Raw genomic sequence first — 72,089 nt, 5'->3', positions numbered from 1 at the left:
AAATGACACAGCCGCATTGTGCTTTTATCGTCGGCAAAACAAATTCGGGTAAAACCAAATGGATTTTTGATCTGTTAGACTATAAAAATACATTTTAAGTTATAGTCATCATTTGCCCTACCATATTTAAAGAAAGTGGATTCAAGCAGATCCCGAGGTATGTATCTGCGATCCGGAATTGTACAAGATGACGCTCAACGAAGTGATCGATTTTTACAGGAAAGTACTCGAAGGTGTTGCTACGCTGTTTATCGTGGACGATTGCTCTTCGGATCAAGAGATTAAATATCGTAAAAAGACGAGCGCACTTAGCAAAATGGCGTTTAGCGGAAGACACGTCAATCACAGCTGTTGGTTACTAACCCAAAAGCACAACAACGTTTTAAACGATTATAGAGAGAATACAGCTTGGTTAGCGTTATTTCACTGCAAAGATAAAACATCGTTTGATCAAGCGTTAGATGAAAATGACGTCTTACCGATTTATCGTGATTGCACTACTTTGATTGACGATGACGATTGACATTTTTCCCCTCGTCCCCCGCGTCCAAAATGGATGCAGGTGCACCCAACCTTGCGACGGGCACGCCCGTGTCGCGTGATTGGCTACTTGGCATGCTTCAGCCAATCCGCCAGAACGCTATTAGTAGTGTTGTGTTTTCCAAGTGGGTTCATTCATTCACCACTCTACTGCAGAGTACATTCATCTTCTGTCACTATACTGTCAAGATGACTGGACGATGAAAGAGCGGCAAAGTCCGCAACGCACTGAAAAGCTGTTCATTTTACGTGCGTTTTCATTTTACGTGAAACATCCCGCCATGATAGTGCGTCGTTTTCCCGTGCCCTCATTGGCCAAAAATGACGTCATCAAGAAAGATTTCATAATAACGTGTAGTTCATGTATCCATGTTACAATACGCAGGTGGAATTTTGTGCAGGGACTTATGGTAGGTTTTGAACTATTTTGTTGTCGCTGTAGAACCCTTCGGAAATTATTCATCTGTTAAGTTAAATGTTCCAGGGCCAATGTAAGTTAACACTTTTAGATGTTTTTTTCTTCAAAATTGTATCCCCTTTAGCAAATAAAAAATCCAAAATATAAAAAATGTACATGTGACATAGTTGAAGTTATTTAAGGATATTTGTTTTCTGTATTTATTGACGACAATTTTCAAAACACAACTTATAAAAATCCTTTAAACTTTATGTTATGAATTGTTTTATATAAGAACTGTATATTTTCATATAAAATGCCTGTTGTATTTTTTTTTTTAATTCTAAATTTTAATTTTTAATTGGGCTGACTCATCTTTGATGACAGTTTCTACAAACGTTTGTCTTGACCAGGACAATTTACTTTTATTTTTGAAATAGATTTTTAATCATTGTCCAAAGATTTTTGTAATAAACAAAATAAAAATAAATAAACTTACATGTACATGTACTTGCACGCGTTAACATACTTGATCAGTTTTGTATAATATTGTTACACCATCACATACTTGCTTTGAAACACTCATGGAAAACTCAGATAACTTCTTTTCATGACATCTCACATCACAAATTGCAAATACATGTGTTAATAATACCCATGTTTCCAGCCAGAAAAAAGATCAACTTGCATAAAGAAGGGAAAACATTTTTTTTAAATGAGTTTTGGCATACATGTCTGATAACATCTGTCTTTGGATAAGAAATAACGTCAACAAAAATAAATGGCAAAAATATCATCAACTCTCCTACAATCTAAAAACTGCTAAAATCTGGTAGGAACGGGTTCAATTTAAACAATTAACAGTGAAGTGAAGATGATAACAATAACCACAGTTCTAGCATAGTGTCACTAATCACGATTATGTACATGAAGCAATGTTTACATGTAGTAAATTTTAGATAATCTTTGGTTGCTGTCTTTTGCATGGTATCTGTGGCATGACTTTAAATAACCGTGTTTAACATGGCAACGACAAATAGTGATGATGTTGTTTGCACAACGCAGTACATATAAAAGCCGGATCATACTCTGCAAATGCAAATTCAAATTGTTGACGTCACGGCACTGCAATTTCACAAAAGTTGAGCATGTTTCAATTCCGGCAAATTTGAAGCGAAGGTTTCATGATGTCAATGTCGCTTTCCATTCGCTTCAAGTATATGAACCGGCCTTAACACTGAAGTACAAAAATCATCAAATCTGCACACAGGAACTTAATACTGCATGAATCTGAGTCTCAGAAAACATTCTTGTGTGAGAGATGATAAATTGTCAATGTCAACGACATGAAATGAGGACCATGGCACTGAAGTGAACGTGACGGTTCCTGTGTTGGAAGCGATGAAACTGTCAACGACAACTAAGGACTGAGGCAATGAACTGGCAGGAACAGGTTCCTGTATTGGTAGTGAACGAAAAAATATGAGGATTTTAATTTTATCGAAAGGATTTTCTTCACAACTTTTTTTTGTATGACCAAAAGCAAATTAGTGTGTAGCCCAAATGCACCGTATGTTGTATAGTTTTTTCAGGGGATTTTCCAAAATTAACTGAACAAAAACCGTTTTGGTAGCATTAAACTTACATTATTTGTAAATTATTTAAAAACAACTATCTAGATAGAAGTTGATAGAAATGGATTTTGATCCCATCTTGTATGATCCCATCTTGTAATGAAATGAAAAATTGTCAATAAACAAATTTGTATAGGCCTAAATTGTGAAAAAAATGAGCAAAATGTACATAAAAGAATTTAACATGCATGACGAATTGACTAGATCAGCCACCCCCCAAATCCCTAAAAATTACATGTGCTCGTGTGCACGATGATTCATACTCTACACGCTCCGCATGTACCAGCCGAAAGAAATGGCCCAAAAACTTCAAATCTCGCGCACGAAAAGTGTCGCAGAAAAAAACTACAAACATGTCACCACAAGCTAAAATACATATCAGACGAAAGCTCATTGCTTTCTTAATCGATGTGTGGTGATCATTTTCGTCAATTTTACCTAGTCCAGTCAGGGTGCAGGAACTAAAAACACAACAAAAATAATCCTCAAAATCACACCCCAACTTCGAGTGAACAAAATTCCGCCAAAAACTTACTGAATCTTGACATATTTTGTATCATTCGATTCAGAAAAACGTTCGCTTTCGACTTATCACGCCATCTTGGAGACCCGCTACTTCATTTGCAACGTATAGTTCATGAAAAAAAAAGCTGCCAAACTCTCGCAATAACACGTGTAATTCTCGTGGCCAATACATGACGTAGCCAGCCCAGTTGAAAATTCCAGTTGAAACCAGTTACAATTTCAACTGGTTTTAACTGGTTTCAACTGGGATTAACTGGTGTCCAACTGGTACCTGTTCGATTCAACTGGTTTCAACTGGTAGCTCAACTGGATTCAACAGAAACCAGTTGAAACCAGTTGAACTTACCAGTTACCAACTGGCAATTCTTGTTGTGCCAACAGGAACCAGTTGAAACCAGTTGAAAAAAGAGTTTATCAACTGGCAATTCTTGTTGTGCCAACAGCCCGGTGAAACCTGTAGAAGAAACCATGGCAATTCTTGTTGTGCCATATCAATTAACTGGAACCAGTTGAAACCAGTGTTAAGAAACCAGTTATCAACTGGCAATCCGTGTGGTGTCAATAGGAACCAGTTGAAACCAGTTGAATTAGCAACCAAACTGGAAGTGGTATCCAAGTGTCAACATGTTCTGGACCAGTTGAAACCAGTTGAAGAAACGTACCAGTTGCAGAAACCAGTGTCAACAGGAAATTTAAAACCAACAGCTATAGGGCCCGGACCATGCACAATTGAAACCAGTTGATGGAACCATATAAATGGAAAAAGTTATTACCAGCTGTAAATTGTTTCTTTTGTGGTCAACAGGAAGCATTATATAACCGACATACAGATCCTTGTCATTTGATTGGTGGAACACACATCACGTGGCATTCGTTATTGCTCCCATTCATGCCGCGGCTCAAAAAGTACTATCCGCCCATGGGGAATGGGAAATACTATTCAACAGTTAGGATCATGACGCGGTATTTGTGTGCAGATGCATGCTGGTGTGCGCGTTCAGCGTTGCGCGTAGCGCGTATTGTTCCAAAGAGAGGGCGCTACAGCGTTGGGTTCAAACATTTCGTGATTTGGGTGGTTTGGAAGAGAGAAATACATTTTCCTCCAGTTTTGTATTGAAAAAAAATTCAAACAGGCCTATATCAAATGACAAGGATCTATTTGTCAGTTAAATAAAACAAATATTGAGTGGCTTTAAATTGTGAAATGGGAGGAATATTATCGCTCGGTAAAATCTGGACTTTTCCAGTTCACTCGGCTTCGCCTCGTGAAATGGAAAAGTCAAGATTTTACCTTGCGATAATATTCCTCCCATTCCACGCTGAGCCACTCAATATTTGTATACTATTTGCCAATTGCTCATGTTATATATATTTTTTTGCTTTGTAGATGGTTGATCATGAATTGTTTTTCAGTTTTTGCATGGAGCTTATAATTGAGAACTGAAGAGAAGAATTTTCATGGGAAATTGACTTAAGATTTTAAGTAGAAAACCAGCCAACATGATTCAAGACTGCACATCATGTTTGTCGCGGTTGCGGTTCAATAATATGATGGACTCTCCCCCCCCCCCCCCCACCCGTGCAGCGATATACTGTATGGGAATGCATTGTACATGTACATTCCACACAACATATACTGTACATGTATATGACTTACACTGTCCAGTCTTGCGCAAGGTCACTTCATGCCCTTTGACACATGTACTGAGCTAGTGGTCAGCACACAGCATATACTGTACATGTAAATATGACCTTGCCTCAACCAGAAAAACCGTTAGGCCACATTGCGCTAGCCTGCATGCAGTTCAGTTCTACTACTCATTCAAAATAGTTAAAGACGGAGCAGGCACAAATGAACATCGTTTTCTCAAAAAAACACTGATGACCTGTATTGTATTCAGTTCCTAATCCGCGTCCAAAAGCATCACACATGTCTGTAAACATACAGCTTATTAGTCAGAGTTAATATTCCTGCAGCACCATGGTCTTTGCCGAATGGGAGATAGTTTGGACAGAATTAACCTTTCGTTTCTGGAGCCCTGATCTTTCAAACCTACAGTTTGTTGTAGGCCTTACTGGTAAGTTTGAACTGAATGTTTCAAATACCAAGCTTTTTTTATTCGTATCCGTTGTACACTAGATTCTGTCACATTTGTACTACCTTTTATGTTTGATATCATTACTTGCTTAACATGCTTAAGCTTTGTTTGTGATCAGCTGGCCATGCTGGTGAGAAAATTAAGCTCATAGTCATATCCAAGTATTATACATTTCGTACATTTACTAGCAGGACTAGTCCTACATAATACTCGAAGCAATCACAATGAGGAATATATGAGTTTGGACTCCTGGTTAATTCTGTCGTATTCCCATAAAATGCAAGAAACAGCACACCTTTAATAATTTCAGGGATCAGGAAAGTATTGCATAAAGCAAAGTAAATAAAATATTGGTGGTATTAGGATACAAATTAATTGCGGATCACAATTTCTTCGGCATTGCAGAAGTTAATCAGGTTACTTTTAATAATGTTAAGACTGAACATATTAAAAGCAAAATCCTGACAAATTGGTGGTTTCTGAAAGTACAACTAGAGCTGTTCTATTCAGCCCAGACCATCTTTGTTCTTGAGGGTTTTTTGGAGGGTTTGCTTTTCTTACTTTTTAATTTGTTTTCGGTTTGTTCTCAATGTCAGGGAGCCATGGACACAATGGAACAGTCAATCGATACGTGAGGAGAGGAGTTTTGCAACAGAGACGGGTGCGACAGTGACGGGAAAAGGCTCAGGAGACACTGGAGAAGCACGTATATATAGGAACAATCTGCAGCAAATTAAGTGACTCGGAGTGTAATTGTTATAACCATTTGAAGCACGCAAACTGGATATCAAAAACAGTGACGTTATTTCTGCAAGGCTTCATTGTTACAGCTTTGATGTTTTTCATCTTTGATTCGATAAAACTCGACCAGTACATGAAAGTTCTGTGCTTGCAGGACCTGTTTCCCCAGGTCTGTACATTTCTCCATTTTTGTCAATATGATGATAATCTGAGACTGAATGTTAATTGCCCTGGATTTATCAAGCCATTGAAGTTTCCTGTAAATTTACTCACCGAGGTATTGAAACGAGTTTCATCATTTAAACGAATAGGCTAGCTTTACTGTTTTAGCGTGGATTGTGGCCTAATTATGAAACGAGAGGCATTCAACTCAAACCAAAACCTTCCCTCTTTTATCCTCAACATTCAAATTTACATGTAAGTTGGATTGTGGAAAATTATCAAGCCATCAAAAAAATCTTGTAAAAATCAAGTGTAAAATAACTTCCCCCACCATCTTGATAGTTTTTCATGGTTCAAGACTTCTGCATCTATTTATTTGAAAAGCCAATTATAATATTGCATTGATTATGATTATACACATTTTGTAAATAGTGTCAAATAGATACAACGTACAGTATTTGCCAAAACATTATGCGGCTCCCCTTTGTCTCATTTGTAATACTTGTTTTCGGATAATCACTCTTTATTATCAATTACAAAATATGTATCTGGATATATTCAACAAACTACATGTATTCGCCCTTGAAGCAACCCACAGATCTCAGCCCACCTGTTTAAGACCATTTCAACCCGCTAACGACACTTTGATGCCAACTACAGACCAATTCAAAACGACTTCACAGTTCCAAACCAGTTGGCAACAGCTCATGTTATTTGTGAACCAGTTGGAAACCAGTTGGAAACCATGTTCACCAGTTAAACCAGTTGGAAACTTCAAACCAGTTAAACCAGTTCATACCAGTTAACCAGTTGAAAACCAGTTACACCATGGCAGTGTCATGGCCTAGCGGTTAAGAACACCGGACTCATGTTCTGGTGTTTCAAAGGCAACAGTGACGTGGGTTCGAGCCCGGGCGCGGACACTTGTGCCCTTAAGCAAGGCACTTAACCATTATTGCTTCGTCCTTCGGATGGGACGTAAAGCCGTAGGTCCTGTGTGTTGTATAATGTCTAATGCACGTCAAAGAACCCAGTACACTTATCGCTAAGAGAAGGGGTTCGCCCCGGTGTTTCTGGCAGTGCGATTATCTTCAGCCATGAAGTTAGCACTTGTAAGGAAGGAAGGAAGGAAGGAAGTTGCCCAGTTCATACCAGTTAAACTGATTTGGCACCAGTTGAAACCAGTTAAAAACCAGTTCAACCAGTGGCCCTGTTAGAAACCAGTTACACCAGTTGCCTAGTTTATACCAGTTTGAAACCAGTTAGAAACCAGTTAAACCAGTTGCCCAGTTAGAAACCAGTTAAACCAGTTGCCCAGTTCATACCAGTTAAACCAGTTCAAAACCAGTTCACACCAGTTGAACCAGTTAATACCAGTTAAACCAGTTAAAACCAGTCACCAATTCCCAGTTCAACTGGGACCAGTTGAAACCAGTTGAAACTAGTTCAACTGGTTTCAACTGGAATTTTCACCTGGGAGTGCACATAAAGTTCGGGATTTGACCTCATTATCGCTGCGGACTGACTGAGCAGGTCCTCCAGGGTGGGACTCCAGTTCCCCGTGGGTCGTGTTTACAGATTTCTGCGCAAGGGCAACTATGCCCAGCGTGTCGGTGCCGGTGCACCGGTCTACCTTGCGGCAGTGATGGAGTACCTTACCGCGGAGATCTTGGAACTGGCCGGCAACGCTGCACGAGACAACAAGAAGACGATAATTAATTCCCGCCACCTGCAGCTTACTTTGCATCCACAAACCCAAAAGGCTCTTTTCAGAGCCACCACAACCTTCAAAAAAGAGATTTGTCGCTGCCTGTCTAACTCCACCTCTACCTTCACTCATAGCCGAAATAAATTTCTCTAATTTGTTTATAAACAATAGAACACTGTTCCAGATAGAATTCCCACTGTGTCCTTTAACTTAAGCATTATGCAATTGTTTTTCTTGGTACCTGCGTAGGTGCCCGGCCAGTCGAGTACATTAGCCATAAATGCATGTATATGTATTGTCTAAAATGTTGCCTCATGGTGTTTGTGAATGACTTATTCACCAAAGGTTACACAAATGGCCGAATAGTGGAGCGTTGACATTTTTTTCCCGTTTGTTTTCTTTCTTTCTCTCTTCAATTAACTCCCCGCGCTACTGCATTGATATTGAATCATAAGTAATATAAGTTCAAATGAAAATGGTATGACGATTGTTTCCTTTTCTTTTGAATTTTCTTCTTATAACTTCATGACGAAATAAATCAATGAAATAAAATAGTAATTATTACAAAAAGGGTATGAAATAAGTAAGGGGGAAAAAAAATCAATAACCAAGCAATTAATATAGAAAAGCGGCAGGCTGTGACTCGAACCCACGGTCTATTGCTTTCTACTTGTGCTTTCTTACCTCTCGGCCACCGAGCTTACTGACAAACTGAAGTGTTTCCCCGCCCCCAATGTGGGACCCATTGGCAGGGCCTGAGAAATACCCAGATGGGAAACGCCGAGGCGCGATGACCGGGAGTGTTGAAGGGCACCATCTATTAATATGCTTGTCCGGGTACATCGTACGTGCGGTATTTAGTGCCGACGCTATCGCTCACTAATGCATTGATCCCATTTTCTTTGTCTGGATTTATTTGGTAAAATATGATCGAGGTGTATGAAAATGTATTATAGAAATATTCTTAAGAATGTATATGTCTCTGTTAATCTGAGAAAGCCGGAGATTTCTTGCTTATCTCTCTCATTGCTCATTGTTTTAATATTAATTGTTATCGCTTCTCGGCCTTTTGGCTAAGATCATGTTTGAAAAGGCCTAGGACCATTTCATGATTTTCCATGGCAACCCGAGACTTAAAGCGGGATTTGTCAACCCATTTGACAACCGACGAGAAGGTGACATATAAAGAATGTTGTGATCTAGTAGCAATTACCGTAAAGGAGGCGGAGATTGTGTGTGCGCAGCAGCTGAATGAGAAGAAATGGTGCGTGACCAGCAAGACGGCGGCGGTGAAGGAGAAAACTCTTAAGGCGGATCTGCGGATCAAACAACAACACGTGATGACCATATCGGCATCGAAGACGGCATTATTTGTGACGGTGAAAGACGAACTCACAGACGTCACCATTACCTCGGCGCTGTCTCCCTACTGGAAAATCTTAGGAGTGCGATGGGGCCACTGGCATGTGCATAACGCGTGGGAGAATGGTTCCCGGCACGTGCGTATGGAATTGACTAAACCCATTCCTTCGTACATCCGTGTCGGTGGCTATCAGCTACGGGTTAGCTTCGCCGAGCAGGAGGAAACTTTTCGGAGTTGGGAAGCGGTTGGGCATCGGGGCATGGAGTGCCTGAATGTGACCTGCTACAACCGCAACAGGCCCGGTCATCGAAGCCGCGACTGCACAGAACCTGTTCGGTGTCGGTCCTGCGGGTTTGAAGGTCACATCGCATCGAGATGCAGAAGATCATACGCCGTACTTGTTAGAGGGGGCAAACTATCCAACAGTGAAATGGACGATGACAACGAAACGGACAACATTCCGACAACGATTCCCCAGCGACGACCAACAATGATGATTTTCCCACCACCACCGGAAGGTAGATACAGCCTGACAGATGAACCGACCATGGCCAAAGGGCCACAACTGGCCACGAACTTAGCGCTGTCGGACACTGACTCGGAGGAGGTACTGTCACAAGAAGAACGAACACCGCCAGCCCAGCCAGCAAAAACTCCCCAACCACAGCGTGATGAAAGGCCCGCCAAGTCCGCCAAGGCCACCGAGAACTGTGCAGGAGTACCCGACCGTGAAAGTCGCCCAGTCCCGTGTAAGCGGCCAGCAAAGGACAGCCCTACAAGTACCGGTGCAGCGGTCCGCCAACCAGGCACATCACAGGGTGTGCAGTTCACCAAGCCCGCCGGGTGCCGTGCGGTTGTGGCTCACCGTGCAACCCGCCCAGCCCAACGCACGCAGCCAGCAAAAGCCGCCCCCGCCAGTACCGGCACAGCGGCCCGCGAACCTGGCACGACACAGGGTGAAAAGCCGGGTAAGCTCGTCGACGGCCGTAAGGGTACAGCCGACAAAGCAAGCCGCAAAACAGTTCCGCCTGCACAGCCAGCCAGTACCGGTAAAACGGGCCGTAAATCCGGCTCGCCTGACAACACGGGCAGGCAGCGACAGCGACTCGTCGGCATACTACAGCCGGAACGCCTCGGGGAAACCGGCAAGCGGGGACCCCCAGCAGTAATCACCGAGAATCGAGCCGCCCGTACCGCCCGTACCCAAAATTAGCGCGTCCCAACACCCATCATTGTGACTTCCCCTCAGTGTTTTATACTGTCGTCAGTTCTTTTCGTAGTCAGAGAGATAAGGTTGCCGATTGGACCAAGATCAAACTCAAGGGACACCTCGCGGCCATACTCAAGGCCCGAGGGACCGAACCCAAAATCAAAAAGGACCGCCCAGGCCTGCCATGGGCCACCATTTGGAAACGCATGTTGTGCACCAAATTGACGAACAAACAGATTTCACTAAATTTCAAGACAGTGCACAACGTGCTGCCCACCGGTGACCGTTTAAGAAAACAATCCAGTGACACAGGCGCGTGCCCGCACTGCACTCAGCTCAAAACACGAGACCATCTTTTCAGCGAGTGCAGTGTGGCGGAACCGGTGGGCACGTGGCTCAGGCAGCGCCTCGGCGGCATTACACACGTTATATTAGACACCAACGCGCTTTTATTTTCAGTGTTCCCAAAAGTCAACAAAAAGACCGAGAATTTCATTTGCAGAGAGCTCAGTAGATATTGATATGCGCTATGGCTGACGAGAAACAGAGCAAAATATGACCGAATCAAAAGTTCAAGCAAAGATATTATTTACAGTCTGCAAAAGTGAATGTTTTTGATCAATTTTGTTTGATTGACAAAATGGTGGAGGGTTAGGTAGTCTAGTTTGTTTTTCGAAAATTGGTGGTGGGTAATTTTGTTTTTAATAATGGTGGTGGGATATCAGCGTATAATATTTCTCTTAACAAATAATTTGGCTGACTCATTTTGTTTGTTTTGCAAGTAAGAGTGGTTAATTTTTGAAATTCATTTAATGTTAAGTTTTACTTTTATGATGTAAATGTATTTGTAATTGTGTTGGATGGATTATTTGGAAAAATAAACCATTTTTGAAACCGTATCTGTTCTTTTCAGGTACTGCCGGACGTTCGTCTCTCGGAGCTGCGAGATTTTCACCTTTTTCTGCTTTAAGAGATAGACTTCGTGTTTTCTACCTTTACTGTAAGTTTAGACAAGTGTTCAAGACCTGGCTGGTCTCTTTTTCTATTTTATTGGAGTATTTTTAAGCAATATTTTTAGGGTGTTTTATTCCATTTTTGTAGTGGGCTGTGTGCACTGGTTGCCACAGCCCAGTGGTCCTTTGTTCTCGTCCTTTTTGTTGGGGCCGTAGCAGTTGTACGGCCCTATCCGTTTTGCACGGGGTGTGTGCAGGTGCACTGTCCCGTGAAGTAGCCCTTTTCCCCTACCAAGCACACGTAAAAGTCCGTGGGCTGTTAGGTTTTAATGTTCAAGGAGAACGCCATTTTTGTTTTTTCAAAAAGCCCTTCTAAGCAGGTAGCTTGGGGGTACAGTGTATATTTTTCTTGTTTAGCCCCAGGTTTAGCAGATTGCTCTTCCTGGGTTTAATTTTGTTCTGATTAGCAAGTAGCTTTTCCCGGGGGAAATAGTAGAAGCAGATAGCTTCGCTCTTCTCCCTCTGTCCATATTTTTCTAGTTAGCCGTGCAAGTGCCTTGAATTGTATTTACTGTCAGTCAGCAGTTGTGACTGACGACATTTTACTTGCTTTATAATTTTCGTCCAAAAGTGTTTTTTCTTAGCAGAAAGTACTGTGGCGGAATCTCCCGAGGTCAATTTAAGCCAGAGGTCAGGGAAGGCAATCACCGACTGAGGTGAAAGTTCCTCTAACCCCAAACTATGTTTTCTGCCTCGAACCTAGGGAAGTTTTCGAGCAGCCTCTAGGCCCAGAGATGCAAGCTCGTTTTGGTGGAAATCTACCGCCCAGTTGGATACTGATTACCAGGCCCTGTTACTCTAGTGCAGAACAGAACAAACAGACGAAGAAACTGCAGAAATATTGGACACAGGAATACACAATTCTCTTTGTGGAAAGGAAATGATTGATTTATTTAATCACGGACAATTCTGACTTGATTGGGAACTCTTTGATTTATAAGGTTATTATCGTTGGATTGTTATGATTATATAAGTTTGTGCGCCTTAGCTGATCAGTATACGACAAAACCCGTGTGACAATAAACTTGACTGAGTACAGTTATTGACTACCTGTGACTATTCCTCCCAGGCCTTTATGTCAACCTCTGGGTCGACCCTCTATGTTATCGCACGTCTCTGTGAACCCACGACAACAATCCTTATGCCTGTACTTAGTCACCCTACTCTGTAAGTCAAACACTCAACTGCAACAATTGCACAAACATGCACTAAATTACACGATAAAGCAATTCGGTCCTACCAAGCTAACTGGGTCACACCACGGGGCTCTGCGCTCCGTACAATCGTTCAACCACGGTACGAGAAGTCAGGCCGAAACAGCGTCAACACCGGTACACTGCACCACACACGGCCTCGCCAAAGCAAAACGCTAGCTTCGTCACGGACAATTGGAACTTCACTCGTACACTACTACTGAACCTGCTCCATACACAGAACTGAGGAACAACTTACGCAACTCACTCACGCCCGGCCGACAATGCGCTCCAGTACCACGGCAAGGGTAGCGGGGCCACGCCCAATCACGCCGTGATTGGCCGCCAACCCTTCACCTCTGCCCGGTAACACCAATCACGCATACGCGGGTACGGGAAACACAGATCGCAAGTGCGGTCACGGCCTGCCTCGCCCCGCCCAGCAACAGCGAGCGCGCTCCGATTGGCGGCCACTCCCGCCAACACCACGAGACATTGTCCGCTGACACGACCTGACTTCCTTACCAAGAAATTACAAGTAAACACTACCAAATAAAGGGATAAGACTGGTGTCGGCCCACCCCATCACGCCACATTACTATGGCCGTTAGTGCCTTACATAGAGATAAAGCCATGGAGGTGCAGTTTGAGGAGCAGACGACCCCCAAGTCGCTGTTTTCTAAGCTTCACGATATTGGTGTGGAAGCGAAGGAGCACCTGGCAGCTGTCCAGCCATTGCCAGGTTACAAATTTGAGATTGTGTACAAGTCATCACTTTTGTGTAAAGAGTTTTACCCTAAAGTAACTACTCTAGATAATGCACCGTTACAAAGTACACTTATGTCATGATTGTAACCGTACATATAATGTCAGTTTGTCTATTCATGATAGTATATTACGTAATATTACATGTATAGGTGTGTACGGCCAGGTGATCGCTGGCCGTTTCACCACATATGGAGACAACCCAACCGTTTTAACAGTACTAGACAGTATAGGATGCGGATCAACACGCCCATCCCTACTGTTATTCGCATTGGAGACAGGAACGCCTGGATTTCGTATCCAGGCAAGATCCGCACTTGTGCCCGGTGTGGCCAACAGGGCCACTTTGCAAAGGAATGCAATAAAATCAAGTGTTTTAAATGTTTGCAGGTTGAACACATCACCAACGAGTGTCCCAACAGCACAGTTTGTACTATCTGCGGGGAGGAGGGGCATGGCTTTCGAGCCTGCCCCAAGTCCAACCAGACAAAGCCTGGAGCACATCATCCTCCACTTCCCCTGCAGCAGCACCACCAGCAGCGGAGGAGCGCCCAGCCTCAGAGCCCCCTACACCGGAACCCTCAGAATCAGAAAAAGAACTACCAATAACCCCCTGTTCAAAATGTAAGCGGCCCTCTGGCCCTTTTCACCCAAGCATTTGTTGTTATGCATGTAAATCAACCATTTCCTTTGATTCCTCCTTTAGAGTGTTGGAGTGTGCCCTCTGTAAGGGCATGAATGGCCCTCCCTCCCTAGTCTGCGACAGGGAGGACTGTAAAAAGGTGCAGGCCCCAGAGCGGGACGACGGTTTTAGATTGGCCCATAAAAAGAAACGACAAACCAAACGGGCAAGATCACCTCAAGAGGCCCCTTCTAGCAAAAGGGCCACTCCAACAGCAACTGAAATTTTTGGTTCTGATCTAGAGAGCGTGTCATCCATGGACTCCACCCCTCCAGCGGAGCAGGTTAAAGCTGTAAGCTCTTCCGCCTCTAACTCGGGCAGTTCTTCCTCTTCCTCGTCCACTGACGCTTCATCTGAGTCCGAGCAAGAGCAGGACTCGACGGACAATGATGAGGCGTCGGGGGTAAACTCTATGAAAATAGGAAAAGTATTAAATTATCTTACCTCGCTGAAGCTCCCAGGACTCAGCGAGCCTGCAAGATTCAGGGCTCCAAAATGCCGTTTTAAATCCCAGACGTGGTCTGGGCTTTTTAGACACACGTCGAGTGTGCACAAAAACGCTTAACTTACTCGGGTGAAGTGCCCCTGGTGTCTTCCCTACCAGATGGACCCGGCACATTGCTCGGAAGCACCTAGACAAAGCTCTGCGGAAACAGGCAGAATTCTACAAGAAATACCTGTAAATAACCTTTTTTAATTTTTAACGAACTTTCTCCAGGTTTTTATATTTTTAGCACAATGATCTCCATTTTAACTTTACATATTAATGGTATGCGTGATTTTAAATTTTTAATCTTTGTCTAAATTACGATGTTTTTTTTTTTACAGGAGTGCCACATTACGTGTTCATCTGATCTCCAACTTTGGAAAACGGAGTGGAGAGGAGAAATTTTTGCCAGCTATGGCGCATCCTCTTCTTGCAGCACTGTTATCATTTCTAATCAACGTGCTTCTTTTAAATTGTCCGATGTTAATTTTGATTCTCAGGGGAGAATCGTGAGCTGTTTTTTTTTAGAAGAGTCGGGTGGACGCATTAAACTCATTTCAGTTTATGCGCCAAACGACCCCCTTCATAAAAAGATTTTTTTTTTAATAATCTTTCGCAGTACCTTTCAGGTAACTGCCTTTTCATTTTAGCTGGAGATTTCATTTGTGTTTTAATTCTACTATTGACAGAATAGGTAATTCCTCTGTTACATGCGACATAGGTCACCAGGAACGCCGAGGCGCGATGACCGGGAGTGTTGAAGGGCGCCATCTATTGATATGCTTGTCCCGGTACATCGTACGTGCGGTATTAAGTGCCGACGCTCTCGCTCACTGATGCATTGATCCCATTTTTTTTGTCTTGATTTATTTTTTTCAACAAGATTCTTGGTTAAATATGATCGAGGTGTATGAAAATGCATTATAGAAATATGTTTAAGAATGTATATATCTCTGTTAATCTGAGAAAGCCGGAGATTTTGTGCTCATCTCTCTCTCTGTTCTTTTTTCCACACCAGGAAACAAAAAAAGCAACAAATTAATAATAATAAGAAGAACAATGGCATACAGTATTTTTAGGCGAATAATCCCTTTCCGCGTTATTGTTTTAAAATTAATTGTTATCGCTTCTCGGCCTTTTGGCTAAGATCATGTTTGAAAAGTCCTAGGACCATTGCATGATTTTCCATGGCAACCCGAGACTTAAAGCGGGATTTGTCAACCTATTTGACAACCGACGAGAAGGTGACATATAAAGAATTTTGTGATCTAGTGGCAATTACCGTAAAGGAAGCGGAGATTGTGTGTGTGCAGCAGCTGAATGAGAAGAATGGTGCGTGACCAGCAAGACGGCGGCGCTGAAGGAGAAAACTCTTAAGGCGTATCTGCGGATCAAACAACAACACGTGATGACCATATCGGCATCGAAGACGGCAACCTTTGTGACGGTGAAAGACGGCCCTACTAACTCACAGACGTCACCATTACCTCGGCGCTGTCTCCCTACCGGAAAATCCTTGGAGTGCGACGGGGCCACTGGCAGGTGCATAACGCGTGGGAGAATGGTCACCGGCACGTGCGTATGGAATTGACTAAACCCATTGTACAACCGTGTCGGTGGCTATCAGCTACGGGTTAGCTACGCCGAGCAGGAGGCAACTTGTCAGAGTTGTGGAGCGGTCGGGCATCGGGGCATGGAGTGCCTGAATGTCACCTGCTACAACCGCAACAGGCCCGGTCGTCGAAGCCGCGACTGCACAGAACCTGTTCGGTGTCGGTCCTGCGGGTTTGAAGGCCACATCGCGTCGAGATGCAGAAGATCATACGCCGAACTTGTGAGAGGGGGCAGACTATCCGACAGTGAAATGGACGGTGACAACGAGACGGACAACATTCCGACAACGATTCCCCAGCGACGACCTACAATGATGATTTTTCCTCCACCACCAGAAGGTAGATAAAGCCTGACAAATGTTACGTGCGTGACGAATTTTCTCTCATTGATCCCTGGAGGACTACCTATCCTCAAGATAGATATTTTAGAAGGAGAAATGCTTCAAATAATATTTGTAGTCGGCTTGACCGATTCTACATTTTTAATAACTTAAATTTTTCCTCTATTACACATTTGCCTGTTTATTTCTCAGATCATTATGGAGTCGTTTTAAATATTAATCCTTCTGCTCTTCCAGAAAGAGGAAAGGGGTACTGGAAATGTAACACTTCTTTTTTAACTGATCCTCTTTCAAACAGATTTTAAGAGAGCATATACAGGGTGGAGAACTCTAAAAGAAGGTTTTGTCAACGAGTTAGATTGGTGGCCAAAAACTGATTATAGCCCATTCTTGCCGTCTTTCAAATGATAGAAAGAAAGAGAAAGTTCGTCTACTTGCTTCCTTGGACCGGGTTACCGCCTTTCTTCACCAAGGGAACAAAGACAAAAACTTTCTTGCCGAGTATAACCAGATTAAGCTTCAACTTTCTGAGTTAGATCATTTTCTAGCTGAAGGAACGAGGGTGCGATCTCGCATTTTTCATCTAAATGAAGGAGAGCACCCATCTAGCAATTTTTTTCGTACTGAATTTAATCACAAGAAGGCTTCTTCCATCCCCACAGTTAAACGCCCAGACGGGTCTGTTTCATCTTCACCTTTAGAAATTGTGGATTATATAAAGATTTTTATACATCTTTTTTTTCAGCAGACGATACTGTTGATAGCTTTCAATCTTTCTTTTAAGACCAGATTTCGACACTCTTACAGAAGAGAACATTAATAATCTAGAGGTTCCTCTTGATACTAATGAACTTGACGCTGCTTTACTGGACATGCTAAACGGCAAAAGCCCTGGTAGCGATGGATTACCGAAGGAATTTTATTCCACTTTTTGGGACCTTATTAGTTCTGATCTCCTTAGTGTTTTTAATACTTCTTTTAATCTTTATATGTTAGCCAATTCACAGAGGACCGGTATTATCACCTTGTTGGATAAGCCCGGCGACCCTTCTTTGCCTCAAAACAAAAGGTCGATTTCATTAATGAATGTAGATTATAAAATTCTTGCCAAACCGCTTCGTAACCGTCTTTCTTCTGTTTTATCCACGATTATTAGTCCTTTTCAGACCTGCGGAGTCAAAGGGAGATCCATACAGGATAACGCCTGACTTCTGCGGAACCTCGTGTTTTATGCAAACAAGAGAATACATTTCTCTTCTTTACATAAAACACTCTGCTCATCTCGCTGGATCAGCAGAAAGTGTTTGATCGAGTGAATTGGTTATTTCTTTACAAAGTGCTGCACAAATTTGGTTTTGGGCCTAACTTTATTAAGTGGCTCAAAATCTTATATACGGATATTTTTAGCCAAGTTCTTGCTAACGGTTTCCTTTCTAATCTGTTTTCCTTACAGAAAGGTGTTAGACAGGGATGCCCCTGTCACCTCTTCTCTATGTCATTTTTATTGAGCTCTTCGCTGCGGCTGTCCGCAACGACAAGGGAATTCAAGGCATTTTTATTCCAGGACGTAACGACATGCATTGTAAAATACTTCAATATGCGGACGATACAACTTGTATCGTTCGAAATGTTCCTTCTCTTCACAGATTATTTAATATCATCAGCATGTTTCAAGGAGCTAGCGGTTCTCGCCTTAATGTAACAAAGTCTAAAGGTTTTAATTTAGGTGAATGGAGAGAGCAGCTTAGAACAGGGTTCGGCAAGCCATATTCCAGGGTTGCTGAGCCTGTCCAGTGAAATGTGCTGACATTGATTTATAATTGTTTAATTCCAAACCTTTACAACAATAACCCAGCCTGTGCCGGCTAGGGTTTGCTTCCACGAAGTCGGTTCCGACCGCGACGCATTCCAGTTATTTATGCCAGCGAACTTTGTGTTTCAATTAAGGAAATTACTTTAAAAGTTTTACAAGTGTCCTATCAATTTCGGAGCAATTTAGAAGGGGCGTGGATATACCACAGGTGGTTTTCGGAGTGGGGGACCGTTATTACCCCAGATACGGTTTAAAGTTGATCCGGAGTGGGGGCTCGGTTATGTACCCCAGGTTCGGTGGGCCTGATCAACCCAATGGTTTGTAAGAGTCAGTTTGCCCAACGGATTTCAGCAATGAAAGACTGGTATCTGGCCGTCTATTTATGCTGGTGGTGCGTATGGTAAAACGGAAAACAAAACATTCTTTGATTTGGCATGAAGATTTAATAAACTCATTCAGGCTGCGGCAAATCCAATATATCGATTAATGATGTTTTGATTGTACATGTATTCGTGTCTGAGTGTAATGAATCATGGCATAAGTAAATATTAAACATAATTAATGATTAAATAATACTAAAATCTATTTTCTGTTGCTTTTGTGTTGAAAGTTAAGTAAAAAAACCCAATATTTGAAAAACTGTATGGTACTTAATATGCTAAGTTTAATCAACACGAAAGATCAGTAAAACCAACGACATTAAAAATTGAGTAAATAATTATTAAACTATTTGGTTAATACCTACCCACATATAGCTTACGTTTTCGCACTTGAACAAAATAAGCACAAATTACTTAAATCCATAAACTTTTAGGTTAACATGAAGAATTTGAGTCCTAAAAAACGCCAAAAAGTAAGTAAGACCGATATCAACAAATTGTCATTATTTAGTTTGCATGGCTCAAATTTTTATTCTGACTCAATTTCTATTAACTTAGCCAAAATAATGATTAAACAATAATAAAAACCTCGTTTCTGTTGTTTTTTTGAAACTTAAGTGTAAAAGATATAAAATCCTTTAAATTGAGTTGAACTTAAGTTGTTTCATTCACAAGATATAGAAGTAAAAGCAACCGCATTTAAAAATGAGTAACTAATAAATAAACAATAATGGTTAATACAAACTCAAATAAAGATTCGTTGTTCGCACTAAAGTAAATCAAGTAAAAGGTACTAAAATCCATAAACTGGCAGATTAGCATTAAACATTTCAGTCCTAAAATACGACAAAAATAGTTAAAACCGATATCAATTAAATTTCCTAATTAAGTTGGTATTCCTAAAATGATTATCCTTATTTAAGTAACTATTAAAGCAAATGAGTGATTAAATAATACTAAAATATCCTTTAGTTGCGTTTACGTTGATATCCAAGTTAAAAAAACGCGACATGCTCAATATTGAATTGAACTTAATTTGTTAAGTTTTATCAACACGATAAGGAGTAAAAGCAAAAGAGTTTAAAATGGGGTTAATAATACATAAATATTTACTTAATATGTACTCGAATAAAGCTTCGTTGTTTGCACTAAAATATATTTAGTGCAACATTCTTACGTGAAACATGTCTAAATTACCGTGAAGAATGAACCAAAATAATTAAGTCCTGTATCAATAAAGTGGCTTAATTAATAGGTTTCAATGAAACGCTCATCCTGCCTTAATAATACTCGCCGCTGTTATGGTGAAAACAGCAAACTGAAATGAGTTTTCTTATGGGATATTGGTTAGGCCCCCTATACGCAAAATCATTTATTTGTTTACTTTTTTTTACCAGTTCCGAGGATATTTGGAATATGGAAACTCAATTTTAAACCTCGCAAATGTTAACAAATAAATAAGATAACATGTCATTGCAACACGAAAATCTGGGATAATCATAAATTAGTGGTTACATATTCCCTGCATATAGTATTCCTTGTATATTGCATTATATGCCCTGGAATACCGTGTTCCATTCCATTCAGCTGGCAGTTGTTATTGTATCAGGCAAATGCACAACATGGCTTCTTCGATAGAAATGTCAACTTTGGTCGAAATGCGTGTTGATGAAGTAGAGCCAAACACCAGGCCGTCTCCAGTGTTTAGGCCTAGGCTTAGGCCCAGACCTAGACCTAGGAATAGGCCTTCTGGGCTGTTACCCGACATGACTAACAGGCCAGAACGACAACCTGTGATTGAATTGGCAAGGTCGGCCGTTTGGACAGACATAGCTGGGCAAGTATACAAAAGCAAGCAGAGAATCAAAATGCTGTTTGCAGTAACCGTAGCTGTGTTTGACTTCGCATGTTTAGTTGCCGGTTACTTACTGTATCATACATGGAAATGTAACTGAATCGATTTTATACTCATTTTACTTTTTATTTATTGATTGATACTTTTTTAATTCGTTCTCATCGTGGCCCACAGGCCAAACTTAAAGAATGTTACAACATTACAAACACTTAGAATGCATACAATTGGAATTCAAATAACCCAAAATAAGTTATGGTCCAGCCATTAAAATAAAATACTAAAAATTCATTACACAAAAGGCTCTAATGAAGGAATATTGTCACAACCACAAGTTACCAATATAACCTTGACGTGGACATAACTGAATTAATATTAATGGCACGTGTGCAAACGCTTAATTTTGTTAATGATGTAACGTTTACTTATCCAGATTTGCGTATAAATAAACTCTTAAAACAAATGAATGCAACTTAACGTCAATTTGTTTTGTCGAGTCCAAACTAAATATTCCATTAAATTACGTTGCAATTAAGAATTGTTGTGTGCATGAACGCCTGAACAAAAGTAAATTGGGTTGAATTTATTATGGCTTTTGCTTAAATACAAACTGTAACCTCCCAAGATTACAGGAATACCAATACGCTCAGTTTGAAACTCATGCTTGGATTGCTATCACAAGGTTTAATTCACAATTCACAGTGGTGTCTCTAGTAGCAAGTAACATGTACAGTAGGATGTGGCAAACAATCAGGTTGCAAGTAGTAGTAAGCAAGTAGCAAGCAAGCAAGGTTCAACTATAAGTATAAAGAAAAACAAAACTTATTTTGAGTCAAGTATTATATAAATCTATCAATGGTAAGTATAAATAACAAACACTTTTCATCCTCCAATGTCTTTCATTTTTACAAAGGGGCTCAATGACAAACAAGGAGTGGCTCACATGGTTCAATTTGACTGGCTAAATAATCCAAATTTACACACAAATTTCCTTTTAAATTATGAAATTAAATCTCTAATCACAATCATAAATAAGTAAATAAATGTCTGTAAACTTACTTTTGCTGAGCTTCCAAAGGGATGTCACATAAATGGCAAATTACAGAGTGTTGTCAGAGCATGTCTGCATACATGTAGGTGTCTGCATAGGTGTGCACATGTACATACACATGTACATGTGGTCATGCATTTCCAAGGAGCTCACCACACCCAATCAAAGAGCGCCCTCACGCAACAAAAATGCAAGAGCTTTTATGCATAATTATGCAAATAAGGAAAGTTTGCTAGACTTGTTTACAAGTGTCAAATTCTGTCTGTTACATTCCGGCCCCTAATGCTCTTGTAATATCAAGACATTATCTAAACATAAAGGCAGAATTTAAACTTAAAGTGTCATCCAAAATTCATTACAAAACCCACCACCAATTATAATAATTACAGTCCACCGACACTCATCAGGGTGTGTCAGTTAATAGCAAATCTGTATATGCTCACGCTGATCTCACATGTCCATCACATGAAAACTTCTGCGTTGATCGGCTGACCCTCAGTCTGCATCAAGAAGTATCGTTCTCTTGGACCATCATGTCTCCCTCCAAGAGACACAGTTTGTCGATTGGACGAAGATACACTCCAGTATGTGTTTTCACCTGCACAGATCTCACATTTTCCATCCCTGCCTGGGTAAGTTGTCACCACAAGTCCCATGGGCCACTGGTATCGAGGTGCGTTCTCGCTCCTAATCAACACAAGATCTCCCACACTGACATTACGCTTTGGGTTGATCCATTTCTGCCGTTCTTGCAATGACGGCAGATATTCTCTGAGCCATCGTTTCCAGAAGACGTCGGCAAGATATTGTACTTGGTGCGATCTTCGTCTGTGGACATCCTGCTCTACAAACTGTCCTGGACGCAGCTTGGGTCCGGAGCGGAGGAGCAGCAGGTGAATTGGTGTAAAAGGAGCAGGATCCCGTGTGTCATCGGAGAGTCGAGTAATTGGTCTCCCGTTGACAATTGCCTCAACAGTACACATCAGTGTCAGGAGTCCTTCGTCAGTAAGTACTTGTTGACGGAGTAAACTGCTCAATACAGAACCAACTGTTCGGATCTGGCGCTACCACGCCACCAAAGTGAGATGCTGCACGCGGATTGAACACCAAACGTATCTCTTTTTGAAGTAGACAGTCATGAATTTTATCCTGATTCCATTCCTGGATCGCTTGTTGTAATTCACGGTTCCCTCCAACACAGTTGGTACCATTATCAGACCTCACTTCAATAGGACGACCACAGCGAGATATGAAACGCTGCAATGCATTGATGAAAGAGTCCGTGTCTAACGTGTGACAAATCTCAAGATGAACTGCTCGTGTAGACAGACATGTAAACAAACAGCCATAACGCTTCACTTGGCTTCTGGCACGCTTCACCATAAATGGGCCAAAAATGTCAACCCCTACCAAGCTGAATGGCGCAAGCCCAGATGTTACACGATCTGTTGGCAAGTCGGACATACGCTGAATCAAGGTAGGTGCTTTTCTCTTTCTGCATTGAATGCACTTGTGGATCACTTGCTTCACAGCTGAACGACCCTTTACGACCCAGAACTGTTGACGGATTTCTGCAAGTGTGCGCTCTGTTCCAGAATGCCCCGTAGCTTCCTGATAATGCCTCACGATTAGTGTTACAGCAGGATGCCGCTTGGGTCTTAGAATCCAGGGATGTTTGACATCATCAGCAAGATCGGCATTGCCTAGTCTTTCACTAACTTGCACAATATCCTCATTTGTCGTATACGGTGACAACTTCCGAAAGGAATGTGACTTCAGAGTAACATCATCACAACTGATGTGCTGGACATGACGTATTATGGCTTTCTCTGAAGAAGATACTTCATCTACCGTGAGTGGCTGAGATGGCTCTGAAACTGAATTTCCTTTCCCAATCCGGTGAAGGAGAATTGCCTTTGCACGAAGTATCCAAGCGACCGCTTTCCGCAATCGATAGCTGTTAAACCTCTCGAGACATCATCAGCCGGGTTAGACATGGAGTCAACATATCTCCACTGCGATGCCTTGGAGAGCTCCAGTATCCTGGAAATGCGATTGGTCACGAAGGTCTGGTAGCGTTTGTCCTCGTTCCTGAGGTAGTGAAGCACAATCATACTGTCGCTCCAGAAAACACTTTCTTGCAGAGGCAACAACAACTCTCTTCGAATCATTTCGTCTAGTTTGACGGAGACAACACCAGCAGCAAGTTCCAGACGTGGAATGGTGGTTTTCTTCAGAGGTGCTAACTTGGCCTTGGCCATTAGCAGGCAAGAGCTAACTCTTTCATCAACATCCTGTAGCCGCAGGTAAGTCACCGCGCCATATCCCCTCTCTGAGGCGTTACAGAAATGATGTAGCTGAACTGTAGTGCTAGTACCAAACCCTTGTGGTTTGATGCAACGGGGTACTGATAGACTCTTCAGCTGAGGTAAGTCTGCCAACCATCTCTCCAACTGCCTACCGATCTCATCCGGTATTGAATCATCCCAACCAATTTTTCGTCTACAAATCTCCTGAAACAGCATCTTGGCGGTAAGTATGAAAGGACTAGCAAAACCCAAATGGATCATACACCGAGCTGACAATACTTAGCAGTCCTCGGCGTGTCAGCGGTTTGCTGCTCACATGAACATCAAATGTGAAGACGTCACTCTCTACATCCCAAAGACCACCCAAGGCTCGTTCGGTAGGTAAGAGCTCCCTGTCCAAATCCAGAGAAAGAACTGTCTTTGCTCTCTCAGATGGTGGAATTGTCTGCAGGACTTCACGAGAGTTGCTAATCCACTTTCGGAGTTTGAAGCCTCCAAGAACCAACATACTACACAACTAGACCATTTGAAATTTTTACTTGAAAGGAGCCCTTAGGCCTACGGCCAAATGTTGCCGATAAACAAAGTTGAAACCTGACACCCCTGTTGTCTGATGAGTACGACGCACATGCCATGGCCATCGTCGGGTCCGCGAGATATCGATTTGGGCGTTGAGCAGCTTCGGGGTGCTTTCAGTTTCAGCCTTTCATTCCTATTTCTTTGATAATTCCCAGAGAATGAACCACCAGTCTTACTGAAATTCATGGTGAGTAAGTCTGTTCTTTATAAGTAATGAGACACGCAACATTACAATGACGCATGATCGACTAAACGTAGGCCTAGCGGCTTAGCCTATGCATGTGTGGCACTGGCCCAGTCGACTGCGTAGCCTAACAAGTAACAAGTTAGGCCTAGCCTCAGTTGTGCATCTAGATTAATTTGTGATATTCAGAAAAATGTATTTCAGAAAATTAGACACATGTTGTCAGAAATTTTTGCCACAAACATTTATCAAAAGTTGTATATTTCGTATTTTGTGCAATTTCAAACTCATTCAGTATTTATTGAATTGAAAAATGGGTAACTATGTACATTTATATTTTCCTAAGGATGTTTTGTCAGCCAATATGGTGCAGAATATTACAGAACCTTTCACCCTAGAGAATTTTATTTATTTGAAGGATAGTTAACTCCACTCTGCCTGTTACTTTTCTCATAGATTCAACTGTCATAACCATGGCAGATATACGTTCGATGTTCTCATCTATGAGAAAACGTCAAGGTGAAACAAGACCTGCGAGTGAAGGCGACCCATCCAAAAGGGCTTGCACAGGTGGTGGTGACGAGGGAAATCTACCAGGCACGTCATTCGAAATATAGGATACTAGTTTGCCGGTAGCTGATGACAGTGGTTCCAGCAATGACGAATGTGACTCAGTAGAGTTGCAGGTCCAGCAAATGGAATTCAATTCAATTCAATTCAAGAAAACATTTATTTCATACTCCTTCAGAGAATACATCCATCAATAAATAAGAAATTTGGTAAATAACAAGTTAACAAAATCAGTAAATATGTCTCAAAAAAGAAAATTAATACCAGTAAGATACGCTATGAAGAAATGTTAAACTTATATCGATTTATGTACAAAAGAAACTAAGGAGTATGGGGCTGTTTAAGTAAGCCGAGGCTTGTAGGAAACAACCCTTACAGACAACAATAACAACAGAAAAACAACATGATAACAACACATGGACGAGATAGACAAGACAAAAGACTTACACGACGATAGCTAGCGGCAAACCCCCCCCCCCCCAAAAAAAATACGAACAAAAATTACCAATTCAAAAACCGATGACGACTTCAAACGTGAATAAACAAGGAGAGAAATAAAGGAGAGATATAAAGGAGAGAAATAAAACTGTTACATAATGGGAGAGGAGGACTCGTTTATAAGAGATCTTAAATCGACCCACGGACGACTCCGTTCTTATGTCATTGGGGATGGCATTCCATAAACGAGGACCGTAAAACCGAAGGGTGTTGATAGAATACAAGGTGCGAGTGAAGGGAACAAACAGATTATTGCGGGATCTTGTTGAATAATCATGAATTTCATGAACTGAGGTGAAGTATGAGGAGAATGTGCGAGGGAGAAGATTGTTAGTAAATTTGTATATAAAGATCCCAGTGTGCAATTTGTTGATGTCTGTAAGAGTGAGGGTGCGTAGATGTGCAAAGATAGGTGCAGAGTGGTCCCGAGGATGCGATAGAGTGCAAATGCAAATGGCCCTTTTTTTGTGCAACAGCCAAAGCGTTCAGTTTATTATTGCTGGTACGCGCTCAGATTATATTACCGTAATTTAGATACGGGAGAATAAGAATGTTATAAAGTAAGATCAGAGAGGTGGCTGGAAGAAAGAAACGAAGTTTAGAAAGAACACCGGTGTTTCGAGAGATGATTTTGGTGATTGAAGAAATGTGTTCGGTCCAGGAAAGGTTTTGATCGATGATGACACCCAGAAACTTGGCTGAAGAGACCCTGTTGAGACAAGTTGATATCATGAGGACGAACCGACTTGCTGAAAAAAATATAATTTGTTTTACTATGGTTCAAAGAAAGTCTATTGGCTTTAAACCACGAAGACATCAACTTGAGTTAAGAGTTGAGAGTGTTTATCAAAGAGGTAACATCAGAGCTAGAATAGAATATGGTTGTATCGTCGGCGAAAAGAGTGAAGTTAAAAAGAGATGAAGAATTGTGAAGATCATTAATATAAAGCAGAAAAATAAGGGGCCCAAGGATAGAGCCTTGGGGGACACCATGCTGGATGTTAAGACGACCGAAATCATAGTTCATTATAGAAGTATATTGGGACCTGTTAGAGAGATAGTCGGCAAACCATTGGTGTGGAAGAAACCTTAGCACCAGATGGTAAATATTAGCTTATTTGTTTACTTTACTTGAGTGCTCCTGCATACTGGCTGCATTCTGCTTCTTCATCACACTCCCAGTTTGAGGATATTTTTTGAATTTCAAAATTGAGAAATTTGACAGAGTCCCGACAAGTATAACCACTTAGACAAGCACAATAATGGGTAGTAGCAAATGTATAATATAATATTTAATATTTTGCTCTTTGGAATTGACACTTTCTTGCTGCATCACCACAACTAACAACTTTACGATATTGCTGTCATGACTCTCTCTCTGTTTTTTGGGGTTTTTTTTGCTTTATAGTGAGCCATAAGCCACCTGGTCCAGATGACATCTCCCAGTATCCATCAGATGGACCAAAACAGCCGAACATAACCTTCCCTGTTAAGAAGCAGGACTGCAATCGGTCCTTCAGGTCACCCTGGTACAAGATGCATCCTTGGCTGGAGTACTCGGAGTTCAGTGCGACGCAGTCTTCTGCTTTGCTTGTAGACACTTCTTGGCTCAGACAGCACGTGCTGAAGAGACGTTCACTAGCACTGGATTCTCCAACTGGAAGAAGGCACTTGGGAAGAAAGGGAAGATCTCCAAACATGTTGTAGCTGACTATCATGTCAATGCCATTGTTGCATGGGCTTCCTTCAAAGAGAGTGAGAAGGTGAGTTTTACCCTATGTATAATATTAGGTTTTTCTCAACAGCTTTTCCTTTTAAAATTGTGTTCCCCTGTGTGCTGGGGGTGGTGGAATATGGCTGCAACCACCATTATGCACTTATCATTTGCAACCCCAAACCCCCTAGACCCGGGGATAGGCGGGGCTTGGCGGGGGACTTCACTTTTGAATATGGTAAATCACCGGCCAGAGCCCGACTATGCCAGGGTCTATGCGGGGGGCCGGGGTTGATAAGTGCATAATTGATAAGTGCATAAGTCTGCACACTTGCAAGACCTTCTGCAGCTCTGCCTAATTTAATACTTTCATGCGAATAAATCATATGGGTTATTCACTCCTGCACACTTTTTTTTTATCTCCTTTTCCATTTAGATTGGCTCTATTCTTAAACAACAGAGCGAGTCCTACAAGAAGGAGATTCTGGAGAACCGCCACTTTATAAAGACGGTTGGCGAGGTGCTTCTTGTGACAGGAACTCAGAATATCGCTCAGCGAGGCCATCGTGAAGATGATGGGTCAGACAATGCTGGCAACCTCAGGAGAATACTGTCTTTGGTGAGTGGTCATGACAAGGTGGTTAAAAAACGCCTTGAAGGAGGACCTCTCAATGCGAAATACACTAGTCCAGAGATCCAGAACGAAATGCTAAAAACTCTAGCTCAAATGGTCCGTGAGCAGATACTGAAGGAGATTCATGCTTCTGAACAATTCGCCATCTTGGTGGACGAGACTAAAGATGTCAGAAAGACTGAGCAGCTCGCACTCGTCGTGAGATATCACCATCAGGTGCAGATCACAGAGAGCTACCTGTGCTTCAAGAATGCTGATGGTCTCGATGCCGATGAAGTCATTGGGCTTGTTAGTGGCTATGGACTGGACTATAGGGTTAATTTAGTTAGACAGGGTTACGATGGGGCTGCAGTAATGAGTGGAGCTGTATCAGGTGTGGCAACGAGGATACAAGAGGTAGCTTCTTCGGCCGTCTATGTGCATTGCTATGCACATCGATTTAATCTAGTCATCGTTGATGCCTGCAAGACGGTCAAGGAAGCTGCTAGCTTCTTCGCCCTGCTTCAACAACTGTACGTCTTTGTGTCTGGGTCCAACGTTCACCAGAGATGGCTCAAAATACAGGCAGCGATGTTCCCTGGAGAGCAGCCTCGCGACCTAAAGAGACTTAGCGACACCCGATGGGCATGCAGAGCTGATGCCTGTGTCGTTGTGAAGACACGGCTAAAAGCGATTCTCCGGTTGCTAAATCGCATCTCTGAGGATGACGATGGAGAGCGTGCTGTCGAAGCTACAGGTTTCCTTGCACAAATGGATGAGCGGTTTGCGGCACGACTTGTGTTGATGAGCACACTACTGCAGAAGTCCAAATCGTTGTCCACCATGCTGCAGCAAGATGATGTGGACCTGTCTGCAGCTAGCAACTTAGCTGCAGTCATCATTGATGAGCTCCAGGACATGCGGTCCAATGACGACAACTTCTGTGAGATCTGGCAGAAGGTGGATGGAGTCGTAAATGATTGTCGGGATGACCTCGCGCCCACCAGACGGAGACGAGCTCCTCGACCTTCAACACGCTTGAAAGGCTACCATGTGCTGGAAGCCACTGGTCAGCAGGAGCAGGCAACCCCTGAAGTGGACTTCAAAATTAACTTCATGTTCCCAGAAATGAGACGGAGGTTTAGCGACCAAAACTGCAGGCTGATGAAGGGTATAGATGCCCTGACACCATCCAGTGAAAACTTTCTGTCCCCTGAGAACCTGAAGGCTCTACAGGAAACATATGGGGCAGATCAGGAAGACCTGAGGCATGAGCTCCATCAAGTTAAGAGGCTGATAGAGAGAAAGGCCTCTAAAGAAGAAGCAGTTCCAAAGAGCATGCAGGGTCTTGTCAATTTCTTGGAGCCCTACCAGAATGCCTTTTTTGAGCTATATCGACTTTCGAAAATCGCAGCGATCATTCCAGTTACGTCAGCCTCATGTGAGAGAAGCTTCTCCGCAATGAAGCTAATCAAGACATATCTTAGGAACTCCATGGGGAATGAACGCCTGGGCGACCTTGGCATGTTGTACATTGAGAGGAGGCGCACTGAAAAGCTGAACATGGATGAGTTCGTTGACAAGTTTGCAACATCCCATAAGAACAGAAGGATCAAACTTGTGTAGACACCACATTGACTTCTGTGGTTAGTTAGAACTAGTTGCTTTTAATGCAAGGGAGTGCATGTGCTGTTTTGCGTACAATTAGGTATTTAAGGTATTGTTATTATTATTGAACAAAGCTCCCCCTCACAATGTTGGTGTCTAGTCCGAAAATTAGCATGAATAAAACATTCACAGGTGGGGGGGGGGGGGGGGGATGGGGGTATCTGTAGATCAAATTTTCCTGGTCGTATGGTCATGCAAATCGTTGTCTACAGTCGTTTGGCAAAACGCCAGCTTAAGTGTCCCAACAACCTTGTCCAACATTGAGAGCGCAAGCCCAGCAATTTACAGCCCCACCGGGTAACTCTTAAAGAATTAACAGGTCATCTGTGTACAAAAACCCCAGGTCATGTGTGTACAAGAACCCCTAAGCTCCGCTCAGATAGTAACATGACGCCCCCCCCCCATGAAATGTTCCAGCCCCCCCCCCCCCCCCCCCCCACTGAAAAATTCCTGGCTACGCCACTGGGTGAAGTGCCCCTGGTGTCCATACTCGGCGTGTGTTCCTACCAGGTGGACCCGGCACATTGCTCGGCAGCACCCAGACAGGGCTCTGCGGAAACAGGCCGAGTTCTACAAGAAATATATGTAAATTAACTTTTTAAATTTTAATGAATTTTCTCCAGGTGTTTATATTAAATGATCTCCATTTTAACATTAAATTTTAATGGTATGCCTGATTTTAATAAACGTCAGCAAATTTTTAATTTTTGTCAAATTACGATATATGATTTTTACAGGAATGCCACATTACGTGCCCCTCTGATCTCCATCTTTGGAAAACAGAGTGGAGAGGGGAATTTTTTTTTTGCCAGCTATGGCACATCCTCTTCTTGCGGCACTGTTATTATTTCTAATCCACGTGCTTCTTGTAAATTGTCCGAATTTCCTTTTTTTGCCGGTATTAGCAGTTTATATCATGAAGTTTAACATGACGAAGTTAAAATTGCTGAAATCATCTAAAATAAGCAAATTTTACTAATGATTTTCAAGAAATTGGTCAATTCTGGTGTTTTTAGTTACCACGAAGTGACACTGCACAGGTTGTCAGTTCGTAAAAACAAAAGTTTCCTTTTTTCGGTGAGTGCGCGCATGCAATAGCGTTAGGGAGTGTCAGTTCGTGAAAACGAAAATTGACGTGTGTGCACGCATGCGCAGTGTGTGCGCGCACTCTCCCAAAACACATGATTTTTTGTTTTCACGAACTGACACCCGTCTTAATCATTTAACTGCTGATTAACTAAGCATATGTTCACAATATAACGTTTATAATTGAGCAGTTAAAGCATTTTCACGTTAAGTGGTACTAAAACCTCTAAGATAGACGGATTCTTTTACTGAGTAAATTCGTATCAAACCTTTAAAAGCGTTTTTCTCCTATTTGTATTTCTGCAACGCTGACCACCGGGTTTCAGTTCGTGGTGTCGGTGACGATTTGCCTGTTTATTTCTCAGATCATGATGTAGTCGTTTTTAATATGAATCCTTCTCCTCTTCCAGAAAGAGAAAGGGGTACTGGAAATGTAATACTTCTACTTCAACCGATCCCCCTTTTCAAACAGATTTTAAGAGAGCATATACAGGGTGGAGAACTCTAAAAGAAGGTTTTGACAACGAGTTAGATTGGTGGGAAGAAGTGAAGCTTCGCAGCAAAAAAATTGCTAATAATAGTCCATTCCTGCCGTGTTTCACGCAATAGAAAGAAAAAGAAAGTTCGTCTTCTTGCTTCCTTGGAACGGGTTACCACCCTTCTTAACCAAAGGAACAAAGACAAAAACATTCTTGCCGAGTATAACCAGATTAAGCTTCAACTTTCTGAGTTAGATAACTTTCTAGCTAAAGGAGCGAGAGTGCGATCTCGTATTTGAAGGAGAGCTCCCCTCTAGCAATTTGTTTCGTACTCAATTTAATCATAAGAAAGCTTCTTCCATCCCCACAGTTGAACGCCCTGACGGGTCTGTTTCATCTTCACCTTTAGAAATTGTTAATAGTTATACAGATTTTTATGCATCTAGTCTTCAGCAGACCACACTATTGATAGCTTTAAATCTTTCTTTTTAGATCAGATTACGAGCACTCTTACAGAAGGAGAACATTATTAATTTGGAGGTTCCTCTCGCTACTAATGAACTTGATGCAGCTTTACAGGACATGCCAAACAGCAAACGCCCTGGTAGCGATGGATTACCGACGGAATTTTATTCCACCTTTTGGGACCTTATTTGTCCTTATCTGCTAAGTGTTTTTAACAATTTTAAATTCACAGAGGACCGACAGGGGAGTCAGGTTGGCGTAGCAGTACTTTCCTCACCTTCCGCCGCTGTGACCCGGGATCGAATCCCGCCTGGGCCAATATGTGGATTTGGTTTTCAGTCCCTACCTGATTTTCCCTAGATTATTGGTCTGGGCTCTTCCTCCCGCCTCTAAAACTGTACCTTCTTCTAATTGTCTTCTCTCCACAGGTTTCTTCAGGCTTGCGAGCTACAGTGCCTAAAGCGCTTTTGAGGAATCCTTGGTTTCTACCAGAAATGATTAATAATAATAATAATAATAATAATAGAATGATAATAATTACCTTGTTGGATAAGTCCAGTGTCCCTACTTTGCCTCATAACAAAAGGCCTAATTCATTGTTAAATGGGGATTTAAAATTCTTGCCAAAACGCTTTGTAACCGTCCTTTTTCTGTTTTATACACGATTATTAGTCCTTTTCAGACCTGCGGAGTCAAAGGGAGATTCATACAGTATAACGCCTGACTCATGCGGGATCTCATTTTTTTATGCAGAGGAGAGAAGTTCTGGTTTCATCAGCAAAAAGCTTATGATCGAGTGAATTGGCCTTTTCTGTACAAAGTTCTGCACCAATTTTGTTTTGGGCGTAACTTTATTAAGTGGCTCAAAATCGTATATACAGACTTTTTAGCCAAGTTATTGCCAACGGTTTTCTTTCTAATCTGTTGTCTTTACATAAAGGTGTCAGACAGGGATGTCCCCTGTCACCTCTTCTTTAATGTTTTTTTTTTATTGAGCTTTTTTTTTTATTGAGCCTTCAATAAATGGACGATAGTCCTTGTATCGTTCGAAACAGGCCACATATGTAGAAAGTTCTTTCTGAATTTGCAACTTTAAAGGTTGGAGTTCCACAGGGATCAATTCTTGGTCCCTTCCTTTTAATAATTTGCATCAACAGTCTCCCTACAGCCATATCCCATCCTGGATGCAAAGTAAGTATGTATGCAGCAGACACTATGATAATGTTTAATGGAACTTCGCCTGATGCCTTAAACAAAGATATGCTTACTGTTCTCCACCAGGTAACTAATTAGTTAATAGAAAATAAGCTTACGCTGAACGTCAACAAAACTAAGTTCATGGTATTTGGAACACGTCCTCGAATGCTTAACTTTATTAATGTTCAGATCTTACTGAAAGGTGATGTAATTGAGCGCATTAAGGTGTACAATTATCTTGATGTTTTTCTGGACGAACACCTACCGCGGGCTAACCATATTGACCACACGGCCAAAAAGATCTCTCAGACGTTCTGCCAAGCCTTGCCTTTCTCAACTCACTTTAAGTGCCATGAGCTTGCCTGTATTTGATTTTTGTGATGTTGTTTGGTCTAGCTGCATCCAACTTTCTAACTTTAATTCTCCTATTTAATCCCTTCATCCTCCGAAATAACATCTACAACCATAATATACTCCGTAATCACATCCCCTATACCCGTAATCACATCCCCCATAATCATCCCTCCCTCTCTGTCCTTTCTAATTACATGTTTGGTCTAGCTGCTCAAATTGTCTGTTGTTCCCAAGACTAAAGCAGCCAAGCGTTCTTTTCAGTATCGTTGGACCCTAGGATGGCAGAAGCTAACTGCTTTTCAAAGAAAGGCAAATACTCTGTCCTAGTTTGAGTATCTGTGCTATTACCCAGGTAGCAAGCCCATATGGGTGGCATATGGGTGGCATATGGGCCCCATCGGGGCCAAGATATGGGTACCATATGGGAGGACCCATATGGGCCCCAGATAATTTTGCACCCAAGATTCTTATGGGACCCATATGGGCCAGCCCAGATAAACCCATATGGGTTATGTCTGGGGCCCATCTGGGCAAACATCTGGGTAAAATATGGGGAAGCTTTAATGGGTCCCATCTGGGCCAAGATATTGGTCCCATATGGGCGGACCCATATGGGCCCCAGATAATTTTGCACCCAAGATCCTTATGGACCCTTATGGGACAGCCCAGATTATCCACATGGGTTAGCTGTGGGGCCCATCTGGGTAAAATATGGGTTGTCCAAAATATATTAATCCTAATCTTAATCCTGAATCTTACCTTATTACATTCTCATCCACCATAAATGTCCAAATCACATTATATTTCCATTAAATCACTTGCATACCCTAGTCACATTCCTCGCTAATACATCTCACAATGCTCCATCCAACTTTCCTTCTCCTAATTGATCCCTAAATCCTCCCAAATAACATCTACAACCATAATATACCCCGTAATCACATCCCCCATAATCATCCCTCCCTCTCTGTCCTTTCTAATTACATGTTTGGTCTAGCTGCTCAAATTGTCTTTTGTTCCCAAGACTTAAGCGGCCAAGCGTTTTTTTTTTCAATATTGTTGGACCCTGGGATGGCAGAAGCTAACTGCTTCTCAAAGAAAGGCAAATACACTGTCCTAGTTAGAATATCTGTGCTATTATAATACTGTGTTTTGATATTTAAGACTTGCTTTTTCATTTACTTAAAATGTGCACGATATACGATCAACTTCGTGTGATGTGCCTAACTGTTATATTTTAATGAAGTCCTGTTTTATTCGTGTTTTTACTTTACTTCCTTGAATCGTGGGACAATTTGGTTTTCCAGTGGATGTGTTTTCTATTGGTCATATTATTTTTTGATTTTAAAAGTGGTGGTATTTTATATTGGTCATATTATGGTCTACTTTACACTGTGACGTGTTTGCATTTCTCTTGCTTATGTTATATTTCATTTATTTGCTGATGTGCCTAATTGTTTTATTTTAATGACGTCCCATTTTATCGTTGTTTTTCACTTTACCTCTTTGAATTGTGGGACATTTTCCTTTTTTGGTTTTCCAGTGGTTGCGTTTTATAATTTCATTGTTTGGTTTAAAAGTAAATGTGTTTTATATTAGTCATATTATGATCTACTTAACACTGTTATGGGTTTGCATCTCTCTTGCTTATGTTATGATATTTCATTTATTTGCTAATGTGCCTAATTGTTTATTTCTAATGACGACCGTTTTATTTTTATGCCCCGCGGCGAAGCCGAAGGGGCATACTGTTTCCGCCTTGTCCTTCCGTGGGTGGATGGGTGTGTGTGTGTGTGTCTGTCCGGACAAATCTTGTCAGCGTGATAACTTGAGAAATACTTAACATATGAACTTCACATTTGGTTTGTGTATTGTTCTTGGTAATCCTAAGTAGCCAATTGCCTTTGGGGCCGAAAGGTCAAGGGTCAAGGTCACAGTGGCTGAAACAATTAAAATTTTGCCAGCGCGATAACTTGAGAAATACTTTACATGTGAACCTCAAATTTGGTTTGTGGATTGTTCTTGGTAATCCAAATAGGCATATTGCATTGGGGTCGAAAGGTCAAGGTCACAGTGTCTTAAACAATAGACAACATGTATTTATTCTGAGATCATAGGGATTAGGGATCAATTCATATAAAACCTACAGAAGACACTAATGCTGTCAATGAACATTCCATGTGACCAAGGTACATGTAAGTTAATGTTAAAAGAGTGGTGTTATGTCATGGGAACAGTCACGGTTGCGGGGCATTTGTGTTTGTAAACACACCTGACTTGTTTTTTATACTTTACTTCTTTGAATTGTGAAACATTTTTTTTTCCAATGGATGTGTTTGATTATTTTATTTTGAAATAATTGTACATGTTATTTATGTTCATGTTGTAATATTTTGAAGGATTTTGTTTCATTTTTTACTATATGTACGTTAATAATTTAGCATGCTGTTATCTTTTGTATTGTTTTTTTTTTATTAATGTACATGTATATTAGTTGCGTAAACATTAATTTATGTTTATATTTTTATCACTGTCTTTTTTATTTCTTATTTTTAATAATTATAAATAAATTGGTTTATAGTTTTAATTATTTCTATATATTTTTTTGTACAGGGCCCTGAAGAAAAGCAGTTTCTTTTTAACTGGGGAGGTCATAAGTAGGACTTCAAATAATAAATAAATAAATAAATGTTTCTTCTCTTCACAGATTGTTTAATATTATCAGCATGTTTCAATGAACTAGTGGTTCTAGATGTAATGTAACAAAGTCTAAAGGTCTTATTTTAGGAGAATGGAGAGAGCAGCTTGGCAATCTCTACCCCATATCATGGACCAGAGAACATATTAAAATTAACGGCTTTTGGGTCAGTAAGGGAGACATGGCTGTCAAGAACTGGGAGGATCGCCTTCCTAAACTCCAATTTTTTGTGGAAAGAAGTTGGAGTAAACGTTTTTTTATTGTTAATTTGCAAAGTGGCAGTTATCAATACAGTTTTTGTAGCTCCTGTGTATGCGCTGCAAGTCACCGTTGAAAAGAAGATCAACAAGGTCATTTTCTTCTTTCTTTTGTCTGGTAAGACGAAACTGGTACGCCGGTCCACTGTTTGTAATTCTGTTGACAGCGGTGGACTCAGTGCTATCAACATCAGATTTAAGGCTGTCAGCTATCTTTGTAGACCTGTAGCTCCGCCGTGGAGTTTTTTTTTAGCTCTTTCAGTTCTGGTGTTCCATTTCCCTTCGTAACTTTCTTCCGACTGGTCTTTTTTTTAATATAAAATCCGTCCTCACTCTTCGACGTTCCTTGTATCTATGTCACTTTCTGTAACTAACTCTTGCTCTACCCGATGCTACATAGCCACTGTACTGTAAGTAACATCTACAACTTTTTTTCTAAACCAGGTCACTATGGCGGTACCACACACTGATATCCATTACACTGTTTTGCAGTTCTCTTTTATCGTGAATTATCAATTAGATCACTTCCTGTGCGATTTGATCTGACGTATTGTCTGGAGCACAGCAAAGACTCAGCGGCTTTCATCGTAGAGCAGTACAGTGGCAGAGGCAAATGCCCCCGACCTAATTGTAATAACAATGAGTCGCTGCAGCACCTGCTGTGGGATTGTTTTTTTTTTGCCCTGCTGTGGGATTGGGCCACGTACGTAGGAGTGCGTGTTTGTGGTCCTGCGTTCGCCATTTCCCCAGCAGTGTTTTTTTTTTCGCTGAGGGACTTAATCCCTCAAATATAAACGACAAGTTTATTTGGTTTGTTATTTCTGTATTAAAGTGGCAGATTTGGAAGTCCCGCTGTCAAGCCTTATTCGACGGGAACTTCGTCGATTCACTCACAGTCTTACGTTCCTCTCAGTCCTTTCTTTCAAGGCGCATTAAGGCGGATTTCTTGCGGCTGGAGAGAAAGAAATTTCTTTCTCTCTGGCAAATTGGCGGTACAATCGTCTCTGTTAGAGTTTTCACAAAGTTATAACTTTCCCGTAACGGCTTTTTTACCAATTCCCCTCAGTATTTTATTAAGTTAGTGTAGGTCGTTAGTTCCCCTTTTTCACGTACGTAGGAGTGTGGGTTTGCAAGCCAACGTTTGCTATTTCCCCAGCAGTGTTTTTTTTTTGCCGATGGTCTAAAACCGACAAATACTGATGGCAAGTCTTATTTGACGGTTACTTCGTTGATTCCCTCACAATCTTATGATCTCGTTCCTATCTTTCCAAGCTTATTGACACGGATTTCTTGCGAACATTTCTCTCTCTCTCTCTCTCTCTTGTGCTACTAACAGCAGTATACAGCCACGCCTACAATATGAAATGTTTTTGTTTCTTTGTATGTGTACAACCTGGTTTAAAGTTTTTAACAAAAGTTTTGTCTGGATTTTAGTCTTTGTGTGGTTTTTAATCCATGTCTTTTTGCCTTATTGACCTCCTTTTTTACTCTTATGTAATTTTATCTCCGTCTATTTGTGATATTTCCGTCCTTGGGTGACGTTTTCTTTTTTCTAGTTATATTGTCTTTTTAGGTGTTGTTTTTTCCCGGTTACGGGCAGGGGGGCTCGAAAACCCTCAACACTGTAGTTCGGCGATTTGGCAAGTCGACCTGCCCAAGGCATTCTTAGGCCCCATATCAAAAAACAGTATCTATTCTTTTCAAACAATCATGTCTCCCGGAGCTCCGGGTTGTTTGGGAATCTATTCAAGTTATTGATGAAGTAAGGTGATAATTCTTGTATATTTTTGTTCATCTCGGTTTATAAGTCAAGTAGGTTAAGTTTTTAGAGAATTTTGGGTTTTTTTCGGTGATTTTTTTTTGGGTGTTTTTTGGTGTTGGTTTTTCAAGCCCATTGACTTGTACACGCCTTTTGTTTTGGCCGTTGCAGTGTGCACCGCCCATTCGTTTGTACACGTTCTTTTGTTTAGGTCCGTGGCATAGCCCCGTGAAGTTCTTTGTTGGGGGATTTTTTTTCTCCATTCTTCAGTCCTTGTGGGGTTGGGACCTGTGTGCTTGTGCTGCGGCTTGTAAGCCGTTACGCAGCCAACTACCGCCGTTACACAAGGTGGTGGGTCGGCAGCCGGAGCGAGCCGTAGTGCGGGTATTGCGGGCCTGTAGGCTCTGGGTACTCTGCATTACACCGCTGGGGAATCTCGGGTCTGCGGGGGCTGGCCTCCGCGTCTTTTTTACTTTCTTGATCACAACTTCTTGTTGAGCGAGTCAGCAGTTGTGACTCCCTCTTGTTTGTATATATCAAAAAAGTCAATACCGTTACAAGCTTGAATCTCTCTTGTTATTTTTGTTAAGATATCCAGTTAGGATATCCATTTTCGATTGGCGTGCGGCTGGTCTAAGCACTGGTTTGTCTAGCCTTTAATACCGAGTAGGTATTTCGTTATATTTCGGCTTGGCATGCAATCTAGTGCAGGCGAAGCCAGACGTCTCCGAGCCCTCGAACCACGAATCCAGTGGTGTCAATTGTCTGCCAGGCTGCTGCAATCGACAGGGCTGTGGGTTTTTACCCGTGAGAGGGAAGGAGATGAAAAAGAGGGATCGTCATCCCTCTTCTGATTCAGATTCTCCCTCTTCTGGTGTAGTCCTAAAAAAAATCTGGTGGAATTGTCTCTCAGAGAAAATGAGTCCGAGATGAAAGTGGATGAACCTGCAAGCTCATTCTAAACTAGTGCTGTTCCCCGCACAACATCTTTGGGGGACGCACAAACTAGCCGGTCTGAGCCCCAGGGCCCGGATACAGACAAGCAAGTGGGGTACAGAACCTCTCTCCCCGCTGCCACACTTTGTAATCCGAAAGGTGATCCACCCGAGTAATATGTTCATTTCAACACACCGTGGTCAGTTTCCTTTCATTGAATGTCAATGGAATGCGTGACCCTGTGAAGAGGAGACGCGTCTTTAGACTTAGTCGGGAGTATGATGTTTCCTGTCTTCTGGAGTGTCATATTTCCGGCAATGGCGATTTAGTTTTTGGCAGGCGGAGTGGAGGGGGAAGATTTCTGTCAGTTTTGATACATCTTCCTGTGGGACCATCATCCTTTTTGCCTGCCAAAAGTCCTTTTGATTTTTCTATTCCTTCCATCAAGTGTTTGAAGGATCGTTTCTGGAATTTTGCACGGTCCTGGGGGAGGAAAGGGTGTGCGATTGTGCACAGTTGATGCCCTGACTGACCCCAGGGCGCGCCGTCTCTTCTTTACGGACTTGTCTTTTTTTGACAGGAAGTCGTCCTGTTATTTTAGCAGGAAACTTCAATTGTGTCCTGGATTTAGAACTTGACCGCCGAGGTTCAGATTCCACATCTTGTGGGATCGGTGCCGCGGGACTCAGTCATCTCATTTCGGACTTTTCTTTTATTATTTTACATTGTGAAATGTGGAAACACGACCAGTAAACGGCTTGACCGTTTTCATACATCCAGCTCAGTGGGTGTCGTGTCTTGCGGGCATTCGCCATTCTGTTTCAGTGACAATGACTGTGTTGAAAAGAAATTTATTTTCACGGAGATTGCAGGCGCCGGTCGTTTTTTTTTGGAAATTTAATGTTTTCGTTTTGGCCGACGCTGGCTTTTAAACGGATTTAAGAAAGGCTTAATTATGCGGGCTGGCGGACTCTCAAGGAGGGGTACGGAAACGAACTCCTCTGGTTGGAGGACGTCATGTCCCCCACTAAGCGATATATTATTTCATTTTCTTACCGGTCGGCAAGAAATAGACGACGGCGCAGGGAGTCACTTGTGGCTGCCTTGCGGTCTGTCGTTTCCGATCTTAATGCCGGGCATGTAACCCTGAGGTTCTTGCCCAGCACGAAGAAAACAAAAACGAGATTGCTAAACTAGACGACCTTGAAGCGGAGGGGGCTAGGATTCGCTAGCAATTGTACATGTTTTTGCAGGAAACACCGAACAATGTATGACAGGTGGAATAGGACGGTATTTAGCAGGAAAAATCGGACAGTATTTGGCAGGAAAAATTGGATGTTGGCAGGAAACATCGGACAGTATTGCCAGAGGGAAAAGGACAGTATTAACAAGGTGAATCGAACAATTTATGGCATTTGGAATCGGACAGTATTTAACTGGACGAAAAGGACAGTAATTGACAGGTGGAATCCGACAATATTTGGCAGGTTATTTGGCAGGTGGAATCGGACATGTATTAATTCATGTCTTTTATTCATTAATAATAAATCAACAACAACTAAAATACATGGAGGAAACCTAGAACATCATGAACATGAAAGACGAAACTACAATGAAGCAAGGAACTAGAAATAATTAATGTAGAAGTAAGAGGAAAAAATGGTCTGCAGAATTGACAAAATGAATAATTAACATTTGGCATGTGGAATCGGACAGTATTTGGCAGGAAAAATCGGACATTAGTTCGCAGGAAAATTGGACAGTACTTGTCAAGGGAATTGGACAGTATTTGGAAGGGAAACAAATGAGGCTTTGACAGGTGGAGTCGGACAGTATTTGGCAGGAAAAATCGAACAATAATTGGCAGGTAGAATCTGACAATATTTGGCAGGGGGAATCGGACAGTATTTAGTAGGATCAATTGGAAAGAATTTGCAGATGAATTGGACATGTACAGTGTTATATTTGGCATGTGGAATCGGACGGTATTTGGCAGGAAACTTCGGATAGTATTTAGCAGGAAAAATTCCACTGTATTGGGCAGGTGGAATAGGACAATATTTAGCAGGTAAAATCGGACACTAATTGGCATGTGGAATTAGACACTATAAGGCAGGTGGATCGGTAGCCGCGTTCGGACTGGACTTACTATTGTAAAAAGTTTCCGTACGTGATTGTCAATATTCCGGTGTGGTTATTCTTCCGTGCGTCCGCACATGGATTTACTCGGTCCGCGTGAAGTCCTTGGCCACGTAAACTTTGCAGCACATTTCTTCTCCCAATCTCACGAGGGCGCCCTTCGATTGACCTTTTAAAATTTGACCTCGGATGTTGTTGCGTAAACCCCGCGAAACTCGCGCTGTTGCAAAACGTGGCTAGTGCGTTGTCGCCATTTTGTTATCAGTCGTACGTCCGACATGTCCGAGTAACTGCTAGTATTTTTGTAGTTATATTTATAATCTGTGAGTGTGACACCATGACTAAAAGAAAGGGGGATTCATCAAGCGATTGCCCCAAGGAGAAGGGGAAGCGGAATCGGTCGCAAGAAGAAAGAAAGGGGGATTCATCAAGCGATTGCCCAAAGGGGAAGAGGAAGCGGAATTGGTCGCAAGAAGAAACTTCAGCTCTCATCGCGATTTGTGGCGAAAAATCCCACCAGGAGGGGTTTGAGGGCATGACTTACAATTCTCGAGTGTGGGCCTCAATATTATCGAAGTTTCTACACACCTTTCCTGGGTCGCCATACCGGACGTGGGAAAGCCTCAAGGACAGAATAGATTACCTCAAACGGAAGTATAGGGATGCTAAAAAGGAGAATAACGCATCTGGGCGGGGAAGGGTGAGCTCCCCGTACTACAAGGAGCTGGACGAATTTCTGGGTGAGTTGTCACAAATGATTTTTTCTTTTTTTCTCCATGCCCATGTTCCTTGGTCACCGTGCATCACAGTCATCATTTTGGTCATGATCTGGTGTGGGTTCTTTTTTTTGTGGGGGGGGGGGTGTACTGAATTTTTTTTTTTTTTAAATTTTTTTAGGGGGGCCGCCGCTGCCCGACTACAGAATAACAGAACCATTTAATTTGATCTTTTTTACTTTTAAACAACTGAGTTATAGTCAAGATGCAACATTCTCTCTGCGAGTATTTTTCTTTTTTTTTACATTCTTTTTTTTTGTTATTAACTTTCTTATAATATGTTGTCACAGGGAAACGTCCGATGACAAACTGCAGGGCCTATCACCATGCCGATGCTGGCCTCAGCTCTGACGAAGAAGAAGATGACGAACAGAATGCATCAACATCCCAGAGCGACACAATGGAGCAGGTCCAAGGTATTCATACATATGAATTAAAGTTTTGTAATTAATACAATTTTGACAACAAAATTCCTTTGCATATTTATGAACAGTTTTTGATACAAATATTGCAATAAGTCGCATTTTAAATCTTTCATTCAGAGCCAGATGTAACATCGTAATAGGTTGAAAAAAAAAAATTTCTTTTGGATATCTATTTTAATGGTAAATACACGGGCCTTGAATTTCGCAGAGAGTAACATTGACAAAATGGGAATGTTATTGTTCAGTTTGCTGTTTATGAAGTCAAAAACAGTGTGGATAAATACCTTCATGTTAAAGAAAATAAACTAAAACCATTTCTTGTCATTATTTTTTTGTCGAAACAGACTATTCAGATGTCATCAATGAGGACATGGATGCCATTGACGAGGTCCTTGCCACAGACGAACAGTCAACAGATGGTGATACCACTGCTGGACTGGAAGATCCAGCCACAGACCCTGGCAATTCAAAGGCCCCAAGCAAGCTGAAAGAAAAATTCAATGGTAAAATTTTACTTTAGTCTTATGTTTGGTTTTGTTTTCTTTTTGTGTATTTTTTCTTTGTGCATAAGTAAGCTATCCAAGCAAGTGTCTTCGTTTCATTCTAGCCCCCTCCTGGTCCCAATGTTTCTATTGAGGAGAGAATGGTGACCCAAAAATCTTGTAGTTATCTTTTTTTTCTTTAAAACTACATAATTACTATTTCAGGGCAAGCAAGTTTTCTCTCGGATTACCCTGTTTTTTCTTTTCTCATTCAGGTCATCACAATTTCTTCAAACTTATTAATTCGGACTTTCCTTACTGTTTCTTCCTAATTTGCAGTTGCATTTTTTGTTCTTATTTCTTGGTTGTCCTTAGGCCAGATGACAAGAAAGCGTCGTGGTAAAAAATCACAGATAGAAGAAGCCATGGGCAGCGCTGTCTCCAAGCTCATTGAGGCACAACAAGCCGCGAAGGACGAGACCACAATGGCTCTCTTACAGATGGAGAAGGAACGCTTCCAGTGGGAAAAAGCGAGAGCCGAAGAGAAGGAGCGCCGCGAAGATCAGCATCGGAGGGAACAGCTAGCATTCCGGCAGCAGCAGGGTGAACAAAACAGGGCCTTTATGCTGCAGTTAGCAACTATCCTAGGCAACAACAGAGACCAGTACACCAACATCGGCAGACCTTCTACTGACCAGGCCATTCCACCATATGTCAATCACAATTCATTTGACTTCCAACCACCCCCTCGTTTTTAAGAACATGCATGTATTGAAATTAACCTAAAACATGACATCCTGCTTTGTTTACGTGTGCCAGGTTGTAACGAGAAGGAAGCGAACATGCCAATAAAGCATGATGTCATCATGTTTTAGGTCTAATAAAGCTGTATAATATACAGCTTATATATTATACTGTGGTAGTGCCGAGACTGTAGTAATTGTAGCAAAGATTTAGTGTGAGTTTTCGGAAACAAGTTCTTGTGTTTTCTGTAGTTTAGTTTTCCGGTAATTACATGTAATCTATTTTTCAAGTAGTACCTCCTTATGTGACAATAATGAAACATATGAAATTATATTTAAGTTTTAACATTAAAACGACTTGCCTTCGGTATATTCTTACCTTACAGTATTATTATTAAGCTGCCATATATTCAGGACATGTACTAAGTTTAGTTTCAACTTTTTTTCACATTTAAATATGTATACATTATGTATTTTTAATATATTTTCAACTAGTTTGAAGTGGTTTATTCAGGAGCCTTGTGCAAAGGTTACAAAATATGTAACATTTAAGTTTGATGTTACCTGTTTAGATTTTGTTTCATAAGTCATGTGCAACTCTGTAACTCAAGGAACCAAAGAAGTTTTTTAAATGCCTTTTATTGCCAGCAGTTTGATAGTCTGTACACTATGGTTAAATTTACAGGTAGGAGTACACTGAACTAAAAAGCCCGTAAAGTGCATTTCAAATCAAACAAATTTCCTAGAACTAGTGAAAACTCCAAGTTTGTTTTATTAAAAGCACATCATTTTAAGAAGTCTGTAACTAGTGTAAGAAAAGAGAAACTTTATCCAGTTTATACATGTATTGCAATATTCGCACAATAAAAGTATATGTACATGTACATGTTTATTTCTCAATGTGTCTTTACCACAGGTTATGAAATATAAACAGCTGGGATTCAAACTTTGTGTATTCTTTTTTCTTCAGTTTTCATCTTTACACAAAATAAAAATTATTGAGCATTTGCAAAGAGGCCAATTAGGACAGAAAACTTGTTTGCGAAAAAAATGCAGTGGCAGATCCAAGAAGGGTGGGCGCATTATTTGTTATGCTGTTATTGATTGGCATCACATTTACTTCAGAAAAAATAATAATAAAAAGAGGAATATTAGGGTTGGGGATGCAGTCTTCAATTCCTGCAGAATTCACTACTGACATGAATCTTGACTTGAAGCTACATGTACATCTTTTCAATGCTGACTTGTGAAGTATCGTGCAAGTGCTGCACGGAACTGTTCTCCATCCTCGGCAATATTCTGTGCATGGTCAGCTTGATGCTCAAATGGATCATCATCTTGTGGCTCATCTCTGATGTGCATGTCTTCATTCTCTTGCTTCCACGTTTCACAGAAGTTATGCAGGACAATGCATGCTGAAACTAAAACATGAATGTTCTTCGCATGAGAGTCATTGCGCTTCATGATACAGCGCCATCGCCCCTTCAGCCGACCAAATGCATGCTCGACCAAAATGCGTGCTCGGCTGAGGCGTACATTGAAGCGAAGTTCTTCTGCAGTTGCTAGTCCTTCTGGGTAGGGTTTCATCAAGAATGGTGACAAAGTATAGGCGGAATCTCCAAGAATAACGATGGGTATATCTTGGCCCTCAATTGCTCTTGTGAGCCTTGGATAAAACGTGCCATTCACAAGTTTCAAGTGCAGTTTTGAGGACTGAAATACCCACGAGTCATGACACTTTCCAGGCTGTCCTACATCAAAGTCCATAAATTTGAAGTTGTGGTCTACAAGGCCTTGAAGTAACACGCTGTACCAACCCTTTCGATTAAAGTAATCTGTGTGGTACTGATCAGGTGCAATGATGGGAATGTGGGTGCCATCAATTGCTCCTCCACACATCGGGAAGCCATATTTCGTCTCAAACACATTTATCATCCGGTTGACAGCCTCACCTTTAGGTCTCTTGACATACAGTTTCTTTAAGTGGCTGTTCAAAGCATTGCACACATCCCAAAATCCATCATATGCAGTTGTCCGTCCAACACCAAACAAGTTGCTGATGGTGCGGAATGACTCCCCAGTTGCCAAACGGTACAAGGTTAGTGCTAGAAGCTTGACAACACATACCGGTTGCCTCATTCTTGAAACCTGCCTGACAAGATGAGGATGCAGCTGGTTGCATAGCAGTTGGAAGGCTGCCCTTGTCATTCGGAAGTTCTCGTACCACTTCTGGTCAGTAAACTGGATGAGGGCATCCACTTCCCACCACTGGCTGCTCCGTTCTCTCCTCCAAATAGTTACGGGAGAACTATACATGGCAGACACTGTTAAAAAAAAAAAAATTAAAATAATTAAATAAAAAGATGTTAAGAAGTTATTATTTTCAGCTTCCCCCCCCCCCCCTGTACATCCCAACAAATCCACATAAGGGTTAGAACACATAACATGCAAGTTGTACAAGAACTGTATTTTTTAATACCCCCACTTTCAAACTTTATGGATCTCATCTAAATTAAAATTAATCAGTTTTTCCTAAGAATTTGTTATGTTAACATAATTTTTTCCATGTTAAAATCACGATTTCGAATCAGAATTTCACTTTTGGGTGGTTATAATAAGCTGTAAAAAGGCAAATATGGTTGGGTATTAAAATTAAATCTTAACCGTTTTACTTTTCAACAATTGTTTTGTCCGATTATTCTTGCAAAAAATTTTTCCCGAAATTAGTGCAGTGATAATTAGTACAAGAAGTCGTATGCGACGGACCACATCACTGTAGTACAGCTACAGGCATTAATGTACTTTACATGCCCTTTAAAACCATTTAAAATTCATTTTCAAAGTATTGTAAAACAAGGGAAGACTTCTCTTACATAAGCTCGTCAAAATAACTGCGAAGTTCAGCATGTACCCCGCACGTTCGTTGTTCAAAACTCGTCGATGCCATTGCAGTCGGCGCCTGAATCTCTCTGTCGAGCGATTCCCATCGCCATCACAGTTTTGTTGGGCGTTACTTGACACTTGTGGATCATCATCAACGAGAATTGTGCTTACGATCATATCTATGAAATCCTCCATCTTGTTGATCGATGCACAGATCAAATAATCGAAGGATTAGAGCGACAAGGCAGCAGAAAATACGACTCAAAACGAAAGACCACAGCACACGGACACAGCTAGCGCATAATATGGCGCGCCGGGGTCATGCATTTTGACCCATGGACGCCGAGACGGAAATCACGTGGTCAAAATGCCTGCTTTACCGTGGTTTTACATTGCAGCGGCCGTCCGCACTGGACTTTTCAGCGACGTAAAACTGACCGCGTAACTTCTCCGCGACCCAGTTGGCCCTGTAGATCTTCCGCTGCGGTGGGTTAAACTGTCAACCGACGATCGACACTTGACAATTTGCAGCGTTTACCGGCTGTCCGCACTGGACTTAATTTGGTCAAATTCCTTACAATCTCCGTAGGTTTTACAAAAATAAGTCCAATCCGAACGCGGCTTTAAGCAGGATGAATGGGACAGTATTTTGCAGGAAAAACGGGACACTTTAGCAGGAAACTTCGTACAATGTTTAACTGAGGGAATCAGACAGTTTTTGGCAGAACAGATTGGTTAGTACATGTCATGGGTAATCGAACAGTATTCGGCGGAAAAAAAATGACACTTTGGCAAGTGGAATTGGACAATACATGTATTTAATTTGGTATGTGGAATCGGACAATATTTGGCTGGAAAAATCCGACAGTAACTGTCAGGGAGAATGGGACAGTATTTGGCAGGAACACTCGGACACTTTAGCAGGAAACATTCGACAATGTCAAGCTTTGGGAATTTGACAGTATTTGGCAGGAAAAATTGACACTTTGCAATTGGCAGGTCGAATCGGACAATGTTTAGCTGGGGAAATCGGACAATCTTCAACAGGAGGATTGGGACAGTATTTGGCAGGATAAATCGGACACTTTAGCTGGAAACATTGGACAATGTTGTTTAGCTAGAAGAATAGGACAGTAATTGACAGGTGGAACCGGACAATATTTGGCAGGGGAAATCAGACGGAATTTGGCAAGAAAAACTAGAAAGTACTTGCCATGGGGAATCGGACAGTATTTGGTAGGGAAAATCGCACAATACATGTCAGGGGGAATCGCACAGAGTTTGGCAGGAAAAATCGGACAGTGCTCGTCGGGGAGTCGGACAGTGTTTGGCAGGAAAATACACACTTTGGCAGGTGGAATCGGACAGTATTTGGCATGAAAACTCGGACAATGTTTAGCTGGGGAATCCGACAGTATTTGTTTTGCAGGAAAAAAATGGTCAGTAATAAGCAGGAGGAATGGGACTGAATTTTTCGGGAAAATTGGACAATGTTTAGATGGGGGAAATCGGTTAGTATTTGGCAGGAAAATTTGGACAGGAAAATAATGGCATGTGAAATTAGACAATATTTGACATAGGGATCGGACAGTATTGAGCAGGATGAACGGGAAATATTTAGCAGGAAAAACGGACGCTTTAGCAAGAAACTTTGGGCTATGTTTAGCTAAGAGAATCGGACAGTATTTGACAAAACAAATTGGTTAGTACTTGTCATGGCGAATCGGACAGTATTTGGCAGGAAAATTTACACTTTGGCAGGTGGAATCGGACTCAACTCGGACAGGACTTTTTAGGGGGAATCTGACAGTATTTAGCAGGACGAATGGGACAATGTTGGGCTTGCTGAATCTGACAGTGTTTGGCAGGAAATATTGGACAGTACTTGTTTGGGGGAATCTGACAGTATTTAGCAGGACGAATGGGACAATGTTGGGCTGGGTGAATCTGACAGTGTTTGGCAGGAAAAATTGGACAGTACTTGTTAAGGGGAATCGGACAGAATTTGGCAGGAGAATTTAATACTTTGGTAGGTGGAATCGTACAGTATGTGGCAGAAAAAATCGGACAATGTTTAGCTGGGGGAGTCGGACAGTATTTGGCAGGAAAAATCGGACAGTATTTGACAGGTGAAATGAGAAAATATTTAGCAGGGGCAACCGGACAGTATTTAGCAGGGGGAATGTGACAATGTTTAGCTGGGGGAATCTGACAGTATTTGCAAGGAAAAATCAGACAGTCATTGGCAAGTGGAATCGGACAATATTGAACAGGGGCAACCGGACAGTATTTAGCGGGAGGAATGGGACGGTATTTGGCAGTTGGATTTGGACAATATTTGGCCGGAGAAATCGGAGAGTAATTAGCAAGAAAAACCGAACAGTGCTTGTCGTGGGGAATGGGACAATGTTTAGATGGGGGAATTGGACAGTATTTGGCAAAAGAAAATCGGACAGTAACTGTCAGGGAGAATGGGACAGTATTGTGACGTTGTCGTGCCAGCTTTCCTGCTTCAGGCTGGTTTGGTTGGTAGCGTGCCGTCCCGATGGTGTCCTATCCCTGCAGTGGTTGGCCACAGCACCAGACTATCCCCTCTTCTGGGTTGATCGGATCAGTCCGTAGACTGGTATAGTCAGGGCAATGGAGCAGGGGAATGGAAGTGGAAACTGGGAATCGGAATGTGGAGTAGGAAGTGGGTGGAGTCGGAAGGTCAGTGGAGTCGGATTCGGAAGGTTGATCAGTTGAGTCAGAATGTCGGCGTAGTCGGAATGTGGGTGGAGTTAGCGGCTCGGAATGTGGGTGGATCAGCGGAGTCGGAATGTGGGTGGAGTCGGCGGAGTCAGAATGGGGGTGGAACAATTTATATCCCTTGGGACTTTGCCCTTGACTTAGTCCCAAGTAGACCCTATTTCCTAACACAGACTAGTAATTGGTGAACAGAAACAGTGATCAAGTACGGTGGTCAAGCCTTTAATTGTAATCATCATCATCCGTCATGTCATTCCACTTGATCAAGAACCCTACCAATTATTCTAGTCATTGGAGAATCAAGCAATCAAGTGACTAAATCCTAGCCCTGTAACTCCTTTTCTAGATTTAGAGCCCCATAAGCTAGTGCACAACTTCTCTTTGCCATACAACAGTGCATAAACTCAATAGACCAATCAGAAACAAGGATCCCTTATATGAAAAAATGTGGGTGACTCACAAGTGTTCTAGTGTATTTAAAACATACAGTTGGTATTGTATTGTATTGTATTGTATTGTTTTATTTTCCATTTGTCACAAATTAATATTATGCACATGTGGGAGAACGGAGTATTTCCCCTTTAACACATTGGATTGTGTAGACTTCATTGATTTGTGTCCATACTTTCATGAAGTCCCTTTAATGTTAAGCACACACTGTATCTGGGCAGATGCCACTTAACCCATGTAAACAACTGTATCCATTTTCAACCATGGGAATATAGTACCTGCTTTTGCGAGCTTTGGAAAACATTTTGCTTATTAAATGGGAAATTTAGCTTTACATAATTGATTATTATTTCTTCTTGAAATGTTTATGGGACATATTAAAGTCCGCCCAGCTAGTACGAGTGTGTAACAAATTTTCAGGGTTCTCACTATCTCTGCTTTTCGCTTTCGATGAACTGAAAGACGTGGAAGGTTGCTGGAAATTACAGGCCATATTCTTCCTTTTGGGGAGATGATAGACATCCCGACAGGATGCCATAAGTAAGTTTATAGTTTATTCCTTCCGATGAGGAAACTTTTAGCTGAATGGCTTGATGATTAAAGCTGGAGAAAGTGTGCTATTGGGGGTGTACGAATGGCTGTTTTTCGTAAATAATAGTGTGTATCGTAGACGTGCAACCAACTCGGCCCTATATTGTTTTTTGCAGTAGGCGGTTGTGAGTGAGAGCAGGCTGGCTTGGGGTTTTTTGTTCTTTACTATACCGATGTTTTCTACCATGTGCCAATGCTAATTGATGATCAATAAAGACGAACCGAGATAATTAAATGATGAGATAATCAAGTTCAAGGTCAGTGAGTGCAGTCCAGAGTTGTTATTCCATCCCAAGGGTACACACCCTCAACCCCCGAGGTGGAGTCCACACCCCCTCCCTGATAGGAGACAACTAGATCCTATTCCATGACACAAATGCAATAGTTTATTTACCACAATAATAACTAAACTTAATAGAATGCTAATATATGCACAACACTTTGATCAATTAAACATAAATGGTCACAGATGGGGGAACCAGGAAAAAAGCCTAAGCTTATACAGAGCCTGGTCCCGTTTGTGAATAACATGAAATGAACAATTATTCTAGCTATGGTTTAAAACAGTGGTCAATAAATTAATTAATTAATTACTTGGCATAAAAGTAAAAAAAAACTGAAGAAAAATAAAATATACATGTACTAATTTACAATATAACATTTGATTATGATGGAGTGTGACATATTCAAATGTGAATTATGGGTGCACGTCTTATATAATACCGGGAATAAGTATAGGTTTTAAGATTTTTTTTGAATTTATGCACAGTCCGAAAGAAGGGTATAGGGATAAGCTGATTCCAAAGAAGGGGGCCCTGGTGTAATGTGAATTTTTTTTGGCTGATCTTGTTTTATGTAAATGGACATCTAGATTCCTCACAAACATGGACCTGATATTTGTAGGTAAAAGGTTACCTTTGAATTTAAACATTAGGATTCCTAGATGGTATTTTTACAGTTCAAACATGTTGAGTGTTTTATATTGTCAAAAAAGGGGCGAAGAGTGTTCTCTGAACCCGGAGTTTGTGATGAGTCTCATCAGCTTCTTCTGTACTATAAATAATTTATTCAAAAAAGTACTATGGGTATTTTCCCATGCTTAGAATTCCATATTGAAGATGGGGTAATGCAAGTGTATTATAAATAGAGAAGAGGACATTTCTGGGTAGTGTATGTCGAAGTTAACGTAAGTACACCCAATAACTGGGAAATTGATGTGTGAACCTTTTGGCACTGTAATTTCTATGAAAGGTTACAGTCAATTATGACACCTAAAAATTAGAAATGATCTACCTGGCTTATCTTAGATTTATTAATATAAATATTAATGTCAACAACATCATTGTACTTTTTTGAAAATAACAGAAAACATGTTTTCTTTTCATTTACCGACAATTTGTTACATTCAAACCACATGGAGAAATTCTTAAGTTCTTTGCTTATAATTAAAACAAGCTTAGTTGAATAAGAGTGACTAAGAAAAACGGTTGTGTCATCCGCAAATAAAATAAAAGATAACAATTTTGAAGAGTTACAAATATCGTTTATATATACACATGTATAAGGAAGAGTATTGGACCTAGGATTGAGCCTTGTGGTACGCCACAAGTAACCGACTTAAGGGTTGATTTATTATTTGTCCATTCAACAAACTCTTTCCTGTCACAAAGATAGTTTCTAAACCAGCCAAAGGTCTTCCCCCTAACACCATACCTTTTAAGGTTTGACGGTAAAATGTCACGGTTAACAGTGTCAAAGGCCTTAGAAAGGTCTAAAAACAAGCCTATGGTGTGATTTGATTTGTCCATGGATGAGCTGATTTTGTCAACAAGGTCAATTAGGGCCATCTGAGTTGAGAAATTAGCACGGAAACCGTACTGAGAGTCACATAGAATATTGTACTTAATTATAAAGATTTGCGAGAGGCGATTTGCAACTAGTCTCTCAGGTACCTTGGAGAGACATGGTAATATTGAAAGAGGGCGGTAGTTGCAAATTAATTGAGGGTCACCGTTTTTGAATACAGGCATTACGTTTGCAATTTTAAATTTATTTGGTACAATTCCAGTCAATAAAGATAAATTAAAAAACTTTCAACAAGGGCTCAGCTTAATTCCGTCACAGTTGTAAGCAGGAGGAAAGTGACATTATTTGGCAGAAACACTCGGACACTTTCGACAATGTTAACTTTGGGAATCGAAAAGTATTTGGCAGGAAAAATTGACACTTTGGCAGGTCGAATCGGACAGTATTTGGCCGAAAAAAATTGGACAATGTTTAGCTGGGGAAATCGGACAGTAATAGACAGGTGGAATCGGACAATCTTCAGCAGGAGGAATGGGACAATATTTGGCAGAATAAATCGGACACTTTAGCAGGAAACATTGGACAATGTTGTTTAGCTAGATGAATCGGACAGTAATTGACAGGTGGAATTGAACAGTATTTGGCAGGGGGAATCAGACAGTATTTGGCAAGAAAAATCGGAAAGTACTTGCCATGGGGAATCGGACATTATTTGGCAGACAAATCGAACAATGTTTAGCTGGGGGAATAGCACAGTATTTGGCAGAAAAAATCGCACAATAGATGTCAGGGGGAATCGCACAGAGTTTGGCATGAAAAATCGGAGAGTGCTCGTCGGGGAGTTGGACAGTGTTTGGCAGAAAAAAATAAACACTTTGGCAGGTGGAATCAGACAGTAGTTGGCATGAAAACTTGGACAATGTTTAGCTGGGGGAATCAGACAGTATTTGTTTTGCAGGAAAAAAATTGACAGTAATAAGCAGGAGGATTGGGACAGTATTTGGCAGGTGCAATTGGACAATATCATATTTGGCATATGGAATTGGACAGTATTTTGCGGGAAAAAAATAGACAGCAATTAGCAGGAAAAATTCAACTGTATTGGGCAGGTGGAATAGGACAATATTTGGTATGAAAAATCGGGCAATGTTTAGATGGGGGAATCGGACAGTATTTGGCAGGAACATTTGGACAGGAAAATAATGGCATGTGAAATTAGACAATATTTGGCATAGGGATCGGACAGTATTGAGCAGGATGAATGGGAAAGTATTTAGCAGGAAAAACAGAAACTTTAGCAGGAAACTTTGGGCTATGTTTAGCTAAGAGAATCGGACAGTATTTGGCAGAACAAATTGGTTAGTTCTTGACATGGGGAATCGGATAGTATTTGGCATGAAAATTGACACTTTTGCAGGTGGAATCGGATTAAACTCGGACAGGACTTGTTAGGGGCAATCTGACAGTATTTAGCAGGACGAACGGAACGATGTTGGGCTTGGTGAATCTGACAGCGTTTGGCAGGAAAAAATGGACAGTACTTAAGGGGAATCGGACAATATTTGGCAGGAGAAATTAACACTTTGGTAGATGGAACCGGACTGTATGTGGCAGAAAAAAAATCGGACAATGTTTAGCAAGGGGGAATCGGACAGTATTTTGCAGGAAAAATTACACAGTATTTGACAGGTGAAATGAGAAAATATTTAGCAGGGGCAACCGGACAGTAATTTAGCAGGAGGAATGTGACAGTATTTGGCAGTTGGAATTGGACAGTAATTGGCAGGATAAATCGGACACTTTAGCAGGAAACTTTGGACAATGTTGTTTAGCTAGATGAATCGGACAGTAATTGACAGGTGGAATTGGACAGTATTTGGCAAGGGGAATCAGACAGTATTTGGCAAGAAAAATCGGAAAGTACTTGCCATGGGGAATCGGACATTATTTGGCAGAAAAATCGAACAATGTTTAGCTGGGGGAATAGCGGACACTAATTGGCATGTGGGATTAGACAATATTTGCAGGGGATCGGACAGTATTTAGCAGGATGAATGGGACAGTATTTTATAGGAAAAAACGGACACTTTAGCAGGAAACTTTGGGCTATGATTAGCAAAGAGATTCATACAGTATTTGGCAGAAAAATTGACACTTTGGGAGGTGGAATTGGACAATACATGTATCATAGTTGGTATGTGGAGTCGGACAATATTTGGCAGGAAAAATCGAACAGTGATTGTCGTGGAGAATGGGTCAGTATCGAGCAGGAGGAATGGGACAGTATTTGGCAGGACCAATCTGACACTTTAGCGAGAAGCATTTAAAAATGTTTAGCTTTGGGACTCAGACAGTATTTGGCAGGAAAAATTGACTCTTTGGCATGTCGAATCGGAGAGTATTTGGCCGATTTTTTTTGACAATGTTTAGCTGGGGAAAACAGTAGTTTACGGGTGGAATCGGACACTATTAAGCAGGATAAATCGGACAGTTTAGCAGGAAACATTGGACAATGTTGTTAAGCATGGGGAATTGGACAGTATTAAGCTAGAGGAATCAGACAGTAATTAAAAGGTGGAACCGGACAATATTTGGCAGGGGGAATCAGACAGTATTTGGCAGGAAAAATTGGAAAGTACTTGCTATGGGGAATAGGACAGTATTTGGCAGGAAAAAAATCGCACAATACATGAAAAGGGGATCGCACAGAGTTTGGCAGGAAAAAAAACCCTGGCAGGTGGAATCGGACAATATTACGCTGGGGGATTGTTTTGCAGGAAAATTGGACAGTAATTAGCAGGAGGAATGGGACAGTATTTGGCATGTGGATTTAGACAATATTATATTTGGCGTGTGGAATCGGACAGTATTTCGCGGGAAAAATAGGAGAGTATTTAGCAGGAAAAATAGAACAATACTTATCACGGGGAATGGGACAGCATTTGGCGGTGGTTAGCTAGGGGAATCGGACAGTACTTGTCTTGAAAAAAAAACTGGAAAGTAATTGGCATGGGAAATAAAACAGTATTTGGCAGGATAAATTGGACACTTTAGCAGGAAACATCGGACAATGCTTAGCTTGGGGAATCGGACAGTATTTGGCAAGTGGAAGGTACTTGGCAGGAAAAATCGGACAATTTTAGCTGGGGGAATCGAACAGTAATTGGCAGGGGGAATTGAACAGTATTTAGCAGGAGGAATGGGACAGGATTTGGCAGGATAAATCGGGAAATTTAGCAGGAAACATCGGACAATGTTAGCTTGGGGAATTAGACAGTATTTCGCTGGAGGATTCGGACAGTAATTGACAGGTGGAACCGGAAAATATTTGGCAGGGAATATTGGACAGTATTTGGCAGGAAAAATTGGAAAGTACTTGCCATTGTGAATCGGACAGTATTTGGAAGAAAAACATTGGACAATGTTTAGCTGGGAGAATTGTACAGTATTTGGCAAGGAAAAAATGTCATGTACTTGTCAGAGGGAATAGGACAGTGTTTGGCAGGAAAATTAACACTTTGACAGGTGGAATTGGACGGTATTTGGCAGGAAATATCGGACACTGTTTAGCTGGGGAAATCGGACAGTAATTGGAACGAAGAATCGGACATTAATTGGCAGGGGGAATTGGACATTATCATTGGCATGTGGAATCAGACAGCATTTGGCGGGAAAAATCGGAGAGTATTTAGCAGGAAAAATCGAATAGTACTTCTCATGGGGAATGGGACAGTATTTGGCAGGAGCAATCGGACACTTTAGCAGGACACTTCGGATAAAGTTTAGCTGAGGGAACCGGACAGTATTAAGCAGGAAAAATCGAACAATACTTCTCATATAATTGGACACTGTTTGACAGGAAAAGTTTGACAATGTTTATCAATAAGAATCAGACAGTATTTGTCTGGAAAAAAACGGACAGTAATTGGCAGGCAGGCGGACAATATTCAGCAGGAGGAATGGGACAGTATTTGACAGGATAAATCGGAAAATTTAGCAGGAAACATCGGACAATGTTAAGCTTGGGGAACCGAACAGTATTTAGCTGGAGGAATGGGACAGTATTGGGCAAAATAAATTGGACACTTTGTCAGGAAACATCTGACAGTATTTGGCGAAAAAAATTGGACAGTAGGCCTACTTGTTAGGGGAATTTGACCGTTTTTGGCCGGAAAGATCGGACAATGTTTAGCTGGGGGAATTGGACAGTATTTGGCAAGAAAAATAGGACAGTACTTGTAAGGGGGAATCGATAAGTGCTTGGCAAGAAAAATTAACACTTTGGCGGGTGGAATCAGTTAGTATTTTGCAGGAAAAATCAGAGAGTCTTTAGCAGGAAAAATCGGAAATCAAAGAGTATTTTTTTTTAGCAGGAGAAATCGAACAGTACTTGTCAAGGGCAATAGGATAATTTGGCAGAAAAGTTTGACAATGTTTAGTTATGGGAATCAGGCAGGAAAAAAATGTACAGTAATTGGCATGTGGAATAGGACAGTATTGAGCAGGACGAATGGGACAGTATTTGGCAGGAACAATCGGACACTTTAGCGGGAAACTTCGGACAATGTTTAGCTTAGGGAACCGGACAGTATTTGACAGGAAAATGTGGACAGTACTGGTAATGGGGAATCGGCAAGTATTTGGCAGTAAATAAATGACACTTTGGCAGGTGGAATTGGACATTATTTAACAGAAAAAAAATCGGACAATGTTTAGCTTGGGGAATTGGACAGTAATTGTCAGGAAGAATCGGTCATTAATTGGCAGCAGGAATCGGGCAGTATTTTAGCAGGATGAATTGGACAATGCTTGATGCGGGGAATCGTACAGTATTTGGCAGGAAAAATCGGACAGTACAGTCGAGTCTCTTGATAACAAACTCGTTCGGACCTAGCCAAATTGTTTATTATATCAGAATTGTATTAAGAGGAACATCAGTCCCATTCATTGTGCACATAAATGCACAGTCGGGATTTGAGAACTCGGTCAGTAAACAGATTTGGCTAGTCAAGTGTCAAATTAATCTATACAGATTTATTTACACTCCCAAGGTTCACCATACACTATTTCTTCATTTACAATTCTTTTCAATATTAAAATCTTTGTAACAATATTCTCCACTTGTTCAAAAGACTTTAAAAATGAACCCGAATTCGAAAGCAGCCACACACCAATAATCTTATAAAATCCAATACACCAATAAATCACCCAGTACACAAGGAGCTCCAATTACCAAGTTATTAACAAACACATCAATAAAAATCAATTTATGACTACAACAAGAGCCTACATTAAAAATTAAAGAAATTCGACTCACTCTGCCAAAAGGGCTGAGCTACATGTACCACCAAGGCAAATTTCCCCAAGATGCCACCAAGGCTTAACCATCAAATTAAGCCACACAGGCAAAGTATGCCACATAGGCAATTTACGCCACCAAGGCAGATTACGACACCTTAGGCAACAAGATTACGCCACTGAAGCCACAAATTACACCACTAAGGCAACAAAATTACTCCACCAAGGCCACAAATTACGCCACTGAGGCAACAAAATTACTCAATATTCAATGCAAGAAATGTCAAAAAAACCTTAACCCTCCACCAAATGTTCAATTTATTATCTTGCGTTCGCTCATGTGTCCACACCAGATGTGCAGATCCACCGTAGCTGTAACTTAAGTACACAGGGTAGCCATGCCCACCAGCGAAGTGCTAGGTAGCCACGCCAAAATCAATCCTCGGCCAATCACACCAGATCACAGAGCATCTCCACACTGGACGAGAATCGTCTAGCGGCAAAACCATCTGGTCATTAACCACCACATACTAGTGCCCTCTGCAAAATTGATAGACCCAACTCAAAATAGTTGTGCATTTCAATACACACTTACAATAATGCTAAAACCCTTAGAAAATACAAATATTTCAGAACCCGAAGAGCAAATAAGGTTCCGATAAAAGTGTAGAAAATTATAGCTTGCTAAAATTGAAAAGAGCTTGTCCACTGGCGATGTTGCAAACGCAATAGGCAGCGAAACAACTGACCATGGGTAGATGTGGAAGGCACACTTATATACACATATCTACACAAACCGCTGCCTCACGCTCCAATGCACATTACTAAAAGGCCCCACCCAATTGTTTAAATACCAGTCCATTGTGAATACATACCCTCTGGAGTCTAAGATGAATACACATGTTACTTCGAATGCAAATTAATGACATCACAGCATAAATGAATATTCAACACTTGCAAATCCAGCAAAACAAATAGTGCAACAAACTTTAGTGACGGCAAACAAAATTGGGGAAATATATTACTCAATCTAATTTATATACAATTCAATCTGGCTCAACTCTGACACGGGACCAAGGCTTTATGTTTGTTATAACCAGAATTTTGGCAGGTGGAATCGGACAATATTTGGCAGGGACAATCGGACAATATTTGACAGGTGGAATTTGTCATGATTTGGCAGGTGGAATTTGTCATGGGGTATTTGGCAGTGAAAATTAACACTTTGGCAGTCGGACAGTATTTAGCATTAAAATTTGGACAATGTTTAGCAGGGGGGAATCGGACATTATTTCGAAGAAAAAAAATAGTACTTGTCATGGGGAATGGGACAGTATTTTGCAGGAAAAATTTGACAAAGTTTAGCCAGGGCAGTCGGACAGAATTGGCATGTGGAATTGGACAATATGTAAGTAATGTTGCAGGCGGAATCGGACAGTATTGAGCAGGAGGAATCGTACAGTATTTGGCAGGAACAAACAGACACTTAAGCAGGAAATTTCGGACAAAGTTTAGCTGAGGGAACCGAAAAGTATTTGGCAGGAAAATTAGGCAGTACTTGTCGTGGAAAAGATTTGGCAGGGGCAATCGGACAGTATGAGCAGTAGGAATGGGACAGTTTCTGGCAGTTGGAATTTGACAATATCATATTTGGTGAGTGGAATCGGACCTTATTTGGCGGGAAAAATCTGATGGTATTAAGCAGGAAAAATCGAACAGTACTTGTCACGATGAGTTTGACAGTATTTGGCAGGAAAAATTTGACAATGTTTAGATGGGGAAAACGGACAGTATTTGCCAGGAAAAATTGGACACTAATTGGCATGTGGAATTAGTTAATATTTGGCATGGGGATCGGACAGTATTGAGCAGGATGAATGGGACAGTATTATGCAGGAACAAACGAACACTTTAACAGGAAAATTTGGGCGATGTTTAGCTAAGAGAATCGGACAGTATTGGGCAGAACAAATTGTAGTACTTGTCGTGGGGAATCGGACAGTATTTGGCAGGAAAATTGACACTTTGGCAGCTGGAATCGGAAAAAAATCGGACATGACTTGTCAGGGGGAATATCACAGTATTTAGCAGGATGAATAGGACAATGTTCAGCTTGGGGAATCTGACAGTGTTTGGCAGGAAAAATTGGACAATGTTTAGCTTAGGGAATCGGACAGTATTTGGCAGGAAAAAAATCGGACAGTACTTGTCAGGGGGAATCGGACATTATTTAGCAGGATAATCGATTTGAGGCAAATGGAATTGCAGCTTCAAATAATATATCACCGCTGGACTGTTGACAAAGCTGGTAGGAAGGTTAGCCATTCCAAGTCACTCCCCTTGCGGCCACAATGATTAAGTGCATAAACTAGTTCACTGTAATTGAACTGTAACTGAAAGTTCGAGCACACGGTCACTTTTGCTTGAGCAGCCGCGCAGTCGGGTCTGGCAAGAAAATGTTGTCTTGCTGAAAAAAATTTCCAGTTGATATTTTTGTTGGGCGAGCTGCCTCTTGGCCGGTCGATAGGGTGAAGTGAAGGTGGCGACAGCCTCGATCGTCCGTCCGGCAGGTTCAAATCCCAGCCACCGGTTGACGTGTGAGTTATCAGGTGGTACACGGGACACAACGCGTAGTCGACGGTCGTTGCAAGTACTGCGGTCCCATTGTATACCGGTGGGACTGGGGAGCGGCATCATTTTTGACCGTCTGCTAGCTGCGCCATTCATGCATGCTTCGGTCGGCCTGGAGGGAACTCGTCTATATGACGACTTTGGTGTTGCAAGTCCATTCATGTCGAACTCCTGTTTTAGTGGTTTACAAGTTCCCATTGCTTGTAAACACCAGCGTATATGCTGGCAAATGGTCAGCGCATGTTAAGGTGAAGTTCCTATCTATCGCTTGTATGGAGTGGTTTCCATTTGTGCTTGCATTGAAACAATGAACAAGGATAATTTTTGACCTAAGTATTGTAGCTCCATGATGGTTGGATCTTCATTAGACATTCGTCCAAGTGTCTTCAGTTGATCATGCGCTCGTGCGACAATTTGTTGTTGTTTGGACAGTGTTTTAAGTTATATATTCAGTTTATTTATTGGCATGAACAAACTTTTACAAAACGCCTTTGACCCGGCCCCTCGCACGAGCCTGTTGGAGGGCTTGATATCTTTTTAGTACCGTGCACGCCAAGAATTGCATGCCGAGCGTTGTCCCTTCATGCTTCAGCTTGTTAAGTTCATTATATTGTCGGTATCTGCTTATGCCCCTGCTTCGATTAACCTAATACGTATCTGGATTTTCATCAAATTTTTAGTAGCTGAGTTATCCTCAAACAAACAAAAATAAAAAAAAAACAAAGCACTTTGTAGTAAAACGTTGATAGACGACGCTACATCACTTTGGTATTTTATGCCGCATTGTGTCGGCCTATAAAGGTTGTTTGCACTAATCACGTTGATGCTCGCCTTTATCGAGTGGCCTTTTTTGTTGCATTTTACGCGTTTATTCGCATTTTACTGCCCTAGTCCTGCAGTTTGCTTTCCCCGCTATGTCACTCGATGTTGCCGTTGTGAATGATACTCCATTTAGGTTTGAACTGGAGCTGCGTATTACAAAAACTGACCAGTTTATGGTTACGTTATTTCCATCCCAGCCTTGCAATCTCGTGATGCCATGCTTTGCCATGCATTGCAGGCGGCTATGAAATTTATTGCTGGTTCCACATTACCACTTGCTTCACATATTTTTTTTATGTCTCATTTCGATGAGAGCGCGGTCACACACGTCATGTGCCTTTGGGTTTGCCGGCCTGGCCTCACAATGACAGGTTTATCACATTTAGGCCATTTCGTTTATATTTACCGTCGTTACACTCGTATTTCGCCCAGTATTTTTAAACAAGGTCTATTTCCCCAGTATTAATGGAGTTTTCAACTTTTCCTTTTCTGTTTTCATAAGTTTCAGGGCAGTGACAGGCCGATTGGGAAAGTTGGCACATGGATCTATGAAAAGGAGCGTGTAGCTGTAAAAAGGATCTCCATGGTTGGAGACGCTTTCTTGAACTGGTTTTGCGCGGGTGGCGAGGTCATCGCCCTTGATAGAGATCCTCCATTGCAAAAGCTGGCACACATGCGGATGACTCGGTACATTGAATCTTGCGCTAAAGGCATGGTCTGCGGCTTCGTCATTGCCTGACTTTATAGTTCAGTGTTACAGGTCGGCTCCATTGACTTCGGCTTGGTATACACAAGCAACTCTTGATTCTCATGGCGGGCCAGTGTGTCTATGCATGGAGAAAGAACAGCGGGACGCACGGAGACACTTTACTTCTTCATTATTTTCTTTTCCGAACTTCTGCCAAGCATCACCTACATAACAGTGTACCGAAATGCGCTTATAGGCAATCCGCTATTAGTCATTCGCTCATTACGCATAATTCCCTGTTCTGGAATGCATATAGGGAGTCATTAATTTTTGGCTGCCTCCAATTAATTGTTGGGTTATACGATCAGACAGATTAATATTAATAATGATAATACCGGAGTCTTTATATATAGCGCAGGTATCTACCAACAATTAGGTATACTCAAGGCGCAGGACATTAAGTCAGTTTTTCAAAAAGGTTAATGAAAAATATGAGACCCATTGTGTAGCACATTTCAGGGTTTACAAGCCAGGTTTTGCAGCCACTGCCAGAAACACTGGGGAAAACCCATTCTCTCAGTAACTGACTCTTATCAATAGGTGTTACTGGTTTCTTTTAGGTGCGTTGCACAACACACGGAACATACGGCTTACGTTCAATCCGAAAGGCGAAGCGATAACGGTAACGTGCCTTGCTTAAGAGCACAGGAACCATGTTCCCCCGGTCAGGATTTGAACCCATGTACCACGGCACACGAGTCGAACACCGTAATATTAGGACCTGACCAATGAAAGTTGCTCGTTTATTTTGGGTAACCGATGCTAAACACTATTTGCATATTGCTATATACATGATTATGTCTATTTATCCTCGGTTGCATACGACCTGAGTCTATTAGGCGGCGGTTATGTTGCGAAACTCCGTCCCGCAGCATGTCCGTTTGGCGGGAATTGCATTCCAAGACCGCAAATAGGCCTCAGATATTGGCCAATTATTATTTATGATGCTTCTGAGATTCGGGGGGCAAAGCACTTGACCCCCTTCCTTTCGGTATTTAAGGCACAATAAGTTTAAGGGATTAATCACAAAAGGCATGCAGTCTGTTTGCTGATTGATATATTCATAAGTTACACTTGAAGTTTATATGTCATTATTTGAGCAATATCGCTAGCAAGCTAAGGCCGAAACACGGCCACAAAAATATTGCTTTTGGTATTAAGATATTGCTTTTAATAGTTGGCCCTTGTGATATGGTTTAATTGATTATTAGTTGCTTCTTATTATATTGCTCGTGGTAATTGTACACCTAATGAGGGTTCCATTGTGTATCATTATTGATGATGGTATTAGCATATTTGAGGGCGCCCTTTTGATGGAGTGACACGAAAGAAATTTTGCTCCGCTAAATTTTATCCGTTTACACCAACAAAATCGTTGCTAATCCTTGTGAATCTTCGACATCGACTTCTCCAACCAAAGAAAATTACTATATGTAGCCTTCCTACTGCCTCTAGTGCAATTATGCCTCCCAGAAAGGAGAAAAAAGAGTCAACAACGACCGAGTCATCGACACTACCAGATGGCACATGTACAACACATGCTACACTGGATGACGAAACGCAGGCAAAATCACCCATGATTGCAGAGAGTTCCCTGAAGGCGTTACTGCAAAGTGAGTTACGAGATCTTAAATTGGGGATCCAGGAAAAACTTGACATTGTAATATCCAATCAGCAGTCACTCATGCGCAGAATGGATAACATGGAATCATGTCATTCAGAGATGGAAAAATCGATTGAGTTTACCTACTGCGGCCATTGTCGAAGTCCGGGCAGAGAACAAAGATTTGGTCTCCAAGCTGAATAAAATGTCAACGCAGCTCGAAGTTGCTGAAGGAAAAGTCGCCAGTCTTGAAGCCTCAGCCCTAAGACTCGAACGGTACTCGAGGAGCTACAACCTCAGATTCGCGGGATCCCTGAGCAACCTGACGAAGCCCCTGACTACGCCTACAAAAAAATCAAAGAAATACTCAAGAACAAGTGCGACCTAGAGCCTGAAATTGAGAACGCTCACCGCTCTGGACGTTCATCTGGATCATCTGGCAGACCTCGACACATTCTTGCAAAATTTATCCTACGCCCAGAACGCCAGGCAGTGATACTCCGGGCCAAGTCAGCCCTTGCCAGTTGCGGCATCTACTTAATCGAAGACCTACCTGCAGCTGACGTCGCTACAAAAAAAGAGCCTGAGGGAGGTCATGCATAATGCTTACAAGGCTGGCAGGAAACCGGTTTTTCGAAACGGTCAACTGTATATCAGTGGGCAAAGGTATACTCCTCCCCAACCTTCCAGGACTGTTTGAACTTTCCACCTTCCAGGACTGTTTGAACTGTCCACCTTCCAGGACTGTTTGAACTTCCCAACCCTAAGCTCCAGGACTGTTTGCTCCAGAACTCTCCACCTGGAGTGAGTAAATATGGCATTCAATTTCCAAATGCTTTGGTGTATTATATATTATACAATATGTACGTAAGGAGCAATATGACTTTTGTGTCATTTCCTCTACTGTTGATTATTAATCATACTGTCACATAACCCTCACATTGCTGGCTATATAGGCCTATAAGTTACTGAATTTATACCTGTCATCTTGTATGTTAATGTACTGTGTGTTATTTGTCTGTATTGTTCTTTGTATTTGATCTGTTGCAATTTATGTATGCCTGTTAAATATCCCTGTAGTGTTTGTGGTAAACCCGTTAAAAGTAATCAAATTGGGAATTTTGTGTGACTACTGTGAGCTTTGGACTCATCTTAAATGTACCAATCTCAATCATATTGATTACTGTACCTTATCCAATAACGATGAAGCTTGGTTTTGTCCACATTGTCTAGCTACTATCTTTCCATTCAATGATTTGGATCCTGCTGAATTTGAAATGGTAATTTCTGAATTGGATTCACGAGACAGAAGGGCTATTAATTTTGACACCCTGACTGGATTAAACCTAAGTGATCTTGAATCGCCCTTTATTGATGATCCTGAAAACTCACAGCCATCCACAGTTAATTCTTGTTATTATTCTTGTGATAAATTTAGAGATCTTGTTAATCGTGACCCTCCTGAAAATTTTTCGCTTCTGCATTTAAATATAAGAAGTTTATCCAAAAATATTGACAATCTCAAATTTTTTTCCAATCACTTAATCATAATATTTCAGTAATTGCCTTAAGTGAGACTTGGTTAAATGACAGTTCTACTATAAATGTTCTTAACATGCCAGGGTATGCACTGCTGACTAAAAACAGAAATGGTAGAGTTGGCGGTGGAGTTGCCTTATCCACAAAATTGTCTTATGTTCCACGCCCTGATCTAGATGCTATGAGTGATGATTCTCTAGAATGTATTTTTGTCGAAATTGTTACTCCTAGTAACCACAAAAATATTATAATTGGGGCTATATATAAGGCGCCGGATGTTATCTTTGAAAAAATTTCTTTCTTGCTTCCAAATTCTTTTCGACATAATATCAAATGAAAACAAGTATAATTTAATCACTGGTGACTTTAATGTAAATTTACTCAATCTTGATCACAGTAGCCAGCCACAGGAATTTTTGGATGTTATTTTTTCTTCATCCTGCATACCACTTATTAATAAACCCACTAGAGTTACAAGCACATCAGCCACCCTTATAGATAATATCTTTTCAAATATCCTACCTGCTCCAACATCTGCAATAGTGCTAGCAGACTTATCTGATCATTTCCCGATATTCACTTCTTTTCCATTCACTAAAAACAACTCAAATCCTGGAAACACTTTTGTAAGAGATTACTCGCATGAAAATCTATTGAATTTAAATCTGCAACTTAATTCCAGCGATTGGAGTTCAGTCCTTAATGCACACGATGCCAATTCACCTTTTGTTAATTTTATGAATATTTTTAATACAAACTTTGAAAAGCACATTCCCTTTAAGCGTAGCAAGGTAAATTCGCGCAAACTAACTCCAAAATCACCCTGGGGCACTGTCAGCCTATGTAAATATATTTGTCATAAAATAAGCTTTATCATAGATATATTTCTAATCCTACTGGCGCAAACCGTTCTCAATATGTACGCTATAAAAACGTATTGACAAATGTTCTTCGCAATGCCAAGCGTAACTATTATGCTAAGCAATTTAATAAACAAAAGGAAATATTAAAAATACTTGGAAAATAATAAATAGTGTATTGCAAAAGAACCAGCATCCCATAATCACATCTATTGATACTGAAGAAACGTCCATGAACAATCCGCAATTTATATCTGATCACTTTAATAATTATTTTGCCAATATTGGTAAGAACCTTTGCGACCAGATTCCATCCAACAATTATAATTTTTCTGACTACCTTAATAACCCCAACTCAAATTGTGTTTTCTTCTCCCCTGTCACAGAAGGAGAGATCATCAATATTGTATGTAATTTGCCTAATAAGAAAAGTGCAGGGGTTGATCAAATCAATTGTTCATCGTTAAGTCAGTGATCCATGCAATCTCCATGCCTCTGATGGTTGTTATAAATCTATCTATTTCCACGGGCGTAGTGCCAGAGGATATGAAGATTGCAAGGGTCACTCCTGTTTTTAAGAGTGGTAATCCTTCCCTTGTTAATAACTACAGACCAATTTCTATTCTTACTTCTTTTTCAAAAGTTTTAGAACGTGTGATGTATAAACGTACAGTACACTTCTTGAAAAAAAATAATATAATCTCAGATAACCAGTACGGATTTCGAGAGAATCATTCAACCTCACATGCTATAATTAAATTACTTGACAAAATAACTAATGATCTAGACTTATCAGTTACTACCATTGGCATATTCCTGGACCTCTCCAAGGCATTCGATACTGTCAACCATGACATACTTCTTTCCAAATTGGATTACTATGGCATCAGAGGAATTGCCTTGGAGTGGTTCAGGAGTTACTTATATAATCGTAAACAGTTTGTCAAGATTAATGATGCTACTTCTTCTTCCTGTAACATTTCTCATGGAGTGCCACAAGGATCGATTCTAGGCCCCTTACTATTTAGTTTATACATCAATGATCTTGAAAAATCTTCTGATTTACTTTCCTTTATTCTGTTTGCCGATGACAGCAACTTATTTTATAGTCACAACGATCCAAAGGTACTTTTTGATGTAACTAATTGTGAACTTGGTAAGGTTTCTACATAAATCAAAGCAAATAAATTAACTGTCAACATAAGGAAAACAAATTTTATGATATTTAGCAAAAAGAAATACCGAATAACCCCTGACATATTTATTGACAACATTAAAATCAGCCAGACTGACTCGGTCAAGTTTTTGGGACTTCATATTGATAATAATCTCTCTTGGAAAACACATATTAACCATATTTGTTCTATTATATCTAGGAACATTGGCATTATTTGCAAATTGAGAATTTTTTTCCCATTTGACATCTTAATGACTTTATATAATACATTAGTTTTACCTTACTTAACGTATGGCATACTTGCATGGGGTCATTGTGGTTCTGGTCTGATGAATAGGATACTTAGACTTCAAAAAAAGGCTTTGAGAATAATCAACTCCACAACTTTCCAGGAGCACAGTGATCCTCTTTTTCAGAAATGTAAAGTATTGAAAGTAAATGATATTTATTGCCTTCAACTTCGAACCTTCATGCATCAACTTAATAATTCTAAACTACCCAAATCTATCTGTTCAATGTTTATAAAAAATGAGAATATTCATCACTATTTTACAAAGGCAATGTACTGAATTCCATCGGGTATTTCCACGAACTAAGCTTGCTTCAATGACAGTAAAGCATGAGGGTCCCAAATTATGGCATTCACTGGATACATTCATTAAAAAATATTTGTAGTCAATCATTATTTAAACATAAATATAAGGCTCACTTGCTGAATAATTACTTATAATTACTTAATCATGTTTAACGGGTTTACTACGTACTCATCAGGTTACTCGTCATGTTCATGTTCCCTTGTAGTAAATTGTCTGATGTATCTGTATGTGTTATGTGTATGTAGTTTGTGCATGTGTGTTAAATGTAATTGCTGTAACTCACATTAAATGAACAAATCAAATTAACTTATTTAATTACAAATGTGGGGTCACTACTCGACAAGCCTTGCTTTTTAGAGACCCCCATCCACATTATTATGATCTTATGATTTTCTCTGCATATTGTTCTGTATTGTTATGTGGTAAATAAAGTAAGATTGATTGATTGATTGATTGATTGATTGATTGATTGATATTAATTATGTTGCTTATGGCTAATTGCAGAGTTCCGCTTTGGACCGGAACTAACCGTGTCAGTACTGTATTGCTTATAATTGCGGTTCTGCTATCAAGCTTTGAAGGGGAGCAGACTTTGACAAGATTGATTTAACTATACTTGCTAAGTATAATTGCAGTTCTGCGCTATCAGCTTCGAGCGGGAACAATCTTTGATACTATTGCTAATTACAGTTCTGCGCCATCAGCTTCGGGCAGGAACATTCTGTGATAGTATTGCTAAACAATCTGTGATAATATTGCTAAGTATATTTGCAGTTCTGCGCTATCAGCTTCGGGCGGGAAAAATCTGTGATTATATTGCTGAACAATCTGTGATAATATTGCTATGCATAATTGCAGTTCTGCGCTATCAGCTTCGGGCGGGAACATTTGTGATAATATTGTTGAAAAATATGTGATAATATTGCTATGTTTAACTGCAGTTTTGCGCTATCAGCTTCGGGCGGGAACAATCTGTGATAATATTGCTAAACAATATGTGATAATATTGCTCAGTATTGCAGTTCTGCGCTATCAGCTTCGGGCGTGAACAAGAAGTTTGGCATATTGAATAAACGGCTGCTCAGGCCACAGGTAACAAAAGAATGGCGAGTGCGCAGCCTCTGATTCCCGTCTCTCGAGTCTTTGGTAGGATGCGGGGATAAATGGGACGAAGCTTAGCTTGGGGTATCGGACAGTATTTGGCAGAAAAAAATTCGGACATTGTTTAGCTGGGGGAATCAGACAGTACTTGACAGGTGAAATTGGAAAACATTTAGCAGGAAAAATGGTACAGTATTTGCCAGGATATATGTAGTGGATACAAGAGCACCCTCACTTGGCTGGATTATTTCGCGTGCTTTAATAATAATAGCATTTATATAGCGCCATATATCCAAATCAATTTTGCTCATAGGGGCAGTACAATCGAGTTAAAAACAAATTAAACATTAAACATTTAACAGAATTACAAAAACAACTAATAAGGTTAAACTTTAATAATAAGAGTTAAAAACATTCAGGGATCTCAAAAAATTACACAGATTTCCAGGAACAGTGACTACGAAAGAGACAGACCGACCACCACAACATCAAACCAGCCAAACGACTGCCCGATGACCAACCAACGAGAAAACAACTAACTGACTGACGGACCAGCAGTCAATAAAGTAAAGTTCAAAGTTACTAAGCACATCAGTAAAAGGTTACTTGTATGGATACAAGAGGCCAGAAGCATTAGTACATGATAAAAATGTATACTAAATTAAAACCTAGTTATATTCCCCATTAAAAATATAAGCCTATATCCAAATCAATTTTGCTTATGGGCGCAGTACAATCGAGTTAAAAACAAATAAAATTAAACATTAACAATTTAACAGAATTACAAAAACAACAAATAGGTATATAATAAGAGTTAAAAACATTTAGGGATCTCACAAAAATTACACAGATTTACAGGAACAGTGACTAAAAAAGAGACAGACGACCAACACAACATCAAACCAACCAAAACGACTGTCCGACGACCAACAAACCAACCAACGAGAAAACAACCAACTGACTGACGGACCAGCAGTCAATAAAGTAAAGTTCAAAGTTACTAAGCACATCAGTAAAATGTTACTTTTATGGATACAAGAGGCCATGAGCATTAGTACATGATAAAAATGTATTAAACCTAGTTATATTCCTCATAAAAAAATATGTCTTAAGACGTGATTTAAAAACAGTCAGGGAGTTCAATTCACGTAAGTCCCTTGGTAACTTGTTCCATAGCTGTGGCGCCACCCTGCAGAAGGCTCTTTCGCTAGCTGACTTCAGTTTGACTGCTGGGACCCTGAGAAGTGTTGTGTCAGAAGATGACCTAAGCGACCGGGCTGTTGTGAATGGCATCAGCAGATCAGGTAGTTATTGAGGGGTGTAGACTCAATCCAATTTGTATGGTTGCTCACTTCAATCTTTTATTTGCCAGCACAAACAATTCAGTGTACAGGTATATGGGCACCAGTGGGCACGGAGATGAGTTATTAGCAGTATAGTTTACTGGACATGCTGGATGATCTGCTTACACTGGATACACTGGATGATCGGGATACAGTTGTACAGCCAAGACAGTTGAACAACAGTTGTACGAACAGTAAAAACACCCTCCCGATAACACCTCGAACAGCTTCGGTGATTATCCCTCCCTTTTAATGTGAGCTTTAATTAGAAAGGGAAATATAGGGAGAATAAACAATGAGGTCATCAGGAGTAATTGCCATAATTATCATCCCTAAACTAGCTTATCAGTAAGGTGAAACAACACACATATACAAATGAGAACCAGGTAATAACGGCGATCAGATGAGTCCATGTCCCTACAATAACTTGTATAATAACAGACTGTATCAAAACATGCAGGAAAGCCCATCAAAATGTCCCAATATTTTCCCACTAAGTACATTTACGCCCCTAAATCTATATCCCTCAGTTAAATAACAATTTATGGAATAATCACTTACCCAACCGAGTATCTCTGAACCCCTATTTGTGTATGAAAATGCTGGTTTTGAACCCTGAAAATCACTTTTAGCGGTGGAGTCAGCCGCGCGGTCACGGCAGAAAGTGCGCCCTCAAGCGAATGCAAGAAACTGAAGCGCGCCCTCAAGCAAGGCATGCAGCGCAGCTGCAACAAGGGGCAAGGTTCCGGCAGGCCTTGTAGATGATAACACTCAGCTTGTACTGAATCCTGCGATAACAGGCAGCCAGTGTAGAGATCTGAGAATAGGACTGATGTGCTATTTGCGTTTTGTGCCAGTAAGAAGCCATGCAGCCATGTTACAGCCAAGGCGTACTGTGGAAGGCCATGCAGCAGGGCATTACACGAATATAACCGGGAGGTGACGAATGCATGTATGGCAGTCGCTGCTGCTTCATCAGTGAGGTGCTTTCTGCTCAATCGTATATTATACAGCTGATGATATGCAGCTTTACAGACCATGGTGATGTGTGCACTGTAACCCAGTGATGAGTCAAAAATGACTCCCAGGTTGCGAGCTTGATCCTTGGGCAGGATAGTACAGATGGATATGTTAATGCTTGGCTGATGAACTTTGGCACGCGGTTGATGGGTGCCAATAACCAGGAATTTTGTTTTATCTCCATTGATCTGGAGCCTGCTTAGCACCATCCACTCCTGAATATCAGCAACATGCACACTGTTAAATTCAGTTCAAAAGGGTGGCAGTTGCATCGGTTGAAGGTTTGAATGACAGGTAAAGCTGCGTGTCATCCGCATACAAATGGTAACAAGTCCATGTCTCCTTTCCAAGTCTCCCAATGGTAAGGTGTAGATGGTGAATAAAATGGGTCTCAGCACGGACCCTTGTGGAACACCACAGGAGAGGGGGAACGTCCCTGAGAGTGAGTTATTCACGCGTACTTGCTGCAGCCTGCCGGTAAGGTAGGAGTGGAACCACGTGAGTGCCTCCGATGTAATGCCAAGTCTGTCCGACATTCGTTGCAGCAGATATGTCCAACAGGATCAGAACAAAATAATGTCCCTGCCTATCCATAGCCATAAGCACATCGTTTTGTAGTGCCAAAAGTGCAGTTTCCGTGTTATGTCCTGCGCGATAAGGTGATTGAAAAGGCTCAAACAAGTAGTTCTTTTTCATATGTGCAGCAAGCTGCTCAGACATTGCTCGCTCGATCAACTTGGAGACATAAGGTAGGTTTGAAATGGGACGATAGTTTTCCTTGATCAGCGGGAGCCCGGCTTTCTTTAGCAGTGGTTTAACGATAGCCAATTTGTATTCCTGAGGTACACAGGACGAGGTGAGTGAATTGTTTATGATGGCAGTGATCGTATCCACAACCTCATCCTCGCAGTGCCTAAGTAGCCACGTTGGCAGCGGATCAAGCTCACATGATTTATTTGGAGCTTTCTTCATTAGCTGACGAACGTCGTGTGCAGTCAACAGTGAAGAACAGGAGAGTTCAGTGATAAACATCTTAGAGTCCAAGGGGGGGGGGGGCTATATCCAGCAGGGTACCGGCAGCCTGGTTTAGATGTTGAGAAATGCTAGTGATTTTCTCAACAAAGAACATACCGAAGTCATCAGCTAGTTCTCATCACTATCATGACGTGTGAGGGGTGATTTAGGTTTTCTGTTTAGAATCAAGTTCATTACCATTAAAAGATTTCTGGGGTTTCTGGCATTTTCAAGAAGCATGTTGGAGTATAACCCAGTCGCGGCATCATCCAACAATTTTGTGGCTTTAAGTTTCTGTTTACAAAAGAGCTTGCGGTCATTTGCTGATTTTGTGCGCCTCCATCTCCGTTCAAGCTGCC

The 72,089-nt window shown here is 41.1% G+C and overlaps 4 protein-coding genes and 1 pseudogene across 4 annotated transcripts; 3 read left to right on the top strand and 2 right to left on the bottom strand.

Moving 5' to 3' along the window:
- The first annotated feature begins 13,185 nt into the window (after positions 1 to 13,185).
- LOC119733114 lies at positions 13,186 to 16,881 on the top strand (annotated as a pseudogene).
- Positions 16,882 to 23,416: 6,535 nt separating this feature from the next.
- Positions 23,417 to 24,094, bottom strand: LOC119733113. Its single transcript, XM_038206692.1, has one exon. The coding sequence runs from the start codon at positions 24,092 to 24,094 to the stop codon at positions 23,417 to 23,419; it is 678 nt and encodes a 225-aa protein (XP_038062620.1).
- Positions 24,095 to 24,194: 100 nt separating this feature from the next.
- LOC119733112 (zinc finger MYM-type protein 1-like) lies at positions 24,195 to 29,662 on the top strand. Its single transcript, XM_038206691.1, has 4 exons — positions 24,195 to 24,255; positions 24,613 to 24,644; positions 27,230 to 27,472; positions 27,860 to 29,662. Exons 1-4 carry the CDS (start codon positions 24,195 to 24,197, stop codon positions 29,660 to 29,662), a joined length of 2,139 nt encoding a protein of 712 aa, XP_038062619.1.
- An 11,646-nt stretch (positions 29,663 to 41,308) lies between these two features.
- LOC119732899 lies at positions 41,309 to 44,446 on the top strand. Its single transcript, XM_038206484.1, has 4 exons — positions 41,309 to 41,814; positions 42,141 to 42,266; positions 42,620 to 42,778; positions 43,133 to 44,446. Exons 1-4 carry the CDS (start codon positions 41,412 to 41,414, stop codon positions 43,513 to 43,515), a joined length of 1,071 nt encoding a protein of 356 aa, XP_038062412.1. The 5' UTR covers positions 41,309 to 41,411; the 3' UTR covers positions 43,516 to 44,446.
- LOC119733111 (protein ANTAGONIST OF LIKE HETEROCHROMATIN PROTEIN 1-like) lies at positions 44,255 to 46,578 on the bottom strand. Its single transcript, XM_038206690.1, has 2 exons — positions 46,374 to 46,578; positions 44,255 to 45,824 (listed from the first exon to the last, which is right to left on the bottom strand). Exons 1-2 carry the CDS (start codon positions 46,576 to 46,578, stop codon positions 44,734 to 44,736), a joined length of 1,296 nt encoding a protein of 431 aa, XP_038062618.1. The 3' UTR covers positions 44,255 to 44,733.
- Between the last annotated feature and the right edge of the window lie 25,511 nt (positions 46,579 to 72,089).

Source organism: Patiria miniata, unplaced genomic scaffold, assembly GCF_015706575.1.
Source record: "Patiria miniata isolate m_02_andy unplaced genomic scaffold, ASM1570657v1 HiC_scaffold_25, whole genome shotgun sequence".
Classification (NCBI taxonomy): Eukaryota; Metazoa; Echinodermata; class Asteroidea; order Valvatida; family Asterinidae; genus Patiria; species Patiria miniata.
This window is presented reverse-complemented; position numbering and strand designations above follow the sequence as displayed.

Bases quoted from the DNA above. Each gene is read 5' to 3' on its own strand.
- LOC119733111 (XM_038206690.1), bottom strand. From the start codon at position 46,578: ATGGAGGATTTCATAGATATGATCGTAAGCACAATTCTCGTTGATGAT. The intron at 45,825-46,373 runs GTAAGAGAAGTC...TTTTTTTAACAG, and splicing joins AGTTATTTTGACGAGCTTAT to TGTCTGCCATGTATAGTTCT.
- LOC119732899 (XM_038206484.1), top strand. From the start codon at position 41,412: ATGACTAAAAGAAAGGGGGATTCATCAAGCGATTGCCCCAAGGAGAAG. The intron at 42,267-42,619 runs GTATTCATACAT...TTGTCGAAACAG, and splicing joins CACAATGGAGCAGGTCCAAG to ACTATTCAGATGTCATCAAT. The intron at 42,779-43,132 runs GTAAAATTTTAC...GGTTGTCCTTAG, and splicing joins GCTGAAAGAAAAATTCAATG to GCCAGATGACAAGAAAGCGT.
- LOC119733112 (XM_038206691.1), top strand. From the start codon at position 24,195: ATGAACATCAAATGTGAAGACGTCACTCTCTACATCCCAAAGACCACC. The intron at 24,256-24,612 runs GTAGGTAAGAGC...GATAATTCCCAG, and splicing joins GACCACCCAAGGCTCGTTCG to AGAATGAACCACCAGTCTTA. The intron at 24,645-27,229 runs GTGAGTAAGTCT...TCGGTCCTTCAG, and splicing joins CAGTCTTACTGAAATTCATG to GTCACCCTGGTACAAGATGC.
- LOC119733113 (XM_038206692.1), bottom strand. From the start codon at position 24,094: ATGCTGTTTCAGGAGATTTGTAGACGAAAAATTGGTTGGGATGATTCA.